At 36.9% G+C, this 72,089-nt stretch overlaps 1 protein-coding gene across 2 annotated transcripts; it reads right to left on the minus strand.

The window, feature by feature from the left end:
• Positions 1-998: 998 nt before the first annotated feature.
• Positions 999-53,948, minus strand: LOC149791714 (uncharacterized). 2 transcript variants are annotated; one of them, XM_089970223.1, is made up of 8 exons: positions 53,858-53,948; positions 43,337-43,399; positions 36,951-37,079; positions 34,641-34,802; positions 32,805-32,935; positions 29,675-29,740; positions 15,108-15,150; positions 999-10,574 (listed from the first exon to the last, which is right to left on the minus strand). In XM_089970223.1, the coding sequence occupies exons 1-8, from the start codon at positions 53,936-53,938 to the stop codon at positions 9,171-9,173; spliced, it is 2,079 nt and encodes a 692-aa protein (XP_089826349.1). In that variant the 5' UTR covers positions 53,939-53,948; the 3' UTR covers positions 999-9,170. The 2 variants fall into 2 exon arrangements, with proteins under 2 accessions (XP_089826349.1, XP_089826350.1); XM_089970224.1 differs by lacking the exon at positions 29,675-29,740.
• Between the last annotated feature and the right edge of the window lie 18,141 nt (positions 53,949-72,089).

Below are 72,089 nucleotides of genomic sequence, written 5' to 3' on the forward strand. Positions count from 1 at the left end.
TCAGTTATAATTTTCTTTGGTTTCTTCCTCTAAAATTAACAATGATGGTAAATTATCTTTCAGCAGTTTAGTGTATTTCTGGAAGAAAGCAATGTAGAATGTGAAGGTCTTCTTGGGGTTGTCTGAGACTAATAGCACCACTTTTGACTTTTTTTTTCTTTTTCTGACTGTATTCAAGACTTTCAGTCCTCTGATTTGAAATGTTTGGAACATTCTTTTTTTCTAAATCAAGCAAATAAAAAGATGAAACACTGGGACTGAACTGAACATGACACATGTTGAACATGTTACTTTTAATGTAATGACAGAAATTTACAACAATGTATATAGTAAGAGACTATACTCTTTTCTTTGCTAACCATTACTAATTCAATCATTATAAATGTTATTTCATGCTATACAGGCACGACTTAAAAAATTTTTATTATGACCAAGGATGTGACCTCTCACCATTGAAATCACCAGTTATGAAAATAAACCTCCATAACTATTAACAATTTCAAGATGGCTGCTATGGTGGCAATTTCAAGATGGCTGCTATGGTGGCAATTTCAAGGTGGCTGCTATGGTGGCAATTTCAAGATGGCTGCTATGGTGGCAATTTCAAGATGGCTGCTATGGTGGCAATTTCAAGATGGCTGCAATATTCAATGTCAGATAGGTACGATTTTAGTGAAATCCCCATGTTGATACGACCATCAGTTCAGAAGAAGTAGTGATGACAAGGTTTTCAAGAACGACACTGGCATATGGACATTGGCTGTCTAAGCACCACCATTTTCATTTATGACTCAATAAGCCTTGTGATGACTGTGTATGCAAAACGCCATGGCGATCCCCCATATAGTTCAGGAGAAGCAGTGATAACATATTTTGTGATGTAGGACAAAATGATGCTTAATTATGGACAACAACTGATCTTCCCATAAGCTCTTTTGGTCTGTGACAAGTAGAGCTAATAATGGGACTAAAATGAAGAAATAACACACACACATAAAAAGAATTATTTTAACCTTTTATTCAAACTTCTACTAGTTGTAAATCACCAGGCACCAGTATGTAAAAACAGACAAAACTAGCAACCTGATTGGCACATCAATCTAGTAAATCAAAAAATTGTGCACCCAGATCAAAATCTGTTTAATATTCTACATTGAACACAGTGCTATTCATACTATCAAAGTCAAACACATGGTAAAACTTGCTATTATGATACATGTGCATGTACCATGTTTTAGCAGTTTAAGAGAGTTTATAGCTGCACAATAGCAATCATATGAAGACTTATAAAATAAAGGAAATAAACAAGCTTTCCTATATGCCTGGTAACTTAGACTTTCAAGAACAAACTATGGTAAGGTTCAACGTCAAAAATGTGTCTACCAAATATCTATTTTCAGTATAATAACTTGGCCTGAAGGTTGTAAAACCAATCTTATACTATGACCGGACATACAATTGTGGGCTTGGTTGCTCTAGGTTTAACTGTTGACCAAACCAATGTCAGAATTTTTATTGGAATCTGATTTCTGGCAAGAAAAGTCTTCTGACCTTCAGGCCAGGTCAAATATACAGTATATAGAAGGTTGACTTGAGGCTTGATTTAATAAATGTATTAAACACATGAAATATTAATATACAACACAAGCTGCTTGCAATGAGGGGCAATTTGAAATTCATCACATAGTTGGTACTTTGTACACAAAGTTTATGGTTTATTATTTTTGATATGTCAAACAGGTTAACATATCACTTTCTATTAACATTACTGGCCCAAATAAGCCCATCAAATCTCTTGTGCATCATTCTCATATTGACTGGCTGTGACTGGCACCTTGTTATTTTCCTATTCTTATCAGCAATGTGGTGGCTATCTTTCAAATCAGCAGCTGAATGGGCATTAGGAAAACATGGGTCACTAACACAAAAAATGCATAGTAGTTATTACACAGAATTCTTCAAAAGCCAAACTAAAACTAGACAATGAGGAAATCTGCTGAATGTTTAGCCTACTTAAACTGAAGAAATGGAAAAACTGAAAACTGAGAAAATCCATCACAATGTCCAACATGAACACACAGAGTCTGTAGAAATATGCCCAGAAACCTACTGTAATGCAAACAGTCCCCTTTCCAATGCCACTACCATGCCATATAGATCTTGCACCCCACCACCAGGACAAACATAGCTTAAAATTCTACCTATAGAAATAAACAAACTCATTTCTCTTGCGAAGTGAATGTCGACAAATAAAGGGTCTCACAACTGACAAAATTTTATCTAATAACAGCATTTTTCCAAATCAATACAAATATCAGGTCACAAAAACATTAAAACTTGGACTAACTAGAGCTATATGAATGCAAATCAACCCTAGCATGTCTCCTGCATTCTTAGTAATACCTCCAGATTTAGTTCAATTTTGGCATCCAGTAATATCCATTCAAACAAATAACCAATAACTGGAATGCTAATTCTTCTGGTACAACAAATACTGCATCTGTGGTGAATGTCCATGGTGGACTTGACACATTTTTTTTTAATGGGAACTACTTCAGCCAACCTTACCAAGTGAGCTACATGGCAATCACACACAAACTTCCCTCGGAAATGGTGTTGAAAAATGATGCTGTCCATGTCAAATATTCAAATGATTAGAAGGATATTTGCAAACTCTGAATTTATATTAAAAAAATCTTCAAACAGTACTGTCTTTTGAATTGTGCAATATTGCTTCAACTTGCAGCTGAGACTATTTTTTCTGGAGCCAGAATCAAATGATGAAAATAATCAGAAACTCAAAATGGGCAATGATTTAATACTGAACTTTTGAAACTTCTGAATAATTTCCAGCCTTTGCTTGCCAGGGCTCATAAAAGCTAGAAATTATTTAACCAGTTTCATAAATTCAATATTAAATCATCTGAAATCCTCTACATGAAACTAATTTTATAAATTTCATGTCAAAAGGACACACATTTATGATTCCATTTACCACACAACATTTGGAACTATGACGACAAAACATTATGTTATATAAAAAAATTAAATAGGACCTTAAATTTTGCCATTATTTTCAGGTCAAATAGCACATTAAGAGGCAGCATGGTTAAACACTTTGACAGTTTTAACTATATGATGTGCACATACTCACAAAGTTACATCTTATCTTTCATCCAACTGTCCCGCAATAAATTTCCATATTAACCCAAACTTTGTCTCATTAGGCAGAGTATACTGAAGGATGTGTAATTGTGTAATTCATGATGATTTCTCAAATATCAAGCAAATAGGCAAATATTGCACATTATATTTGCAAGCCCTATCTTCATTATTCACATAACTTTAAACATATTAGAAAATTCCCAATTTTATCGAATAAAGGGGGGAGGATTTTCTCCAAAATTTTAAGTTCCAGAAGAAACCCTGATAATGTGGCAATATTTTCACAAAAAAAGTTTCACATTTAATAAAAAATGCTATGCCAATGAACACCAGCAGATATGGTAACCTTAGTTCTGGTAGTTCATCTAAAGAACCCTCTGAAAAATGGACAATGGACAGCATACTCTTTCCAGATCTATTTTTATAAAATCTGCATCTTTCATTTTAAAACATTCCCCCAGTGTCTGAAACATAACTCAAAACTACATTGTGAAAAATGGACAGAAAATGGTCAAGGTTACAAATAGACGAATCTATACATGATACTGCTATGTAGTAGTACATCAGACCAATTACTGAGTCTCAATGATCCTTGTGTGTGCCAGACTGTGAAGCTGAAGTACCAAGATAGATACCAAATGGTGGTCTTTCTCCAGCTTCATTTATATGTTATATTTTATTCACCCTACTCAGTCTTTATCCAGCTACCTGATTACGCAATGATTGACACTTAGCTGGCAACTGGTCATCAGTCCCTAAAGATCTGACAGTCAGCTGATAGATATCACCCTCAGCCAAGGTGTCAAATGGATGTTACAAGAAATGAAACCACAGGAAGTGTTTTGGTTTAGTATACAATATATACAACAGGAATTGCTTCCTCATCTGTGGATGACATCTGTTATTATATTACATTGTGAGATTGTATCTGGACTGGAGGTGTCTGGATGAGGCCCAAGGTGTCTATCTGGACTGGAGGTGTCTGGATGAGGCTCAAGGTGTCAACTATGTAGATTTCATTATAAAATATACACAGTTTTCACCATATAATTAATAATCCAGTGTCAATCAATTGGAATAAAAAAAATTAAGAATACTGATTTTAAATGAATTGTTATGACATTATTATAAGTAACTATATGGAATATCACATTTTTTCTTTGAGACTGATTCCGCACAACAACTTTATCACCCTATACATGGGTCAGACAGTAGTGGTGAACAATATGAACAACTATGTACTTCCATGAAAGTGTACTGGCCAAAAATGAAACAAAAATCACTTGCTAATCATAAGGTCCTTCACTTTATGTTTTTTATTAAAAGGTTATCTCACTATAAAGAGGTATACTCAAAGGCTCTCATCAACAGCATTATAATGGGGGAGTCTTGTATTACTATAGTTATATACTCAATGACTCATGGATGGCATTATAATGAGGGAGTCTTGTATCACTATAGTGATATACTTAATGGCTCTCATTGACAGTATTATAATGTGGGAGTATTGCATCGCTATAGTGATATGCTCATCGACTCATAACTGCATTATAATGAGGGAATCTGGTCTCACTATAGTGATATACTCAATGACTCATGGATGCCATTATAATGAGGGAGTCGCGTATCACCATAGTGATATACTCAAAGACTCATAGGCAGCCTTATAATGAGTATTATATCCTACAGTGATATATTCAATAACTAATGGACAGCATTATGAGGAAGTATTGTATTACTACAGTGATGCACTCAATGACTCATGGACAGCATTATAATGGGTACTGTATCACTATAGTGATATACTCAATGACTTATAGACAGCATTAAAATGAGGACGTATTGTATTACTACAGTGATATACTCAATGCCTCATGGATAGCACAATAATGAGGAAGTATTGTATTACTACAGTGATACACTCAATGACTCATGGACAGCACAATAATGTGAAGTATTGTATTACTATAGTGATATACTCAAATTACTCAAGGGCAGCATTATAATGAGGGAGTCTTGTATCACTATGCAGCAATATACTCAATGATTCTCATAAACAGCAATACAGTGTATAATGAGTATTGTATTACTATAGTGATATACTCAATGACAGCATTATAATGAGTAACAGTGATTTACTCAATGACTCAAGGGCAGCATAATAATGTGGAAGCATTATATCACTATACAGCAATATACTCAACGACTCTCAGAAACAGCATTATAACGAGCAATGTATTGGTGTTTAACTTTGTGCATTTCCATCCAACATGGAAAGACCATCTGAAAAAGGTTTTTCTGTCAAAGAAATGACACAGGCTAAGACTTACCAAAAGAAAAATTTGGGGCACACACATACTTACATTATTGATACTTATTTTGCAATGTCTTTAAAAGTTTAAACTGTTAAAACATAATACGCTTAAATTCTGCATGAGAAAAACAAAAGATGCTTGTGATAAACATTTCCTATACATTGGAATGCAAAATCTTAAGTTTGACATGTTTTTAAAGGTACAAAATATTCTAAATTTTCATTTCAAAACACTTAATACCTTGCATTTTCCCATTCTATAACTAAGAATATAACAAAAATGAGGTATATAATACAATGTATATTAGCATGTTTTCCAGTGCAGAACACAGAAAGGTTGTGAAAGCATGTAGCAGAATGAATTTTCTTAGTCTCATAATGGTTTGGTTTGGTTTTGTGGTGTTTAATGCTATTTTTCAACACATGACAGCCATGGCATGGCAGCCAATATATTTGGTGAAGGATGAATCCATGAAGACCCCAGAAAGAGCCACCAACCAATTGCAAGCTTTCTCAAATACCCATGCTGGCCAAGCTGAGACCTGAAACCCATACAAAGAAAGGTGAAAAGTGGGAGTGATCTGTGAAGATTACTTGGCCACCCAGGACCCCAGCATCATAATGATTCATTCCAAAATATGAAGAAAATCTGTTGTATGTTTGGGAAATATCAGCAAATGAAAACTTTTAACTGAAACCTTAAGATAAATGTTCTACAATTGTGAACTTGACCTTAGGGTAAAAAAGATGAGCAATTTATGGAATGAATTGTCGTAACTTTTTAATGATTCATCCAAAGTACTGTGTCAAGAAAATATATGAAAAATTTAGGGAAAAACCCAAAGGAAACACTTTTAACCAAAACCTTAACAAAACTGTTGCCACAGCAAGCAGCAAAGAAACATCTGACTGCAGTATCTCACTTCCCACAAATGTGGACTAAACAATAACAAAGCAGCCAAAAAATGTGAAAATAAAGCATAAAGATCGATGTTCATCAGATCTAAAGGAAACCCATTTGAATTAAAATATAAACATAAAACTTGTAACCCTTGTATTACAACTAATTATGTAATGTATAATGAGACATAAATTGATGAAAGAAACATGTACAGCACATGATAATGGAAAATTTCTCTTCTTTTTCATACATACCTCAATTAACCTAATACAATAAACAGAGCAAACTCAATTTTTTTTTTACATCGAGGTTACATGAATTCTGAGGCCACCTTTTTTTGCCAGTAAAATATGGTCTCTCAAGACACGTGGTTTCTCTTTAATGGTCATTTCCAATATAACAAACCAGTTTGTGTGCAAGTATCTGGTCCCTCACTGGATGTCATTTCTCAGTATAACATATTAACTTGTAAGTATCTGGACTCTCAGTGGATGTCATTTCCCTATCTAAAGGTCATTTTCCCTATATAACAGATTAGTTGTTGTTGTTGTAGGGTTTAACGCAATGTTTTAGCACACGATAGGCTATACATGGCGGCCAGTATTAATGGTGGAGGAAGAACCCAGGAAAACCCCGGAAAGAACCACCAACCCATGAGAAGCTACTGGCAAGCTTTCTCACATACCCACATTGGCTGAATCCGAGACTCAAACCCACACAGACAGAGGTGAGATGACAGTGATCCGTAACAGACAGCGCTTTAGACCACTCGGCCACTCTGGGCCCCCTATAACAGATTAGTCTGTGCATAGAGTATCTGGCTCAGTTTCACTAAACATATAAAAATGTCAACCTCAAGCTGAGAATGTATTTGAATATCTTGCTTACTGATTGGTTAGTACTGATGTTTGTTTTCTTTCCCCACATACATGCATCAAGAAATTAAATTAGTCCCAAATTTTGAAATGTTAAAAAAATGCCCTTCAATTTTTTCTGCATTATCTTGGATGAAATTCTGTGGATTTCATTGACACTGAGGAATTTCCCAAATCTCTTTTTTCAAGAATAGTTTCCATACGTCACATTTTAAAACTATACTGTGATTTTACATCCTTTCCATCATCTCTACCACTTGCACAAATATTTATATTGTCTTTGAAAAACATCATCAAGAAAATAATTAAAAATTTCAAATGAGGAGAAATTTTTAGAAAATTTTAGTAAACATGGGACAGGGTCTACCAAGACAGGTGGACAGTTATAGTAATCTTTCAATAATTTTTGGGGGACCCCGAGTGGCCGAGTGGTCTAAAGCACTCTCCGTCACGGATCACTGCCATCCAACCTCTGTCTGCGTGGGTTCAAGTCTTGGGCTCGGCCAATGTGGATATGTGAGAAAGCTTGCTGATAGATTCTCGTGGGTCGGTGGTTCTTTCCGGGGTTCTCCCGGGTTCTTCCTCCACCACTAATACTGGCCGCCATGTTAGCCTATCTTGTGCTGAAAAATGGCGTTAAACCCTATAACAGTAACAGCAGTAATTTTTGCACTATTAAGGCAAACAATAGTACAGTTATACTAACATGAAAACCAAATTACTTTTTTACTACCAAGAGTACAGATCACAAGCTTCTCACTGGCTGTCAGATCAAAACCATTTTCATTTAGATTCAACTAAACATCATAAATTTTTTTGTGAAAACCAAAAAGCAATATTACTTTCCATCTAGGAGTAGTGGCAGCCATACTAGATGGCAGATTGGCAGAATTTCCATCCGTGACCAACCAGAAACTAGTGAAAACCTTATGCTGATGTGATGCTGCTTTAGGTAGTAGCTGTACCAAGATTTCCAAGATGGCCATACTGGATGTCAGATCAGCACGACTTTCATTCAGGATCAACTAGGCATCATAAGAACAAATCAGTGAAAACCCCGTGCTGATATGACCACCCATCCATTCAGAAGAAGTGACAGTAACAGGATTTTCAAGATGACTATTCTGATGGCCATATTGGATGTGTGCACAGCACCCTAATCATTTAGGACCAACAAGGCCTTGAGATGAATGTGTATGTAATATTTTATCCCAATTATTCCAGTAGTTGGGGAGGAGTAATGATAATAAATATGTGCTATAATAGGAGAGATGGACAAGGGATGATGGACAACAGACTATCCAATTAATTCCTCTAGTCTTGGACAAGTGGAGCTAAAATAACTACCTATGCAAAATGTATGAAAGTTGTAATTTGAATAAAAAGGTCGACAGAATCTCACCTCATATAGGTGCCCATCCAATCTACCGATCTACTCATTACTAGATTATCTTGATTTAATTCAGGCTGCCTAATTCCTTGACCTCTTGCTATCTTATCCAATTCTCCAAAATGTTCTGATGAACTAATGTGCAAATGTTTCAAAGAGCCCACTACTTTAAATAAGGATATCAAAATAATAACCTTAAAATGGATTTTTGCTAAACGTTTCACCTTTTCCTGTAACAGGCATTACTGGCATGAAAAAGGTCAGACTGCCAAAAACTTGAAATCAATATTCCAAATTGGCAAATAAGTGACGAAATGAAACTTGTGTTCAACTTGAATAAACAATTTTGAGTCAAAATTTCTGAAAATGTAAAGCATTCAAGCAGGAACATAACTATTCTGTGCTGCCAGCTGTAATAGTTTAGCATATTTTAGTAGCAGAGGTCTAAGAAGCACATGCTTTGTTATAGAATTGTTCAAGGTGAAGAAAACATTATAATCTTTGGCAATAACATCTTTAACTGACTCAATTAACGTAACTTTTTTCCTCCAACTCAGCCGCTGAATCCAACTGATCTTCATCATTATCCAATGCCTGATTTTCTTTCTCTTTTTGATTATCTTCCTGCTCATCATTATCAACTGCCTGATTTTTATCTAAGGTTTTAATATATTGTTCCAGATAGCTAAGCTTGGGAGGCAGACTTCTTCTGTTCCAGCTGTTACGATTTACGGATGAGGATGCTTTATCTTCGTTGTTGTCATCTACACTCTGCTCATTGAACTGTAATGTAAGTAATACCAACTGGTCATCATCGAGCATTGAAGCACTTGTAATACTCTCATTGTCAGAAAATGGACCATCATCCAAGTCAGATCGTGATGGAACTTTTAATGATTTAGACTCCCACTGGTCTGTGGGTGAAAGATTACTGGCCTGATTCCTTGGTTTGAAGTTTTTTTTTACAGACACATGATGATTATTATTTTCCAAGCTCACTTCATCTGGCTGCTTTTTAAAATTTTGAACTAGTGGATATGGCACTGCTTGAAGTTCTGCTTCCACTTCTTGTTTGGATGGTACTGACTGAGTCGCTCGACCCATCTGGACCTGCAGTTGATCCAAGCCCGAGTCAACTTTTAGAATCAGCCCTTGCAATTTTGCAGCTTTTCGACTTCCACTAGGAGATCCTGTCAATTGATTTGCTTCCCCTGAATTTGTACCATCTACAACTGATGGCATGTCTACAGACTTAGCCATACCATGAGTATTTGACTGAGATGTTTGAGTACTTGGCTGAGATGTTTGAGTACTTGGCTGAGGTGTTTGAGTACTTGGCTGAGGTGGTTGAGTATCTGACAAATATGCAATATGTGGGCTCTCCTCTGATAATCTTGTACTAATTCTCTTGGTACTGAACCTTTTTGTAACACCTAGTGGATCACCAGGCAAAAACACATAATCATCATCTAAATCTATTCTGTTTTCCTCAGATATGTTATTCACATCTAAACTAAGTTCTGAACTTAGACGTGAATATGATTTTTCAATAGCATCACGGTAACTTTGACGACGAGCCTTTTCGGGCGAAGAATAAATAACAGATGGTGGATAGAATGACTGACTAGAGTTGCCATTTGATATTGTAGCTGTGACCATCATTTGACTGCCATTTGCACTACAGCTGCTAATGAATTTATCTGAAGATCCATCAATACTTGTAAGTTTGTCTTCTCTGGTGTGTGGGGGTGAGGGAGATTCAGAACCTACGCCGGCCCCTCTGACACCCAGTTCTAAGTTCCTCTTTGATTCCATTCTTTGTCTGTGAATTGCGTCACTGATGCATTCCAGATTTTGAAGGGCTTCAGAGTACATAGATTTAGTACTATTCACTTTCTGTTCAAACTGGCCAATTTTTTTCTTCTGCTCCTGAAATAATGATGATTCCAAGGTTAAAACTCTGTATTATTACACCACAACAATTGTCTAATTTATGTACACCCTACTTATACACTGGACTGGGATACCCACTATATGATGTGATAATCTGGGTCCTTAGACCAGGGTACTCACTATAACATAATATAGTTGGTGGGGTCCTTAGTGATACCACGATAATACGGTAGTAGGGTCCTGATTTAGGGATACTCACTATATTATGGTACAGCAGTTAGGGTCCTGATTTAAGGATACCCATTATTATATGGTAGGTGGGTTAGTAGACAGGTATACTAAATATAATATGGTAGTTGGCTTGTTAGACAGGGATACACACTATAATATATAAGTTAGGGTCCTTAATTAATAATGATATTATGTAATGAACTATTGTATAGTGAGAAGTAATTCAATGAATGCAGCATAGGTGTCAGAGAGGAAGAATAAAACAAATGCCAGTGTCAGTAATAGTTTTACTAGATGTCAATTTACAAAACAATCGGGATTCAAACAGACCTGCACTCAACAAAACTCATCACTGATGCAGAAGAACCTTAATTATGATATGGTGTGTGTGTGTGATTTGCATTTTTAACGTAGCTTTAACAATTTTTCAGTCATATTGCAATGATGTCTGCAGTGTGGCAGTTTATAATGATGTCTAGCACTGGGGCATCATGCCACAGTCATGTAGGATGATGTCCCACCCAGTCACATTATCCTGACACCAGGCCGACCAGTCCTAACACTAACCTCTTAATTCTGAGCGCTAAGCGAGGCAGCTGTTAGTACCATTTTTAGAAGTCTTTGGTATGACTTGGCCAGGGATTGAACCCCTGACCTCCTGCATCCGAGGCAGTTGCTCTAAGCACTAGGCCACCAAAGCGGTCAGTTATGATCTGGAAGCTATAGGTTTTGGAAACACAGCTGTATTACTTTTTCCTATAAGCAGTACTACTAGCATTAGTAGTTGTATTATTAGTAAGAGCTACTACCACTGTGTATAAACCATTTTCATTCTTGGAGTCCCCATGAACCAGACATTTGACTCTTAAAAATCAGTAAGTGCATTGTCTTGTCACAAATGCAACCCGTCTATAAAGTTTAAAAGAGGCACATGGTACATAAGTTAAGTAGAAATCATTTTTCCTTCTTTCAGTTCCGATCACCTTGACTACTGACATTAGGACCTCAAAACGGACAGGTATCTTTCCTGATTCAAACACAAGTTATAGACAATGTTTAGTCGAGGTATAAGGTACGTAAGTGAAGTTACTTTGTGGAAAATTTTCCTACTTTCTTCCTTGTCCCAAATGCAAGCTATTTACAAAGTAATGATTGACAGTGGAGATCTGGAGTTTTGTTGAAATGAAATAGGAACAAGTGGATGTACATACATGCATGCATGGATGCAAACATACACACAGATGCATACACAGATACATACATACATATACACACATCCATCCATACATCGAGTCTAAGATTCAGCCAATGTGGGTATGTGAGAAAGCTTGCCAGCAGCTTCTCGTGGGTCGGTGGTTCTTTCCGGGGTTTTCTCTGGGTCTTCCTCCACCATTAATACTGGCCGCCATGTATAGCCTATCATGTGCTGCAAAATGGCGTTAAACCCCACAACAACAACAACAACAACCATCCATACATATACATACATACAGACACAGATGCATACATACATACACATATACATACACATACACAGAAGCATACATACATACATACACACAGATGGATACACATAAACATACATACACACATACGTACACAGATGCATACACAGATAGATACATACATACATACATGCATTCACAGATATATGCATACACAGATACATACATACATACACAGATGCACACACACACATACATACATATATACACACACAGACATACATACATACATACATGCATACACAGATACATACATACATACACACGCACACACACATACATACATACACACCCACAGACATACATACATACATACATACAGATGGACATCATAACATGATATGTTCTACCCTATGGTGGCATACACTAAGTGCATACTGTTACTAAAGTCTGTAAAGTTGAACATGGTAACCAATTTTTGGTACACATGTAAAATATACCTCAAGAACCAACGGTATCCCAACTGACAACTTAAATCACTGGAACATGAAAAGAAGGTCAGGTAATAGTTTTTTGGAATCGCTGGGATGCATGCACATGATCTGGGTTTTTTTATGCTGCATTCAACAATGTCCCATAAATGTACTTACAATTTCACGTGTAAAAACCAAGTCATAATTATCCACTTTTGGTATGTAGTGTAGCACCCCTTAGGGAGTAAACACATATCAACTCTGATGACTGTAAGTAACAGTGTTCCAGAAACTGGCTTAAACATTAATGGAGTGTGAAAAGTAAGTCATTGTGATGAAGTACTTCTCAGGTGTGCATGCACATATAAATTCTGTTGAATATACAAGCAATAACCAGTAGTGTTCCTGAACCTGAGCTAAATATACAAAGTGTTTATTATCACTGGAGTGTGAAAAGTATGTCACAGAGACTTATTTTTGATACTATAGTGTGATACTCCTCAGGATGCATGCATATATTTATTTTCTAACATAACTGTAAAACCAAGTCATAGCAACCTATGTTTAGTATAGTGGTATATTTAGTTCCAAATGAAATCATCTTATATGCAAGTGCATACCACATAATGGGAGTTCAAAAGTGATGGTGTTCATTCATATTAATCTGGTAACAACTATGAAACTGGTAATTATATTGATCTGGAATTAACAATGTAACTGGTAATCATGTTAATCTAGTAATAACTATGAAATTGACAATCATATTAATCTGGTAATAACTATGTAACTGACAATCATTAATATGATAATAACTATGTAACTGATAATCATGTTAATCTGGTAATATCTATGAAACTGGTACTCATGTTAAATTGGTAATAACTATGTAACTGTTGTTGTGGGGTTTAACGCCATTTTTCAGCACACAATAGGCTATACATGGTGGCCAGTATTAATGGTGGAGGAAGAACCCGGGAAAACCCCAGAAAGAACCACCGACCCACGAGAAGCTACTGGCAAGCTTTCTCACATACTGACATTGGCTGAATCCAGGACTCGATCCCACACAGACAGGTGAGATGGCAGTGATCCGTAACGGAGAGTGCTTTAGACCACTCAGCCACTCGGGGCCCCACTATGTAACTGACAATCATGTTAATATGGTAATAACCATGTAGATGGTAATTATATCAATCTGGTAATAACTACATAACTGGTGATCATATTAATCTGGTAATAACTATGTAACTGGCATTCATATTAATCTGATAATAACCATGTAACTGGTAATTTTATTAATCTGGTAATAATCATGTAACTGGTAATCATATTAATCTGGTAATAACTATGTAACTGGTAATCATATAAATCTAATAATAACAATGTAACTGGTAATCATATTAATCTGGTAATAACTATGTAACTGGTAATCATATAACTCTGGTAATAAGTATGTAACTCTAATGTAATGAATGTTTTTAATGTATTGTGTTTGTACAACACACAGTGATCCCATTCAAGAGTGCTCTTAAAACTCACTTATTTTGACTGTAAGAACAAACTTAAAGACCTAATAATGTTCTCTACCTTAAATATTTTCAGCATGTTTTTTATGTTTCTTAATTTCATGGTGTTTGTTTTTGTAATAATATCATTATGTTTTTTGTTTTATTTTACAGGTGTTGTCTGATGTTGTAAAGCACTTAGAGCTTCTCAAGATTAGGCACTATACAAAGTTATCATTATCATTATTATCTAATCAGGTAAGCTACATACAAACAAAAACATGTCCCAAATTTCATTTGCTATCCTTGTTTGATTTTTGTGTAATTGTACTAACAATTCTCTTCTTAATAAGTTAAAAATCCCAAAAGTTCAGAAATGTGTAAAAACAAAATTAAAATACCAATTAGATCTTTTACACATCCATACAAATACTCTTACCAAATTTCATTTGTTAACTTCAACTGGTTCTTTCTTATTGATGCAAACAGGGTTTTCTTCAAAAGAATCAACATCCAAGAATTTCAGAAATGTGTAAGAAAAAAAAAAAACGTACAAGAATTGTCATAATTGCTTGAAACTCTAATTAGATGACTGACATACATATATAAATGAAAATATGCTAACCAAGTTTCATTTTTTCCGCCTCAAGGAAATTTTTCTTAACTGTGCTAAAAAGCTCAAGTCCAAAATATTAACAAATATCAGAAAATTACAAAACTATTGTAATGACCTGAAAATCAAATCATATTTTCTACATTTACATTCAAATAAACCTACAAAATTTCATCTGTCTTTGTTGAATGCTTTTGTAAAACTTACTAACAAGCTACTCAGGACAGATGGACTGTCTGAAATCAATATAAGAGAGAGAGAGAGAGACAGAGACAGAGACAGAGAGAAAGAGAGAGAGCTACCTCCATCATATGATTAAATTTTGCCTTCATCTCAAAATAAGGTCTGAAAGATAAAGATAATTGAAACAAATAATTATTAACCCATTTAAAACATAAATTTACAATATTACAAAATTTGTGTTTTTTAATAGTTATTCTTTAGTGATAATCATATTTACATTCGGTCTGTTAAGACACATGTGCTAGATGGGACAAAGACATGACAGTTTCATTGTTCTGGATCTGAGGAACATCAGTGGTGGTTTCACTGTTCAATTTATATCACGAATTTTGCTAATGGGATGATGTACATTTTGATTATAGTTGGAATTTCAAATATAAAACAACCTTCTACACATACATATTAATTGTCACACTCGTGTATGAGAAACATGCTTTCAGATTCACTGAACATTAAATTTGTGGCAGTTGTGTTGAGTTGCACTGTGTGGTTTAATGCCAAATTTTCAGCACACGATAGGCTATACATGGCGGCCAGTATTAATGGTGGAGGAAGAACCAAGGAAAACCCTGGAAAGAAAAACCGAACCACGAGAAGCTACTGGCAAGCTTTCTCACATGGCCACAATGGCCGAATCTGAGACTCGAACCCATGCAGACAGAGGTGAGATGGCAGTGATCTGTAATGGAAAGCACTTTAGACCACTCCACCACTCAAGGCCCCAATCTGTGGCAGCAAAATGTATCATATCAGGAGCTGAAATTTTATTTTCCAAACTTGAATTGTTAAGTGAAAATTTTTAGTAGTCAACAGTCAAGTGTATTTTTCAGTCACTAATATAATCATATACTGAGAATTTATATTGGTATTTGAGTGTTCAGTGTGATACCAAGATAACAAATCTATAAACATGTTTTTCATTATTTTCTCTATCTCATTTTCATGTTTGTGAATTAAGTATCTAATAAATCATTCAAGTCATGATCCATATTGATGTCTGAATTGTAGACAAGCTTCTGAAATGTATGTCCTACTGAATGTTCACATTTAACATGCACAAGCACGGTAGAAATCTATATACATAAAACTGGCTGTCTGATGTTTAATCTAAGTACTATAATAGGGGTAATTTCATTCATTAATTGAAGGATGTTTGCATGATAACAAAATAATGAGCTCTATTTATACTTGCAATTTCATTGCAAATTTCACATGCCATGTAGCTTTCAATTACGGCTATTATAATCAAACTGACCTGCATTAAGGAGTCATGGACATTGTAAATGTTTATGTACTGTGTGTCTACAAACACACCTGCACCTATGTGGAGTGAAGTAAGATCCCCTTTGTTGAACCCACTTTGTATTTAGCAAAGTACAAATTTTAACATTGTGTATTCTGTGGTTTCCAGCAGTCACATATATTTATATATGCTAGACATATATTGATTTATGCTAGACATGTAAGATGATAACAATATTCTGACTGAATTTCAAATGATCCTGTTAGACATTCATCTGAAGTGTCCAATGGTCATGATTCTCGCTTTATACTTCCACCAACAAAGCCCATTAAGGTATACACCGTCACCTCCAGTGATCCAAGCTAAACTGCTACGTGTACTAACAAGCATCAAATAGTCTCCATTAAAAATTGTTGGCATTGCAACAAAAATAAAAAGCCATTGCAGCTTTGTTTCATTAGGAACAAAATGGGCATTTTGGATCGAGCTTACTGATATAGGCCAACTCCTTCCATAACCCATGACTTTACTAACTAAATTAACTCGATTTTCACTGCCTGTAACCAGCATTTTGTTTTGGGTCACTAGTAACACTGTTCCATATCTGCATAAGGAGCTGCCAGTGGTTTCCATGGTAATGGTTTTACCTTTGGTGGCATCAAGAACAGTTTACTAATTGTACTGAGACTACACTGCACTGCAGCAAAACGTTATGAATAGAGGTGTATTTGTGAATGTAACCATAGTTAGATTAATTTACAAGCACTGCCAGTTACACTGGTTACTAATGATGCAGCTCCAACAAGAATTATGACTGCCTATAACAGCTGACACTGCCATGATTGATGCCACAACAAGACCAACAGTTGTTGGCATGTAGAGTCAACAAATCATATATATATAACCAGACACAGGCATTAATATTCTGTGAGAAAAATGGTTCTATTATTGTAGTTGATCTTGAATTTATTAACCTGCCTGCAATCACAGATTTTTCAACTGATCTGCAGTAATGATTTTAACGCAAATGGCACTGAAACTTGTTTAATGATCAGTGCAGCATGAGGTTAGAGCCTCAATGAGTTTTGGTGCACCTGTGAACCATACCTGGACAACATCACCAAGACCATTTCCATAATATGTCATACATGCAAGGTTTACAAAATTTACAACACATAAGGGGATCACACATCCATGTATGACCATCGTGCATTTATATGTCTTGTCGATCTCTAATGTATAGTTGCATTGTCATGGTCTCCCTCCAGATATCTAACATGAGCCCATCCTGGTCCATAAGGGCAAAAGAAATAGGTGCCAATCAGCCAATGTGGCACAGAAGATACATAGGCATTGTGGGAGTAATTGACAGCAGATCACCCATTTCCACAGGTGTGGAAAACCCAAACACTATGTAACTTGGGGATGCTATACCTTCTGAAGTCTGCTTTCGTGACTGCTATGGATGGCATCAGATGCTGAATTGATTAGAATCATTGAGGTAATTTTGACAATATTGGTATGATATAGTATCCAGACCCTCCAAGTCCTGCAAGCAGAATTTATTGGTTTGTGGGAATCCCATTAATATTTTCAGGCCAACTGAAAACTGTCCTCAGCAATGGCTGTGTGATGTAAACCGCATATGCGCTGATTTAACCAAAATGACAAAGCCGAATAAGCAGAGTGTGGGCATAAGAAAACTGTAAAGTCTTAGCCTGTCATTAACAAAATCATCCAATGGATCTCATCACTGATTGATTTATCACTGATTGATTCCATGTTTTCCTCTAAAAACACAAACAAGTTATTCACTGGAAGGCCCACAAATGGTGAAATTTAGATATTAAGCCAACTGTAATACATGCCTAATGACACTAGTGCAATCTAAAGTTTGCAAGATTCCCCCACAGTAGTTGATGTTAAAAAGATGACATGAAAGTTGGGTTTTGTTGATGAGATTGTGATCATCATGATAATGCTTGGGATTGTGTTGTAACAGCATGCTGCATCACAGCATTAATTTCACAAAGAATAAAAATCAGTTCAGAATTCATAATCAGTATTATATAAATCATCGATGTCTTCAATGAGTTCATGTATCGATGAGTGAAATGTCCCTGGGTCCGTGATATTGCCGATGAGCAAATAATGACAAGTTGATATACACCCAGATCTGCTATTTGAGTGTGTACTTGTATTCAGCAACAAGCCTCCCATGCTTATCATCCACACTGTCCTGAACAAGCACAAGGCAGATTCACTTTTGCAAGTTCTCCATCGTTTTTCCAAACACAGTGTTTTCACTAGTTTGAAAATGTTAATTTTTAACTCATTCATCTCATGTATACATATTCAGTGTTCATTTGGATGTATGGAGCCATAGAGTCACTCCATATTTAGTGCACCTTGTTGACATACATTCCCACATGTAAATACAGCAAGACAACATTGTTTTTTTTTTTAATTAGCTCATTTGGTACTAGTTTGGTACATTTCATACACTTCTGACTGGAATCATCGATGATTCCACCCTGATATGGTGACAACCATTTGTGGGGCACTGACACTGCTTCCTCTGTCAGCAGATAGTCATCATGGCTACTGTAAAAAAAACCACATCACTTTTATAATCAAACCACACATCTGTTTCTGTACATTCAACGTTGTGGGATCAATCCATGTAAAATCTCCAGCAGGGATAGGCTGGATCATTGCCTAGAGATTGGCTGCATCAAGATAAACAACTCTCTGGTGTATGCTGGTCATATCTGTCAACAAGCAAAATTCTAATATTTAATCGTGCTGCTCTTAAAACTGCCTCATGGTCTGATACGGTTCAAACATGAGACCTAAATGCCAATATATCAGCTTGTCTTGAGCCTCTTGCTATGTTTAGTTCTCATTCACAGTTGATCATACTGTTACAATATGGGAAAGTTTGTTTTACAACCTGCTGTGGCTCATCTTTAAGTCCTAATATGGTAAGTATATCTACATTTCTCATTCCACCTGGAATATTGGTTCCACTCTCATGCAAACTGATTGAGATTGCTCATCTCAGGCATGCTGATAGACAAGGTAAAATCATTGTTTACTGCTAACTTTTGTCAATTAATTTGTTTTTAATATTTTTTAAACAGTATCCGAAGCTGCAATTGCTTCGATCCTGTCTATTATTTCATTGACTTGTGTATCTTTTGCTTCAACATCATCATCATGTTTTTCAACAAGAAAAAGTTCTTTATTTACATTGGTACATGTAACACTCATGAGCAGATCCATATGGTTTGCAAAGGTGATTGTGCACACTTAACTTCAGTATCATATCTAAGGCACAGCTGAACACCAACGCCTACATATAATGCGATCAAATTTTATTACAAAATTCATAATGGCATGTTCAATGGCAGAGTTCACATTTTCCAAGGCATACACCATTGCAGTGATTGGGTCACAATGCCACTGAATATATATATATATATATATATATATATATATATATATATATATATATGTGTGTGTGTGTGTGTGTGTGTGTGTATGTATATATGTATGTATGTATATTATATATATATATATATATATATATATATATATATATATAAAAGCAGATTGTAATCTCTAACAGAAATAGTCCTCTACGTACTTGATTGATAGAGTGTGTAACTTCAGGTGTAACTTGTCCATTGTTTAACATCTTCACTAATCATTTCAGTATCTTCACTGGATGGCTTAATGAACATCAACAACTTGGAAGTTTTGCTACACAATATCATGTAATGACTTTTCATACTTTTCTCATAAGCTTTCACCAAATTGCTACTTATCAAGATGCTCCAAATACGTATTTGAAAAATCATATATTTTGTGAGCCTCTTTCACAAATCTGCATGACACATTTAAGCAAAATAGTGATTTCCTATTATCTGTGACATTACAAACACTCCATTGTTCAGGCAATACGATTCCTGCATTAGATACACTCAAAAATTCTTTGAAAATACTAAAAACATCAATCACTGAAGTTTACACCATTAGATATACCATGCAATTCTCTAATATATTCTCAGATAAAAGGAAACAGTCTCTGCAAAATATATAGAAATATAGCTACAATTATTATAAAATATTCAACACAAATAAAACAGTATGAGTAGAATATTGTACATACAGTATTGTCATGATCAATAATTATATTCCTGTAGTAGTGTTTTGGTCTATTGTATTCTCACACAGAAGGAATCTCCACAAAATATACTTTATGAAGTATAGTCACAATCAATAATATCTGCTGCTAGTTGTAATAGTATATTAGCCTGACTAGGGTGCCTCAAGGTAACTTCACTTGGTGGTGCCCAAAAAGAGATTTACACTAGCAGATTTTCCTATGCAAAATTGTTCATGTTTGTGAAGAGTTTCCACAAAGAAGTACATGTTGGCAGCATATACAAAGATGGAACTGTCTGTACCTGTATTGGCAGCACTTTTGTCACTGTTGATTGTGTTTTAGTTTGCATTCCATTGATTAATAATTTTATTTCCAAAGAATCAGTAATTGACTACAACATTTATATTAGCTGATTTATGCTAAATCATTCATGCTAGCATTCAAATTATATTTAAAAACACTAAGTTTTAGCTGCACATGGTGAGGGGTAAAATTAGGAAAGTCATGGAATATAGAAGGCAATGACCTACACTGGTAAGCCCAGTCCACAGCATCCACTGTGATACTACTGTTTCAAACAGAAGTAATGATGCAGAGAAGAATAGGTAAATAAAGAACAATCAAGCAAACAAGTAACCTACCCCAGTTTTGTTAGCTGGTTTTTCGAAAGTAAAAACTGCCAATTAAATAAGTTGGAAAGTATAAATCACCAATAATAATAATACATGTAATAATAATACTTTATTTATAGAGAGTGACTGATTAGTCAATGACTATTCTCCCTTGAGGCCCTCTTTAGGAGAATATAAGAATGCAATTATATAAAAGATAGCAATAATTATTCCAATAATTAGGTATTTAACAATTAAAAATACTGCAGGAAATTTACAGCTGGAGTTTTCATAGAATTAACCATCAGGAACAAACAGTAAGAAATGTGATCAAGATGAACATTTTCATCTCAAGAGCTCAAGAAGTTTCAACAACAAATTATCTAACATGGCTGAGATACGACAAAAGACCACATGTTATTTTATGTGAGTTATGTCAAAAACACCAGAAGAAGTGAACTATTCCGTCAATCCAGGTGTTTAATATGTTACAAAAGGCAGCCCTTGCATGCTGACCATGCGGAATGTAATGAACATACACTCCTCAAAAGCTGAAACTGAAGCAACACTTTTGTTACTATGTTCGAAAGTGTCAGACTAGACTTATCAAGCTATGACAATGATAATTCTAAATGCCCATAAAAAATGTACATTTCCCATGCCAAGTCCTAGTTCTTAACACCTACAGCATCTGGCACTGGAAGCTCAATAATACTAAGAAAAATTCATGTCACACAGATGCACCACAGGAGTTTAATGCTTCATGCAAAAAAAAGTACAAAAAGATGAGAAAAGAAACAAAAAAAAGTATAGAACATGTATCTATACTAAAAATACATACAAATAACTGTAAATAAAAATTTCATTTTTGTTTCCTGGCTGCTGATTCTAAGTTTAAAAGGTTGTAACCGAGAAGAAAATGTTAACATGCTCAATTATTAATGACCTGGAAACTGTCATTTTTTCTTGTTGGGATTTTGATGTTGATTCTGTTTCAATATTATTCTTCAATGCTTTACTCGTTCTCTCTAAAACTATTTACATTTATAAGATTATTTTTTTTAAACTGCTAAAAAATTTAACCCAAGAACTGAATTTTATGCCACAACTATTTCTAAAAATGACTAATTTAATAACAATCTGACTTACTACCTTAAAAATGCATACAATTTAACTGACGTGTTTTTTAGTCCAGGAGATCTGCTTTCATGCCTCTTTTGTCTTGTACTTTGAGGCCATAAAGCAGGGGTGCACAACCTTTTTTGGCCAAGGGCCAGATTGCATTTTATAAGACCACTAGAGGGCTGCAAACACTAATTTCTTTAATGTAATTACTGTAATTACTGTTCAATGGCCAGATTTCTGTGTTGTTTTAATTTGCCCTAAGGGCTGGACAGAACATGTTCGCAGCCTGGGGGTTGTGCACCCCTGCCATAAAGTGTTTAAACAAATGTCAGCATACAATGACCACGTAACAGCATGGAATAATTCTGGGAATCTTATCTACAATGTCTGATATGTCATATTAGCAAACGGTCATTTTTATAAAGTCATCTGTTACGTCCAGTAAATACAGTCATCTTGTCATCTGATATATATGACTGTAAAGTGTGCACTTCATGTTAGCACACAACTAGAAATGTTTTCATGGAACCCATTCTTCACCGCATTGCCTGGAAACTCACCTGGATTGACATACAGACGGACTAATCAACGTAAATACAAAGATAACACTATATGGCTTAGTACTGTTGTGACGAGGCATAAATTATGACAGCATACTTTTCAAACTAATGGTCCACTGGGAAAATGGATCATAGCATTCTTCCAAATAATCTACTGTTTGAAATCATTCCAACCATTCATTTCAACTTATAAGCTTTTCCATTTAAATTTATGTAGGAGAGGTGAAACACATCAGTCATCACAACCTATAGAGTAAATGTATACAGCGCTGTCTGTAGAATTTCAACAGGAACATACTGAAACAAAAGGGGGCCCTGAGTGGCCGAGTGGTCTAACGCGCTCTCCGTTACGGATCACTGCCATCTCACGTCTGTCTGCATGGGTTCGAGTCTCGGATTCAGCTAATGTGGGTATGTGAGAAAGCTTGCCAGTAGCTTCTCGTGGGTCGGTGGTTCTTTCTGGGGTTTTCCCGGGTTCTTCCTCCACCATTTATACTGGCTGCCATGTATAGCCTATCGTGTGCTGAAAAATGGCGTTAAACCCTACTACAACTGATACAAAAGACATTCCAGAAAAACTGCTGACTTCTATTGGAAGTAAGCAGTCTGCAATAGTGGTTTGGAGGGTTTAACACCATTTTTAAGGACATAATCAGATAGGCTATACATGGTAGCCAGTATGTTTGCTGTTAGTACCGTTTTTGTTAATCTTTGGTATGACTTGACCAGGGATCCAACCCACGACCTCCCGCATCCGAGGCGGACGCTCGGACCACTATGCCACCGGAGTGGTCCCCATGTTATAATGTTATAATGAGCATGTACTGTATATGCATCATGTACGTCATTATAAGGTGGTCTCATTATAAGGCAATAGACTCTATGGCTCCTAAGGGCAGCACTATAATAAGGGAGTACTGAATTACCTTAAAGCTTCAATTCAATTCAGCAAATGATGTTTTAAGGTTTGTGATGTTCAAAAGATTTAACACAAAGACTGAACATTATTGACACTGACATCATCACCACATATATTGCTAGGGATCAAGCATTACTTGAGTCTTGCCATTCAAAGAACATGGTAGCATCAACAATTCCATGGAATGGTATGTCTTGCATGCTACACTACAGCATGATCCACAAACCTAAAAGAATTACTAAAGAAAGAAAGTAGGTTACTTTGACTTAAAAAGAATTCACTATTTTTCATGTGGTTCTAATTTTTTTTTATTGGGTATCAATTTTCATGGATTTCAAAGTTATTACAAACCACAATTTTCATAACCCAATGAACAATGATCCTTCATTGGAAAGAAAAGAAATTCTTCTCTACATCCCATGTTTAAGTACCCAAAATAAACCATATTTTTTGTAAAACCAAGAAATAACTACAAAAAGAAAATAATGGATTCACAGTAATTTTTCAAGTGGATATATCAGTCATCCACTTTAATGTACTGAAAACATTGGACATGGTATTAAACACAAAAACCTATTTAAAACAGCAGAACATGAGAAGATGGTAACTGTGACCTGATTTTGCTAGAGATGAGCTGTACAGCTTAAAACAATTGTACCTATAAAGTTCCCTGGCTGTACATGCAACAGTTTCAGAGAAATAAAGCACCATGTAAGTTTGCAACAAGTACATTCCAGAAAATCAATGTCCCATGCTTTTCACTTTAATGGGAGCTGGGAGGGAGGGCATCTAGTTTTGTAAAGAAAGGGGCTAGGTGATAATGGTTATGAGTTGAAGATTCAAGAGTGAGAAACTTTGGTACAACAAAAACGACATTTTTAACTGATTGTTCACTTGCTTATAAAAAGATGTGAACTCTTATGTTTTTATATTTAAAAAGTTGGAATTTTAAGAGAAAGAAACAGTCAAAAATTCTTTAAAAACTGTTTACCTGAGTGATAAAAGTTTTCAGGTCTGTCCCTTCAACTGAACCACATGGTTACTAAACTTTGTGCAGACCCATCTAATGTGTGCCATTTGAGACAAAAGAGCGAAACAGGAAAACAGATAAAGAATTTGGCAAGTCTTATATTTAAACGATCATGTGGATTGCTGGAATTCACTAACACAGAAGATTTGGGATGAATCACTGTCATGTGATTCAACTTGTACGTTTTACCATGTGCATTTATTGCTTTACACAGTATTTTGAATACATAGTATGATAACAGCAATGAAGACTGATAATAATAACATGTCTATTATTAACTGGCTCAAAATGCACATTTGCTCAATAAGCAAGACTTCTATTGATGATTTTGATCAAATGCTCTTCAAGCATCAGGTAAATCATGCATATATAGTATTTATATATCAAACTGGCTTTGTCCAACCATAGAGGTGGTGGTGTGCACTCCATGCAATACCTATTTCTTAAATGGACCAGGCCACCAATGAGAATACCCCCTTTGGCATATATTTTCCTAACAGGGTATTTCATTTTTTGGAGTGTGGTGGGCTGACAGTATTTTCACAAGAACAGTATCTGTGAATAAACCCCTAATATTACAGTTCAGTAAATCAGTGTGTGATAAATAACTTGGAAGGAATTAAAGAGAAAATGTACAGTTTATAACTGGCACAGCTGCAGTCATTTTGTGTCATAACAGGCACTACAATTAATGCATTATAATTTCATGTGATGTAATGAGACACATTATCACCAAACTATAGATGTTTATTAATTGTACAACCTAATCAAGTACAGTTGGTAAAATGTTTTTAATAATCAGATTATAAATTAAAGCAGATCACTGCTCAATTTACAAAAGACAGTAAGTACTTTATCATGGGGGTTATCGTGAAGTTAAGCACTGTTAATATAAATTAACGTTACAGGTTTTGTTATGCTCCTGGCAAAGTGGCTGCACCATATTTGTTGTATGGTTTAACGCCATTTTTCAGCACAAGATAGGCTATACATGGCGGCCAGTATAATTGGTAGAAGAAGAACCCTGGAAAACCCCGGGAAGAACCACCGATTCACGAGAAGCTACTGGCAGGCAATCTCACGTACCCACGTTTGCCGAGCCTGAGACTCAAACTCACGCTGACAGATAGGAGACACCATATCTGTAGGTTTGCTTTAATGGTGGATTCATTAAACATTGGTGGAATTCAAGCAATCACAAATCCTAAAGAGAACGTTGTGCCACATATGAATAATGCAACAGAAGGCCAAAACTACAGACCGTTCTGGTCAACTTCTACCTTTCTGATTTTCTCCACTAAAATGTAAATTAGAAATGAATAAAAATTAATACTAATATAAAGGACAAACAAGAGTCCCTTAAAGGGACTGTCACTCTCCTGTCCAAAAGAACGTCAAGGAACTGAAGATTTGAAAAAGAGACCATTTCTTCTTTGTAACTTCTGAGTGCTGAAACCATCTCTGATATTCTTGAATGACAAGATTTTAAAATTTGCCAATGCGGCAGAAATATTGGACGCAAGATCGGCACCATTTTTCATGTAGGAAAAAGTAGATACCATTCAGATGAACTGGTGACAAGATATTTAATATGTTCATTATAATGGCTATCAGGCCGGGGACCAATTACAACTATAATCATAATCGACTGTAACTGATCACAGTGTGAGATGTAATCATAATTGTAATCAATGATTTCTGAAGCTCTATAATTGTACTTGTAATCATCCTTCATTGGCAGTGTAAATGAACAGTGTAATCATGATTACAAATGATCACAAGCAATCAAAATCGCAAATTCTATTTTTAATAATTCTAAGAATAATAAAAGTTTCCACAAACAAAAGGTTCTGAATGTCAACTATTAATATCAGGAATGGGTAATTTTAGGTGGCCAAAATACAAGCTAATTTTTCTAGAAATACACTGTGTTTTATAACATTAGGTGACCATTTGTTAATTCAAAATTTCATGTTCAATTTGCAACTCTTTCATCAGGTATAAATTAGTGGTGAAGTAGACTTCAAATAAATGTACTTCACATGATTCCTGAGCAGAAAGCCAAGTTTATACAGCTTAGTTGAGACGTTTTGAAGGCCCACATGAAAAGACGTGTTGTGTGGTGGCTTTGTCTTTCTTCCTTGCGGTCAATTATTTAATAGGCCTTCTTATGTATTCAACCACTTCAGGCTGTTCAAGTCCACAGACAAGTCAAGACTTTTTAAAGTTGCGTGCAATCATTGCTCTAAGACAGAAGTTGCCATGAAAGGCATTGCTCTAAGACAGAAGTTGCCATGAAAGGCATTGCTCTGAGACAGAAGTTGCCATGAAAGGCATTGCTCTAAGACAGAAGTTGCCATGAAAGGCAGAACAATAATGAACCTCATTACACACCTGATGGTAAGTCGTGACATTTCCATCATTTTAAAGATTGTCAATAATCAATTATGTAGGAGGCACCTGAAGAAGATTGGGCACTGGGCTGCCTAATATTTATTCATTGTAACAACAGTAACAACTAAATTTGATGATGTGAATGTGATGTAAACAGTGCTAATTAGTGCTCATTTGGGACGTTAATTTGTGTGTTAACATTTTTTGTTTTTCAGTTATACAATGTATGATATCTGCCCAGAACAAAATAAGATAACAAGCAAATACAAAACAATCCTAATTGTAATCTTCCCCCGTCATCGTAATCATAATCATGGTTTTCAAATAAAGTGTAATGGTAATCATAATCATCAGTACTGAACAATCTGTAATTGTAATCGAGCACCTGTAACTGACCCCATGCAGGGAACCATTTTAGTGAAAACTTTATGTTGATACGACCATCAATTCTGGAGGAGTAGCAATAGTAGGATTTTCAGTAAGTCTGCCACATTGTGTATCAGATCATCATCATCATTTTCATTAGTTCAAACTAGATAACATAAGAAATCTTCTGGTGAAAACCTCACATTGATAAAACATTCCATTTAGAGTAGTGACACAAAGTATTTCAAGATGACCACCATGATATTTGAGACCAGATCAGCTCTAATTTTACTCAGGACCTAATAGATATCATAATTAGCCTCCTGGTCAAAACCCCATGTCTATATGACTTTCCATTTAAAAGAAGTAGCAATAACACAATTTTCAAGATGGCTGCCATAGTGGCCACAATTTACATCAGACCTGAAGCATTTTCGTTTAGGGCCAAATGGATATCATAGTAAGCTTTTTCTGGTGAATGCACCTTGTCAACATGAATTTCCATTCAGGAGGAGTAGCAGTAAGCTTTTCAAGATGACTGCTATGGTTTCCATATTGGATGGCAGGTCTTCCTGAAGGACCAGCTAAGCACCAAATGAAGTCTTTTAATGAAAACTCCAAGTTAATATTACTATCCATTCTGGAGTAGTTACACTAAGATTACCAATACTGCCACTGCGGCAGTCAAACAGGATGTCCAATTTGTACCATTTTCAATTAGGACCAGCTAAAGCATGTGGTTAATATGTGTGTAAAGTCTCATGGCAATCCTCTAATTAGTTTAGGAGAAGTCATGATAACAAAACTTGTACTAACAGACAGATGAACAAAAGACCATCCCATAAGCTCTTCTGATCTATAAGAGCTAATAAAATGGCATACAAAATTTGCTTGAAATAAATATAAAAAACAACATATGATGGTGTACTGAAACAAAACAAAGTATGTGGGCCCAACATTCCTGCAATAAATGACACAGAAACCAGATATCGAATTCCTCCAAGGTTATAACAATATAGAGCTACATATCCATTTTTTAAAAATCATTTGAGTTATTATGTAGAAACAAGTATGCATGTATGTATCTAGTGCAATTCATATCACCCCAGACCAACAGTGGCTATACAGTGCCAGTCAAAGATAAAGTTTAAAAATGTAAAACTGAAGAACATATCAAAAAGTTTAGGCAAGGGAAATAACTCTCCTAAATGATGCGGCACAACACTGAAACCAAAACTTAGCCCAAGGATCATCAACAATAAGATGCATACCAAATCTAATTCAAATTCCATATTTAGGAGATTTTATGTGTGGTGTGGAAAGTAGCCAATTCTGACAATCAGGGTCCATAACAGTTAACGATGGCTTAGCAAGTTCAACCTTGGTAATACATTTAATGCAAACATTTATTTGTCCCTTCAGAAATTTCTATGTTAGGTGAAATCAAATAATAACTAAAGGAATTTACAGTGTGAAAATGAAAGTGGGTGGGTCTGACAAACAGGAATGGCAACTCTGCTAAACCTATGACATGGAATGATGATAGTCAAACTCGACCAAGATGTCATCAACGTCAAGCTGTATGCCAAATTTTGTTAAAATGAAAATGAAAAAATAATTAAGAAAGTTGTTATGCTGAAAGAAAAGTGGAACAATTTAATATCCTGATTTACTAGAAAAGCAAGGGACAAAATGTAAGACGCATGCTAATTAACAATCACACTGTTAGAAAAGTAGCATCTATGTCTCCCCTACAGGTAAGACAAAATGCACATGTCTGAAACAAAATTAAAACCTTGTTATCCATGAAAATACATTATACCATGCTGAAAAATGCAGTTTAACCATATAGGGACTTTGACAGGCAATGATGCAAAATTTTCTATTAGGTTCCAAAATGTAAACAACTCCCAAATGCTCATTCCAAACAATTGCTTAACAGCTGTGAATTTTATTTCTTCAAACATTGTGATTGAGTAATGTTATTCACTACAGATATGTTCTCTAATTCTGCGGCATAATCAACAGATGCCTGTTACTTTATATCATGGTGTCCTTATGCATGTTAAACCAATTATTGGATGTAAAGAAAAATTCTTTGTTTAATGGGTAAATTTATTAAACATGTTTTGGACAATAACCTAGCAGAAAATTTTGACATCAAGTTAATGTAGATGGGATAATGGGTATTCATTCTATTTACTTACAAACTTTCAAGTTCAAACTGGTAAACCAGATTTCCAAGCTGTAAAAAGCTACGTCTGATGGATAAACTGGCATAAAAACAAGGCCATAAGATTAATAAATTTGATAACACATCACATACATTCAAAACTAATTGGGATTTCAGTACCAGGTACAAGTAGGTCAGTTTCAGTAGGTCAATGTGACCAAAAAGTCTGATCTAGAAGGGAAAGAAAAAAGAGTAAGTGTATACGACTTAATGTATTCTTTGAAACAATCAATGTATTGGAAGTACTTATGGCTTAAAGTGTCAAATTGATACTGATTTACATATGAACTGATGGAGAACATACCTCCAGAGATACATGTATTGCTATTTATAGTCATTTTTATTATCACAAACATACTTCTTTAAACAATCTTTGTATTATTCTCAATTTTTTTAAACTTCTATGTCACTAGAGAATTTATATCAACATTCAAAGCATTATTTTGAGAAATTAGTGTGGCGGCTTCCTTTTAAAGAATCTGCTACTTTTGATAGTATTACCATCAGAAGAATATCCAAGGGAGATAACTATAATGAAAGCATTTACCTAAAGTTTAGCTGCCTCCCATAATGTATTACATTGACCTTGAGAGATTGTGGATTTAGTAAAAACATACTACTTCTTACAAATGTTAGTATTACAAACAATATATCTGGTAAAAGAGGGGAAACTATGCCCAAGAGATTCAGTGATTATCCCTCCAAATCCATAAACAAAACCTTGTGTGTGTGTGATTAGGATTTTAAATGTAGCTTTAACAATTTTTCAGTCATATCACCAAGATGTCTGCAGTATGGCAGTTATAGTGATGTCTAGCACTGGGGCATCATGCCACAGACATGTATCATCATGTACCACCCAGTCACATTATCCTGACACCAGGCTGACCAGTCCTAACACTAACCTCTTAATGTTGAGCACCTAGCGAGGCAGCTGTTAGTACCATTTTTGTAAGTCTTTGGTATGACTTGGCCAGGATTCGAACCCATGACCTCCCGCTTCTGAGGCAGATGCAAATAACCTAGTAGAATTTGGTGAAAGCTCTGCAGACATGCCCCTTTGTAATCTGGCCTCCTCTAGAGAAAGTCACCATATTTCGATTCCAATAAGGAATTATCTTATCAATTAACCCTCTTTATGCTGAACACCTCTATAAAAAAAAAATGCCAAAATTTTGGGCCAAGCAGCATCTACTTTAATGAATTTTTTTATATTTAAAACATTAAGAGCCCCCCCTTTTGTCAAGCCTGCCTTTAATTTATCTAGAAAGCAAAAATATACTTTTTCATTGAGTTTAATCTTAAGAAACTTGAACACCTTAATCTACAGACAAACCATATAACCATTATCTCAAGCTCCCATCAAGGTAGGCTCAACAAAAACAGTAATTTAAGAATCATTTTCAAGATTTAAATAGATATGATGGAGCTGTAGACAGCACCTAGCAGTCCAATAAACAAATCTCTATATATGGCTAGATTTTTCAGCAGAGAAATAAATGTAAAATGGACTCCAACTGCTATAATTTTGTATGTCATTTTTATTTTAACAAAATTTCATGTTTTATCAAAAAGAATTTATGTATTAGTGATCTCCAAAAATGGCAAAAGCAATAAATGGTTTCAGATAGCAACTCAATTTAATTAAACATACTTTTTCTGCTGAAAATTCAGGAGGTTGTGCCGTCTTCTGCCAATCTGTGCCCTGAAGCCACTGACATCCCTAACACAACATATTCCTGAGTCTTGAGAAGCAACATAAAAGCTAAATTTCAACAAAGGAATTTTCAGAAATGCATATTTCAACAATAAATAAAAATGTTTTTAGTCTAACAATTATAAGAACCAGAACTGTTAAAGCAAATATTAGCAAATAGATGAAATGGGTAATGACTAAAGTTTAATAGTGGTCAGAGCTGATATGGAAAATTCCATGCGATAGTCATTTTGTCAGTTGTTTTATTTTTCAAGGCAAAACTTGGTGACTACTTGGGAAATTCTAGCACTAACACAAATATATTTTGATCAAAAAAGTTCAATATTCTAGCCAAAACTTGGGGTCATAACTTTTAACTTTGGAATATCTTTAAAATCTCTTGAAAGAAAGAAAGACTGAAAGAAAGAAGGAGAGAGAGAGAGAGAGAGAGAGAGAGAGAAAGAAAAAGCCTACCATTATCTACACTGACAATTACTTGAAGATTAGTTAGTTAAAATGTTTAGTATTAACAAAATTCCAGCTAGATACATCAATATTTAAATCTATTCAATGTTCACACATAACAAATGGTCATCCCATTTCACATGATTTTATTATCATGGTTCTTTTCTTACAGCAAATATAAGAAATGAAAAGAAGATAAAAAATTTAAAAAAATAAATGATAATTTAAAAGCTGAAACATTAAAGCATGATGTTTATCTAATGCCACTGGAGATTTCAGTAAACTTATCAAACCAAGAGCTGTTTGTTCAGTTTCCTTTTTGTTGAAAATATGTCCTGCTTGGGGTATTTTCAATATTGTGCTGGATTACATAAACCGTCCCATAATAACTACACAACTTCAAAATCATGAGAAGGTTACATAATATATGAGAGAGTCATGTTTGATAAATCAAATACTTCTATTTATTTTCAGACTTGAGTGTTAATTAACATGAAAAAAGTTAATTATGTGAAGTACATGACACTTTGTATATGATCATGCATCAACATCAGGAATAAACAAAATCCATATTCACCTGAATCAACACAATGAACTAATCCATTTAAACTTTCACCTCACCATCATTTTGCGGTCCGAGGTTGTGCCAATTTAATACATAAATTAAGGCGTATAATGTAACAAAAAAAGTCCTATAGCAGTATATGAATAGTATATATTTTTATATTTCATGATAAGGGCTGTTCCAGTAAAACATAACTGGGACCCTGAGAAAGCAGTTTTAATGTGAAGTAGACACCCATAGATGCAATTTAGAATTTTGTATCTTTTTCATATGAACTCTTTGAGTAATCAGAGTACCCTGGCATTTAGTTTTAAAACACTGCTTTCCAGTATGTTAAAATGGGACAGCCCTAATATAATTAAGCATAGAAATGCTTACTTTGATTTGTTTATTGCACGTTTTAGTTCCTTCTGCAGCCTTTGTACTTTGTCATCACATTCTTTGAAATACTTCATAGTCTTCAGGTGCTCCTTTTCATTTTCCATCCTTTCCCTCTCAGCCTCATTAACCTGTGAAAACAAAATAATATGAATGATCAGACCCAGTAACAATCACACACAAATGGCTCTGAAAAAAATTGGTCTCAACGACTATATCATACTGCACTTTTTGCAAAGTCAACATTTATGATTCTTTTTATACAACTGGTGGGTTCAGTGATTTTTAAAATGCCTGATGAACTCTCCTGCATGTTGTAATAAGTCATTAGTGGAGGTGGGAGCCACAGTGGACCCATGGTTCGCATGTCAAACTTGCCAATGAAAGGTGTACATACAAATGCTACCACTGAATCAACCCTGGCTTGGCAACAGTGACATTTTCTTGGACAAGGCCCTTTTCTACAATTTCAACACTAAATAACCTACTTGTTTTGCTGTGCTGTTAAACACCAAACCAAACCAAACCAATTTTTTTCATGTACAGTCTAATCTGGCAGACCCATCACAAATTGATGCCACTAAAATCACTGAATAAACACACCAGATTAATGATACTATACTGTAGTTACTATATTGTAAGTCTTCATAACTATAAAATATCTATTTAATATCAACCCATGAAAGTTACAATTAATTTATTCTAACGTTACTATATCGAAGCACAAATCCAATCCTACCACATTAGGGTACAAAATTACAGGAAAATCATAGCATGTCAGGGCAAAAACAAAAAATCCTAGCATATCTGGGCATAATCTTCATAACACTTCATAATATTTTACAAAAGCTTCTTTTCAATCAAGTTACTGTTGTATAGCTTTCAAAAATCTTAACATAGAACCCCAACATTGTCCATGATGACAATATTGCTGCAATTGTCATTGCCAGACTAGTGACACCTATGCCTCACCAATAATAAGTGAATCAAAACGTGGAAAGTACAGTATCAACTATTCATTTCACACATTTTGCAAATATGAATCCAGGTTTTATCAGGTACCAATAGTCACAGTTGAAACATTTTTGCTTTCACGTGCTTCTGGGTGTGTGTGTGTGATTTAAATTTTTAACGTAGCTTTAACAATTTTTCAGTCATATCGCTATGGCGTCTGCAGTTTATAGTGATGTCTAGCACTGGGGCATCATGCCGCAGACATGTAGCTTATGTCCCACCCAGTCACATTATCCTGACACCAGGCTGACCAGTCCTAACACTAATCTCTTAATGCTGAGCACCAAGCGAAACAGCTGTAAGCACCATTTTTGTAAGTCTTTGGTATGACCCATGACCTCCTGCATCCGAGGCAGATGCTATATACTAGGCCACCAGAGCGGTGCTTCTGGGTGTGAGCCTGCTTTTAGTATGAATTGTCATCAATTCAAGTTCAGTGTTTCCATTGGATTCTCCTGTTTTACTCATGCCATAAACTGATTCATTGTTAGGAATATGTTATCAAAACTTTTGGAACTTGTACAATTCAGGACTGGAGAAATCCTAAAATGATATACCTGGAGAAATCCTATAATAATATACCAGCATGTAATCAAGATTTTCATCAAACTGCATAATAAATGTTTCTTGGACAAAATTATAAGCAAGTGACAAACAAATTTCTTGCCGAGCATAATTTTTAACTTGTCATTGACTGCCAGACTGAACCTAGTCTTGGGTGTGGATGGACAGATATCACATACAAACATGCATGTGGATGCCCAAACAATTGACATACCAAGCTTTTACAAAGAATCAAAAAATAAAAAAACTTAAAACAACCTTCATTGTGGCATGGTTCATCATTTCTTGCCAGGCTGGATCGGAGGGTTCTTCTCTCTGCAAGTAACCCTGTTCTGCAAGCTGTACCATCTCCTTAGCTGCCTCATGCATGCTGCATGCCCTCTCATACTTGTATGCTGCCTTTGAGGTCTCTTGTTGAGCCTGCATAAGTTAGTCAAACTTGTTTATAAAGGTTACATATGGTTATCTTTGTGTTACTGTTCATGTCCAGGAAAACAACATTTCTAAAATCACTTATGTATAATAGTGTAGATTATTACATAATGGTTTGCATTCAGCATTATGATGAAGCAATGAAATACCTAGCCACTGGACAGTTACCTCTGAGAATGTATACCAAAGCTACCTCATGTAATTGTATGAGACTGGTTTCTCCTTCCTTTGCAGTATTAGACATTTGTTAACCTGTTTTCTTCTAGACAAATACAAGAAATTTTGTTCCAAATCATGCAAATAGTTGTGCTGAATGGCTGCTAATATTTTATTTCAAAATGTATGCTTGAACTATCATGCTCCAACAATTTTAGAAACAAGTTTTACTTGGACTTCATTTAGATCTACTGATGACCTTATGATGTAAATTCAATTATGTAAATCAGATGTAATAAACAATATACAGTGGAGCCTCGTTAATCTGGACACATTTGTTCCCAGCGAATATGTCCGGATTAACGAGTTTTCCAGATAATTGAATCATGCACATTTTTTATTTTATGATATCATCACACCGTATATATGTACATGTATATGCTAGCTTTAAATGTAATGTACTGTATATTCAATAATGGTTGAAATAAATTAATGAATACATCTATTAATTTGTGTTTATTTCACATTATTATAACATGTGTTTGTACATACATATACAGTAAATAGAAGTTTAGACAATTAACACATCGAACACATCACACTATGTTCATGTACATGTATGTACTGTACATACATTTATTATGTCAATTTCCTGAAGAAGTCAGTAACCTTTGTTTGCCTGGATTCTTTGGCGGATCTATCTGATCCCAGTGTGTTTATTTAATTATTAACATCCCCGTCGGCGACTAGCTAAAACAGACATTGTTTATACAATCGCTGGTTACAATATGGTCACGCTACTTAGTTATTGATAGTGGCCACAGATTCTCAAGGGCTTCACTACTGTGTTTTATGTATTATTCTTCTGATTGTATTTTCACATACGATTTTTCAAATTTTCTTATTTTTGGACAGATTATTTCCAGATTATCAAGACAAGTTTTAATGTAATTTTACACTTTGGTCCCCGATTTTGATTTCCGGATCCGGAACGCGGATTTCTTGATTAACGGAGCAAATTAACATTTAGGAATTCCGTTCCCGTTGAATTATGTCTGGATAGAGAGGTTTCCAGATAAACGGAGTCCGGATTAACGAGGCTCCACTGTATATGACAGGCAAAACATGGTCAGCTTTTAAAGTTCTTCAGTGGTTACAAAATTTCAAATCTGTATCTGAAATGCTTAAGAATAACAAAGCTAAAGGAAATAAGTCAGTACTAAATAAAGTTTTTACTCTGATCTGTCACCTATATTTGGATGTTATATCCAACATACTTCTTATCATTCAAAAACAATTAAAAAATTGCATAAAGTTTTATCCATAAACGAAAAAGAGTAATATAGTTCAATGGCAGAAGGGATGAAATATTTTGCTGCCCTTGAATCTAGGACAGTGAAGTGGTACACAACATCCTCTCTAGTAATTACACATAATGTACACAACATCCTCTCTAGTAATTACATGTAATGTACACAACATCCTCTCTAGTAATTACACATAATGTACACAACATCCTCTCTAGTAATTACATGTAATGTACACAACATCCTCTCTAGTAATTACATGTAATGTACTCAACATCCTCTCTAGTAATTACATGCAATGTACAAAGTTTCATCCATGTATCTCAAATGACATGGAATTTATGGAACTGAAATGAATGACAGACAGGCAGATCAATGAAGAAACATGTGGACAAACAAATGAATGGGAACATGAAACCAAATAGAAGCTGGTTAATAATATGCATTAACTATTATAATCCTTTCGGTCTAGTCCTCTTTGTAACAGTTGCAATATTTATTTTAATTTATTGCTAATAAATTTCTCGAGTATAGGCACATGTTTAATAAATGATTACATGGTAAATTACAAAAAAACTTAACTATCATCAATAAGGTACTGCTAGATATTGTATTCTAATTGGACTATGTAAAAATGATTAAACAACAACAAAGGAGACAAAACAACTGTGACCTCTTTGGATTTAACTCTGGCATCATAATATGGCCTGGCCTTGTCCACACAAGTTCCCAATTTCCTTGCAAGTGCATCTAGTTTGTGTGTTGTGTCTGATAAAGTCTGTCGGAAAGCTGCTCTGGCATCCTGATCAATCAGATAAAAAAGAAACAAGAAATGCATTCATATAACATCATGGATGATGGCCATAAATGGTGTCCAATTGTACGGGCAAGTGAAACCTGAACTTTATAAGCTAAATTTGTGTTACAATACCTACTTTAGCAGTGAAAAAAACCAAATAAGAAAAATAAGCAATGTGGCTCAACTCTGGCAGTGATTCAAGTCGCATAAAAATGAAAATTATACTTACATTTTCTTCCAACAAGTTTCAAATACTCGTACTTTTCAGACACATAAATTTCATCAGTCCATTTGCCTGAATGGACAACAATTTTCAAATGCTATCATGGCTTCCAAAATATGGAAAAGTCACTTCTCCCTATCGGCAGAACTGGGAGAAGTTAGAGACCATCGGAAGATTTGATAAATTTTTATCATGATCAAAGCAATGTATTGCAATTTTTAATAATAATAATAATAGTAATGTAGCACTAGTAGTTGTAGATTAACTTGCCTATACTGAGATGCACTAGCTGTTTTTTATTTAGTCTTGTTTACTACTGGTCCATCAGCATAAATAAAAACAGAAAAAAGGAATAAGCTAATAGTAGTGTATGCAGCTGCCTCTATTGCTGTCGTCTAAAATTAATTTTCTATATTTCTTTATTTATGTGAATTAAGACCCATTTCTATTTTCATTCCTGTTAAGTTTATGATTAAAAACACAAACTGATACTGAATATTATTTGATGCTACTCTTCTTCCATAAAGACATGTGGAAGTTATCATAATATATAGACTTGCTTAAAAGTTGGGTCAAACTGTAAACAATATAGGCCCTGATCATTACATCATGCACTGGAAGATCTGGGTATATGTTGTTTGTTCTTCTGTTTATTCCTTTAAAAAAACTACATAGATGCTGATAGGGCACATTATGCAATACTAGATCTAGTTTGCAGCTGGACCCAAGTTACATAACAGTAAAAGTGGTACATTAAATTTTAACACTGTATTTTGTGAATTGATAACAGCTCATGTTGGGATTAACATCTCGCAATGATGGCAGTGACTGTACTGTGAAGTTCAATAAAAGCTTGCAATGGGATTAACATCTTGCAATGATGGCAGTGACTGTACTGTGTGGTTCAATAAAAGCTTGCAATGGGATTAACATCTTGCAATGATGGCAGTGACTATACTGTGTTGTTCAATAAAAGCTTGCATTAGGATTAACATCTTGCAATGATGGCAGTGACTGTACTGTGTGGTTCAATAAAAGCTTGCATTGGGATTAACATCTTGCAATGATGGCAGTGACTGTACTGTGTGGTTCAATAAAAGCTTGCATTGGGATTAACATCTTGCAATGATGGCAGTGACTGTACTGTGTGGTTCAATAAAAGCTTGCATTAGGATTAACATCTTGCAATGATGTCAGTGACTGTACTGTGTGGTTCAATAAAAGCTTGCATTGGGATTAACATCTTGCAATGATGTCAGTGACTGTACTGTGTGGTTCAATAAAAGCTTGCATTGGGATTAACATCTTGCAATGATGGCAGTGACTGTACTGTGTGGTTCAATAAAAGCTTGCAATGGGATTAACATCTTGCAATGATGGCAGTGACTATACTGTGTGGTTCAATAAAAGATTACATTAGCACTAATGTATTTCAATGATGGCAGTGACTATACTGTGTGGTTCAATAAAAGGTTACATTAGGACTAACGCATTGCAATGATGGCAGTGACTATACTGTGTGGTTCAATAAAAGGTTACATTAGGACTAACGTATTGCAATGATGGCAGTGACTATACTGTGTGGTTCAATAAAAGGTTACATTAGGACTAACGTATTGCAATGAGGGCAGTGACTATACTGTGTGGTTCAATAAAAGCTTGCATTAGGATTAACATCTTGCAATGACGGCAGTGACTGTACCGTATGGTTCAATAAAAGCTTGCAATGGGATTAACATCTTGCAATGATGGCAGTGGTTTAATAAAGACTTGCATTAGGATAAACATCATGCAATGGCAATGTTTGCTTTGTGGTTTGATAATGTTTCATCTTGGTATTACCTTCTTGCATTAATCGCAAGAACTGCACTGCGTGAATTGATAATACCTAATATTAGGATTAACAGCTTGCACTGACATCAATGATTATATTGCACGGCTGATAAGACCATGTATTGCAATAAAATACCAATTCTTCATTTCATCTGTGCTGAAATAGTGTTGTATGCTGCCACATAAAATAATTTATTAAGTAGATTACAACAATTTATACAGTGGGCTGCCCGAGCTTATCAATATATATATATATATATATATATATATATATATATATATATATATATATATATATATATATATATATCCCTCTCCCTCGATAACTCATGCAAATCAGGGTCCTAAAACATCAACCGCAATATAAGTGAGGTGCGAGTTATCGAGGGACCTATAAAAAAAGCCAAAACTAATAAAGAGAGTGACGTAAAGGCAAAGGGGGGGAGGAGGGGCAGGTTGTAGTGTTGAATATTCAATTGATAATCATGCTGAGATTAACTGTAGTGTGTTTACATGATCTAAATGATGGTGACAAAAATTACTAAAGAATTTACTGAGAGACAATACGCCGGTGAATTTCTTGAGAATTTATGTTCTAGCGGTAAGTTGACACGTTGGGTAGCAGACGATTTTGTATGTGTGGGACAACTTCTTGCAAAATTGGATTAAAATGCAGTACTGTTTTAAGGTATACATTTCCCTCTTGTATATAATGTATTTATTTGTATGATTCTATCAGGTCACCAGTTCAAGAAGGTCATGGAGTGGGTCTTCATGCTGACATTTAGAAATCACATTTTCATATGCATTTCGAGTCAAAATGCAGGATATTTTTGTACTCTTTATGAATATCACTTTCCTTAATTAAAGTATGATCGTTCTTTCTTGATGCAAAATGGATTTCTGAACAAAAATAACATGTGATTCAATGTTTACAGAAATGACGTATCGTTACGCAGAATTGCCCGACGTGCAGAATTAGCCGACATGGTGGTAACTTGACATTTTGAACAAAATCAGTTAATTTTTTTTTGTGTTACTCCTTCCACCGAGCAAAATTCCGCAGATTTCTCAACTGTATGATCTTTACATAGTCAACATTTTGTGTCTCCAGCCACCGTATAAAAATGTGAAACCATTTTTGATTGGTCAAATAAAATGGATTTTGATAACGGAAGTGACAACAATAACTTATGCTCAGATTTTCATGCCTCTGAATTTTTTCTTTGTACTGCCCTTACTTGATTTGATACAAAAGACATATTTAAAGTGATAAAACAACACAGGTCTCTTTTAATTCATTTTTTAAAGCAAAAGACACTTTCCCGGCATGTAATTAGATTCTCACAGAAGTACTCACAGGTTTCGATGTGATGGTCAGTTGACTCTTTTCATGTTTTCATAGAACAGAATATGTTGCGATTATAATGTTTACATTGAAACGGAATTAAATTATTAGAACGTGACTTTCACATAGCAAGACATTTAATTTGTGTTTATTTCATTCTCTGTTGTCACCTGTTAGCATTTACCAGAAGTTTTCATTGAACGCTGTTTCACCAGACTTTATTTACTGTGTATTGACAACTATTTATCATAAAAAAACTTACATAATATATGATATCTTATTTAGACCTTGCAAATTTCACAATATGGATTCTATCTTTACAGGCATTAATCAACATTTTTGATGATAAAACGAGCGATGTATCAAGGTTTAATTTACCAATTCTTATCGTAATTTTTTCATGTTCAGCATATTTTAAAGATAAAATATATTTTCTTTGGAAAAATATCGGGAGCCACGGCGGACACTGCATTATAAGCGGGATCGCGAGTTATCCAGGGAGTGGTGTATATATATATATACACACACATGTGCTCTGCATGATATATATTAGGTAATGTTTTGAAACACAACTTTTAAAAATTACTACATGTACTGCCCGAATTTAAACTGGAAATTTACAACACATGTAAGCCACATTAAGAGGCAAATATCCAAGTGTCCTCACCTAATCACTACTCTTCAGAACACATGAAGTGGATTTTTTAAGCCCTGTTCTAAAATATAAAAAAGAGAGAAAATGTGACTTTAGTGTCACTATATACAAAGCATATGAAACAAGAGCACTGTCAGCATTCACATGCCTGCCCAGGGTTAAATAATATTTTATCTATGTACAAGAAGGGCATGGTTGACTCTTAAGAGCACTGACCAATGGGTCTCAATGCCAATGATCTTTGGTCAAAGTATGCGGTCTTGAACATAACATACTGTGCAGAAATCACTACTTAATTATCAGATTTGCCATGAACATGACCCTTGACCTTCAGACCCTATAACTTAGGGGTGTTTTTGTTACTGTGTATACAAGTCATCTAAAAGCTTGGTCCATGAACAAATTCTAAATAATATTTTGCAAAACCCATTTCTATTTGAGCCTCGCTGACCAAGAGATCAAAATCAATAGGCCTCTTCCACGCATTAAGTACAAGCCCTCCATAAATTTTGGTTAAGGTACATGGTCTATTTGCATACTTTTCTGTTTGTTTATAACCCCATACCAATTTTAAAAACAAAAAGCATCAAGTAATTTCATTATCTGATTTATAATTTCAAACCTGATTGTTGCCATGCGGTCCCTAACAGTCAACTTGTTGGCATTTCAAAGCAAACAGAAGCTATCAATTTAAACAAGCAACTAGACTGCACACTATTTCTAGTTTCTAGAATAGTCTATTTCAGCAAAAAACTGTGCTGTCTGTGTATAATAATTACAATGTCTAGTTACAATATTTCTAACAAAAATAGAACAAATAAACAGGAAGAACTCTTGTAGAGATATGTTCAAAGACACATAAATCCAAAATTTAAAGAATTATTGAGATTTTCAAAAATGGTGAATTACATCACATCTGCACTTGAAAACAGACTGACTCAAGCATATATGGTTACTGTGTTGCTAAAGAATCTCCAATCTGATTTGAAATGCCAACAAGTTGACTGTGTTTGGGACCCCCTGGTGAAAATCAGGTTAGAAATTATAAACCAATAAATGAAATGACGAAGCTTTGTGAATTTTTCAAACTCCTTTAAACCTTCTGTTTTTAAAATCAGAAGGGAGTACAAACAAATGGGATGGTGTGAGAATACTATTGAACTAAAGTTATTATGAAAAAAATTATTCATCTTTGAGTGCCAGTGACCATGATTTTTGTTAAAACCCACAAATCAGTACACTTCTTTTTAGCTAACATGTAAGTCTTACAAAGTCATCGGTGATGGTACATGTTCAGGAACTGAAAGTTTGGGAAAGGAAACACTTTTCTTCATTCAGTCACAATGACCTTGACCTTTCAACCCCCAACTCATTAATATTCTTACTTACCCCAAATGTAAATGATCTACAAAATTTTGTTCTGATCTGTGCCATAGAACAAATGTTCCTGTATGGAAACCATTATTCTTTTTTGGGTCACAGTGACTTTTACCTCGGAATTCTTAGCCCCCATATCAACTGGTTTCCTTCTTATCACAGCACCAAGACATTCACAAAGTTACTGTAGATGGAGCTGCCCTCAAGTTATTATGCAGAAAACAAAAAGGGGAATGTATGGACAGATGGACATCATAACATCAAACCCCTTGCCTTTGGCAAGCATTTAAAATGAATAAATACAAACAATGTACTAACACATATACAGTTTAACCTGTGTATAACAACCACTCAGGAAACCACATAAAACCACAGAAAAGCAGTCTTTGCAGTCTGGTGGTCTTTATATACATGTAAGTTATTAAATGTACTTGAAAGAATGGATGAAGATAGAATGAAAACTAAACAGACACATAGACTGATTCGCTGCACAATTAGTAGGTCGTCAACATAATTAGCAACTGCTCAAATCCATTAACCAACTGAAAGAGAATGTCCTTTAAAAAGTAGGTGATTCATATGTGGGACACTGTAGATATTCAGCCAATACAGTGTACCAGTAAGCAAAGGCCACCATGCTACACAGCAGTAACTGATGGCCAATAGGACTGAAAGAAAAGCAGTCAGTTGTCATGTTGAGCTGGGGAATGCTACTATAATCAGCCAAATTATACATAAATTTTGAGGGGACAAAAATTGGGCATCTCTATGCAGGTAATTGACTGACTAGGTTTGACTGCATTTACATCTCACTGATTACTTACATCAAGTTCCAATTCAAGCCTGTTGATGTCCTCTGATGCCCTGTTCAGTCTTTCCAGCTCCACCTGCAGTAAAAGTCAAACTTATCAAAATTTTGATCAAGACTCAAAACATGAATTTAAAAAAATGTACTGTCCCATTTCTAGATATAAATTTTACTGCATTGGTATGGTCCCTAAGACAATGAAATGAATTGTGGTGATGCATTAGATACATAAATAATATACTGGATATAACTTATAAACTGGATCCCACTGCAGACTGCACAGACACAGATCTGCTGTCACATAATGCACTGGCAGATCTGGGTTTATGAGGCTTTTAGGACTAATTAGTAGAACAAAATGAAGACCCTAATCTCTGCCAGTGCATTACATGAGGTCATATTAGGATCCATGTTGTTTGCAATTGGACCCAACTTATAAGTGTGTGTGTGTGTGTGTGTGTGTGTGTGTGTATATATATATATATATATATATATATATATATATATATATATATATATATATATACACATATATATATACATAATATATGTATCTAGGTTCTTTGGGATGTCAAAGTCAACTAAAAAATACAGATATATTTTAAGTTCTATGTGGTCTTTGCTTACTGACACTAACAAAGTTTTCCATAAAACAAGGCCGTGTTAAAAGAATTAAAAAATGACTGTGTATATAAAAATGGAACAACTGCTGTAATGGTCTGACAATCTAATGAGGTCATCTACATATGAATACAAATATGCATACAAAATGTAATGTGTCTGTGTTGAGTAGTTTTTGCACAATCTGGTTATTAACAAGCTTTCTGGGACAGGTGCACTGGATTTACATGTAACAAGTGGGCTTCAAGCAGTTGAGGCAATGAAAAGTCATGATTATGGCTGAATGTATTTACATGTATTACAGTACCAGAGTATCACCAACTGCATAAATAGGTTTTTTGCCAGTATTTGCTATGTAATCTCCACCTTGTGAATTTAATAAGTAGATTTTTTTGCCTCACTGACTGACAATACAGTGACATCCCTCATAAGTGCCTTTTTGTCCCTTAAGAATCCTATATTTAGATTTGAAATGAAAAATATAAAAATCCCACACTATTTTGTTGACTTCCTTTGCCAAATCTTTCAATATTTACAGAGCAATTAAGTACAAAGTAAGAAATGATAGGGAAAAACCCAATCAAGATCATGTAAACATGCTTTCAATAATGTAAGTGTTTGACTAACAATCCCACTCTATGGGCACCCAGCAAATTTATCTAGGCTAGGTTGGTGTTAGAATACCAATTACTGTCATTGACCTAAATATCCAGTCATCAAAAAAAAATAATCACTTTTCTCTCTGTTGCAATTATTCATACAGTAATGAAAATTATCTATATTCTCAAATATAATGGGAGCCCCGTTTGGCCGAGTGGTCTAAAGCGCTCTCCATTACGGATCACTGCCATCTCACCTCTATATGTGTAGGTTTGAGTCTTGGATTCAGCCAATGTGGGTATGTGAGAAAGCTTGCCAGTAGCTTCTTGTGGGTCGGTGGTTCTTTCCGGGGTTTTCCCGGGTTCTTCATCCACCATTAATACTGGCCACTATGTATAGCCTATCGTATGCTGAAAAATGGCGTTAAACCCTACAACAATAACAACAAAATCAAATATAATGTCCAGAAAATGTATTTATTGTCTGTGTATTGATGTGCCAGCAACCAATAATTTCATGACAATGTTTCAGTGGGGCATTTTTTATATATGAAGAATTTGGGTTCCATGCGTGGTTTTTTTTTGCTTTAAAGCTATGTCAGTCTGTTCATACTGAACATGTACTGCTATTGATGATAATCTAAATTGGACTGTAATTTCTGTAAACTCTGGAAAAGTTCACAAACTGTGGAAGATATCATAATTGCTTAATCTGCTTGAATGAAGTAATAACAAAATTAATTCATTAAAGTAAAAACAACTCTGAACCATCACTAAAATCTTATTTATGAGCGTGACCTAGTCTATGATGTATCCAAGTTGCTGACTGGTCCACAAGTTCTAGTATCAACATGTTTTGTTCATATCATGAAGATTGCCAACAGGAGATGTCACCTAAACAACCTACATTTATTCATAATGAAAATCTGAAAAATAATCCTCATTTTCTTTGAAAAATACCTGAAATGATCTCAACAAATCCAAATATGGCCATGAAACCCCAAAATATGGAAATGAATAAAATTACTTTGATTTGTTCAGGAATTTAATTATATAACATCATTATTTGTAACAATACTCAAAATAGAAAGACTGAACCCACTAAGTAAAAAAAATTGGTTTTTCAACAGGAAATCTGCAATTAAATTAAACTAAGTTGACGAGAAATTGTGAAACTTATGTGTGGAAATGCTTAACACTTTGTCACAAATAAATTTCGATAAAGTTCAGTTTACAGGAAAAGTAAGCAAACAAAGTAAACAAAACAAAGATAATTAGCTGCAAACAACTATATAACACACAAGCTAATTCTCTTTACTATAGAACACACAAGCTAATCCTCTTTACTAAAAATGTGCATTGTCTACATCAAGTCTTTGGTACATCTCAATGAGTAATCAGGTGAGCTGACTTTTTTATTTTGGATCAGTGACAACACTTTCAATTCATCTTCAATATATAACATGGCTAATTATCTCACAGTCTCATGGTCATCTACTAAAATACATGTTTTTGCAAACAGGTAAAACATTTCTCAGTTCAATTTCTAATCTTAATAGGATTTTTTGTCAGCTTTAGAAAACAAAACTGGTGACTTTCATGTTTAATTTATTGAAAATTATTACAAATTTGAAAATTATAATGTCCAGAAAATTAAAAGAAATTAATGTTTAGCTTAATTACAGTAATTACAAAATTTTGCAATGAATACCACTAATAAAAGTATGTTTGATTATCTATTGAACCAAAAGTGGGTTCCACTATGTAATTTTCCTGTTCTGACTTGTTTATATTTGATTACCTACTGAACCAAAAGCAGGCTTCAATGTGTAATTTTTCCTTTTCAGACTGGATCCTATCTTATTATCTAATAAATCAATACTGGGTTTCACTACGTAATTTTCATTTCCAGACTGGTTTATATTTGATTACCTACTGAACCAAAGGTGGGCTGCATTATGTAATTTTTCTTTCCAGACTGGCTACTATTTGTTTACCCAAAGAACCAAAAATGGGCTGTAATATGTAACTTTTGTTTCAGACTGGCTTCTATTTGATTATCTACCATATATACTCGTGTATAAGCCCGTTCGCATATAAGCTGACCCCCCCAAACTGAATTGGTAAAACTGTTATAAAGTGCATGACCCACGTATAAGCTGACCCATAATTTCTAGACTACCGGTACATCACAAGATGCACAAAGTGAGTTCTGAATATGTTTATTTAGGCAAATCACATTATTAAATAAAATGAAAGTAAGAAAGCTAATTTATATGTTGAAATGAAAACAATTCTAAAGTGTTAAGTCTTAATGGAAATTTAATTAATCCTCATTCTAAAATCATGAATTATAAAAGTTCTATTACTTTTGGAATCCTTCAAAATCTGGCTCTGTATCAGACTCGCCAAACAGTTCACGAAACTCGGCTTCTGTTACGAGCGTGCTTTCATCATATACGTCGTCATTGTCATCATGGTCATCCGACAGTGTGATTCAATTGATCAAAATATGATTGGTTTCAGCGTGGACATTATTCAAGTATTGTGACAGTTTATAACTTTGAGCAGAAACCATGTCCACTACCATATCTCATTAAACAATACATTTGAGAGTCGGCATGTATTAGTAAAGTCATTGGCATTGTGCCACCAAACAAGCCTATTATTCCCGAGGCATTTACCACAGATTAAGCATATGGTAGCTATTGTACAACACTCTACTGCTAACAAACCACTTTGCTTTACAAACAACTAAACAACAGTAGTATATAAACTGTGGCTGCCGATTACTTCTAAAACACCTGTCAACGAAATCCCACAAATTATATTGTTTTACAATTGTTCATGCTGACTCGTATATTGCCCTTTTATTTACCCTTCCTAAGCATGCACGCAACAAACCCCTCTGGAGCCTCTCGCTATTGTTCCTTTAAGACTATCGTACATGTATTTCTACTCTCGATCAAAATGTTTGTCGTATATACCTTCAGTATCGTAATTCTTTTATTTTTTTTACGTAGATTCTTTTCATATTTACACTGAAATAAGCTAGCGTGCATTTGTACGATACTGTAGGTTTAATGATTACCGATTAGCTGAGGGTTAAATACTTGACTGGAGATTACTAATATGGCAGTTCTTTTGGAAAATACACGTACCACTGTGGCTCAAATAACACGTATGGCTGCATTTTCTGGTGGATGGACATCTGTCAAATACATGTCAAGTACGTTAAAACATGTTTTTCATTCATTATCCTACCACTTAAGTTAGAAAAAATATTTGTTTCACTTCACGACAGCAGAAATCTTATGAGCCATGTGGCATCATTAGGCATGTGATCTCATCTTTGGTGATCAACAGAAACAATAAATACTGGAAATCGAGGGAAAAAAGCGTTAAAAATTTCAGACTTGGACTTTGGCCCGCAGATAAGCCGACCCCCCCTTCTTCCAGGCCTTATTTTTTTCCTAAATTTTTGGCTTATACGCGAGTATATACGGTACTGTACCAACAGTGGGCTGCATTATGTAATTTTCCTTTCCAGACTGGCTCCTACTTGATTATTTACTGAACCAAAAGTGGGCTGCATTATGTAATGTTCCTTTCCAGACTGGGTCCTATTTGTTTACCTAGTGAACCCAAAGTGGGCCTCAATAAATTATTTTCCTTTTCATACTGGCTTTCATTTAATTATCTACTAAACCAACAGCTGGGTGAACTATGTAATTTTTCTTTTCAGACTGGTTTATACTGAATATGCTTTCTTATAAATCAACCTTTTCTTCAAAAAAAATTATTAATGCAGAATAGGGGTCATCTTATAAGCGAGATATATAAAAAATATCTTACCTTACTCACCAAGCTTGTCAAGGAAAACTTGCATTGTTTTCTCAATTCACAATATTTTGATAGAGGTGCTAATCAGATAAATACAACCTTAATCTTTTAGCATGTAAAATCAGTACTGCTTTGTTCTCCCCAGTGGACATTCCTTTGAGTATCATGAATTTGATATTTGTTCAATGCCATGTTCAGTCCCTCTGATCATACCATGCAACTGACACCTGTTCAGTTGTGGCAATCCTTTGATGAGATTTCAAAGACTGTATGATCAAAGTGTCTCTTACAGACCCCAAGCTCAACCTCTACATAAATAATGGTCAGAGTTTATGAATAGTCAGTGTTCTGTCAATTACAATGTACTATGTCACTTAGGTATCATACATTATGATTTGGTAAACTTAGGTACTTTCACCAATGTGGGCAAAAGAAAACATAATGCATAGATGGATCATTTAAGTGAAAGGTTAAAGACTCTGCAGACAAAAACAACAATAGTACTGAAGAATGTGAATTTGGTTGTGTTGGCAAAACAGGTGCATGACTGGCGCAAGAAAAAGTCAGTTTTCAATGATAATGCCAGACATCTGAAGAATTTGAATGGAAAGCCGTTATGCAAATTGGGAGTTTGGTTTGAACGAGTGGGTTCTAGAGCAGCATGTTTCAGGTGCATCTGTGAAAAAAAGTTGTGGCGATATCGAGCATACCAAGCTGTGATCCCTGGTGGCACCACGTCAGTACTGCAACTACTGGATGTTTGCTAATCAAGCCATTGAAGGCAAATATGCATAAACTGTGGCAAAAGTAGATTGCAGAAGGGTCCAAAGCTTTTACAAAAGCAGGAAATGTGAAGCATCCAGGAACTGAGTTAGTATCTCGGTGGATAATGGATGGAGTAAATTCCAAATGCAATGGATGGGACAGAAGATGATGAACTCTTCAGTAATTTCATTCAAGAGATTCAAATGAGGAATCTGAGTCAGACGATGTTTATCATGACCAGAGTACAGTGAAGGAATTCAGAATTTTATCTGTAACTCTGATTATGAAGATGAATTCTCAAGCTTTGAACCAGATATTAGACAGTGTGACTCATAAAAGTGTGGACTTTACTTTATTATAATACTAATGGAATTAATATATTATAAGATACTGTGAATTGCATCATTCCAGATTACCATATTTATACCCTTATATGACATAGTTCAATGGATGGATTTATTGTATAAACAGAGTAAAAATGTTAAGCGTTATGGATTTCAAGATAGACAAAATGTAAGTTGTTAATTTATTTGTACATATTCAACTCAGTAAAACAAATGTCTTTATTCTTAGCTGGTTTCATCTTTATTTTTCCAATTTCTATGTCTATCCATCTATCCAATTTAAAGGAGAGTCAGAGAGAAATTAACTTTTTGCAGCCCTAAAATGGGGGGGGGGGGCAAATTATAGTTGATTCAACTTATAAGTCAGTACATACAGTAGCTGAATACCTACTAAATATGAAGTGGGCTGACTATGCAATTTTCCTTTGAAGACTGGCTACTATTTGTTTACCTAATGAACCAAAAGTGGGATTCAATATATACTTAAATTTTCCTTGTCAGACTGACTCATATTTGATTAGTAAACCAAAAGTGATTACATACTGAACCAAAAGTGAGCTGCAATATGTAATGTTCATTTCCAGACTGGCTCCTATCTGATTATGCATTGTAACAAAAGTGGGATGCACTATATAATACTTTTAACTACTAAATCAAATGTGTAAAATGTTCCCTTCCAGACCAGTTCCATTACGTCATTGACATATTTACATTAAGAGTTATTTTTTTATTGCTATTAAGGAAAGACATGTTGTCCGAGGCAACCAGCTTGTAAAAATGACGGCCCCTGTGTGCTCAGAAAGAGATGCACATCAGATGTAAGGCCCAATAGTTGTATTCTCAGATGTATTAGAGACAACAGGAATATCCATTCTCAATTTGCAATTCATTTAGATCATGTGACATCAAGGAAACATTCATCTTGTTGCAAAATTCAAACAATATTTCCAATTGTTCTTTTTTAAGACTCTATATTTTAGCTTTCGTTATGCACATAAGAGTTTGTGAATGCAAGCTCTTTTCATGTTCTGGCCTTGTTGGCTTGTCAGGTAGTTTCATTGCAGGAAACAGGAGTATCAGTGATAGTGAATGCCCAATTTCATAGCAACCTCTTATGATAACATGTACGTCATATATATACGTTTCGAAGAGAATAAATAATCATCGTTTTCAATTATAAAATTGTATGCATCCTAAGTTCTCATCTGTTTCAATATATTTTAATACAAATAATCACTCTTTACGTGATTTTTTGTTCACATCAATCGATATTGTACATGGCGAGATGAACAGACTAATTAAAGAAAGTTACTGGATTCATAGGTTAGAATCTTTTTATCCCAATGGCTTTAATACCAAGGCAATGTATAAAATTGTATAACATTTTAATAAAAGTGATATGTTGTATATCCTTGTATATATCGATACATAATTGTACGTATGACTGTTTGTCTCTACTTTATTATTTCCTTGATTCAGTCTTCATTAGAGGCTCATGTATCTTTTTGATCCTGTTATACCCCTGGGAGCTATCAATAAGTAAAACAGTTCTTGAAAAACAAAAATGTATGGATATATACCATGCAACCTTGCATAATTTCCAACAGCTTCCTTTGCTAAGGCTAAGAACACTCACCAATACATGTCAATACTGTCACCTGCAATGTCAGTGACATCATAAGAAATCTTTGTCTTCAAACTATCAGTATGCAGTCAATATTCTATCATAACTCTGTACAGTTGGAATATGCAGTGTCTAATCTATCTTATGCTGTGTGTACTTGGAGCATCCACTCACTAAAATATCTTATACTGTGTGTACTTGGAGTGCAGTTATTGAAAGCAGACGTGCAACCTCCTTTTTTACCTCCCAAGACCAGGGGTGTCTCTTGTCCCATTCATCGCTCATTGAAATCTCCTGCATACTCAAAATTATTATCAGGAAAATTCAGAAACAGAATTTTATTTGTTTCAAAGCTTGTTTCTAATGTAGTATATTTATGATAAATACTTTGTGTGATCATGTGACTATGACCTGGTTTATGCAAGCAAGCATGACACAATAAGTGCTAATTCAACAGGCAATAACCTAAAAGTAATCAGTGGATTATTCTTTGTCTTATCAATAGTAATTTGGAAAGGATCACAGATGTCAATGTATTATAGTTGGACTACCAACGAGCAGAAGCAGCATAAAACAATCAACATTACTTGGATTCCTTTGGCAGGGTCAGTATGGCTTCGGTGTTTCAAGTTTTCTAGATGGATTATACTATGTGCGATCAGAAGTAATTCAGGAAAAGATACACAATGCTAATGGATAGTAGTTGGATCAGACATTATCAAAAGCTCAACTGGTATAAAACGGGTTGGTCTGAATTCTATATTTTAATTGTAATTAGATATATAAACTTGTGTTACCACACAATGCTAAAATGATATGTCTAAAAAACCAAAATATTACATGGAATTCAAAATTGGATGCAAACAGGAATTTTGGTGGTTGGAGTCAAGATTTTTTAAGTGATTTTAAGAACTTCCTAAATCTAACCCAGACCCCAACAGTACCAAGCTTTAGTAGTTTGGGCAGGCAGTCAGCGACCTGAATCTACTCAAAGACAGTAAACAATACAAAACTCTTGGCGGAATCAGCAGAGTTGCACTAACATTGCCACATTTTAATTTTAGACACTAAAATGACCTTTTTTATTCTAAGGAAAACCCATGCTCACTACAAAGGAAACCTTGATCCAGCAATGAGACATCATGTCCATTGTGCGGAGATCAATAATGATGATGATGACTGCCACAAATATAATCAGGCAATGATCTACTAAGATAGGCTAAAAATACTAAAAATACTGTGAAAAGACTCATGATCTTCATAATTTAGAAAAAGAGTAAGATTTGTTTTTAAATAGTTGTTATTTTTGTCCATTTCCATGTTAAAAACCTAGTCAGTATAAATGCTTCTGATTTGAAGTCAGACTCCTGACCTAATCCTGGGAAATCTCCTGATCTGTCCAATGTTGATCTCTCTATTCTATCACATTATCTTCAGAATTTAGAATAGTGAAAGGAAATTTTTGGGATCAACAGTTGTAGTATTTGTCCATTTCCATGCTATAAATCCTCATTCAAAGTCAGACTCCTGACCAAATCCTGGAAAATCTTTGTTCCTTTCTTGTCCTAAGCTGATCTCTCTATTGTCACATGTGAAAGTGATTTTTAAAATATCATCTATAATGCATTTAAAACTATGCACAATCATAATTGCCACTTAATACAATTTTTGTTACAAGGAAAGGCATGTTAACCTGCATCTTGTAGGCATCCACAAATGATTTTTCTAGAAGACCGTTCCATTGGGAATTGTAATAGGAAAGAAGGAATATTGTTGCTTGTTTGCCATGTTTGAAATTCATTCATGCTTACACCTGGACCTGGACTATTTGTGTTTACAAATTTCACTTGGAATTCTGCTGGTATCCAATTTTATAAATTACAACGAACCATGAACAAAGCAATCATTGTTAAGGAGTATGCCAGTTTAATGTATTTGTCATGCCTGTTACAGACTTTGTGTTGTGATAAGTTATCTGTTTAATATGTTGTGTGTTGCTCTTTTCAATTTGATTTATTTGCTGAGACTGATATGCATCCCATATGTTAAAAATGTATTCTACTTTACTCTTAAAAGAGCCTGATATCATTTTGCTTTGGTTTTTCATGAATGCACATTTATGTTTCTTTTTTTTAAAAAAATCCCAGTGATTAATTGCATTTGTTGTGATACTGTTTGGGTTTGTCCTACTGTGCACATCTTAGGCTAAGGCCATTTCAAAATTAACGGTTCCTACGTAGATTTATAATCAATAGTTAGAAACATGGATACTTATACAAATGACGCAAACACACCCAGATTTCCCTATGAACGGGAAGCTGATTCTACCATAGCTACGATGACGTAGCCTCAACTTGATTTGTTGTGGTTGTCCACGAGGTACGAGTAAGGGTACTAATATTAGTACTAATTCTACCACAAATGAGCGGACTGCCTAATTCGCATCTCTATTTCTTTCTCAATTCTTGAGATTCTTTTTTTTTAAATAAAAAAAAACGTTTGAATGAATTAAAGTCATAGCACGGTTTATTACACATTAAAAGTGAATTGTAGAATCCACTGTTTCATTTGCATAACAAATTCATACACTACACTACTGTACTGGCTTGATTACTTAAATGCAAATGAGCTCTCAGCATGAGGAACGTAACATTTTACTTGAGTATTTGAGGGACAAATTATGCAAAAATGATCTGACTCATAGTTAAACAGCTATACAATAAATTTCTTTATCTTAAAACCTGAATTCTTGGATCAAGAACTTCATCCTCGTGAAATTCCTCCTGGTGAGTACCTGACAGCCGACCCCGCGAGTCGGCCATCTTTGGCCTGCTATTTGTTTTACTCTCTAACAAGATACCAAAAGCTGTTGTTTTGTTGTGCTTTTGTTGTTTTAGATGAAAAGGTGTATATATCCAAAAGATATTCAGATTAAAACATCTTTTATGTCATCTTGTAAAATAGTTTCTAAAATAAGACAATTTCTTACTTAAATTTTGTCATTCAGATTAAAAGATCCACCATCGCAATGTTGATACGTTTTTGTAACTATGACATTTGATCCAGGATGATTCATTTACCAAAGCAGAAGGTAGACAAGGATCTAATGGTTACTTGACCTATTCACTAACGAATTCGTATTTACTTTAATAGTGAACAGTATAAACATCACAATTTTATTGAAAACCTAATAAGTAGACTAGTCAACGATTTTAGAAGCTAAAAAACGAAAACAATGAGTTTAAATTTCCGCAGTGCCACATGGAAAGTAATTCCTTTCTCGAATAATGTTAACAAACACATGCAAATAAAAGATAACATAAATCATGTCAATCGGACGTGATAAAAATTTATGGAATTACATGTTCCAGACCCTCGGATAATTAAATTTGTGTAAATTTGGGTTAAAAAAAATAAACAAAACTTATATAAAATCTTCTGACAAGATGAAGACCCTAGCGCATCGAGCCTGATGTTTTAGTCGTACACATTTTATAGAGATTGGTATATATAATGGTGTTACTACTTTATATAGTTTATGTAATTGTTCTTATCTCAGTAATTGTCCGTTCATAGAAGATGAATGGCATGCATTTTTCGCGTGTATTAAGATCAATAAGAAAAGTGTTTATACAAATCTTGATATAATAACCCATCGCACCATTTGCTGCGTCGGCAAGAAAATAATCAAATATTTAACATAAACACAATATGTATATTTGCACTTTGTGTCATTTTTTTCTTTGTGCATATTATTGCGATATGCTTTTGGCGCTTGCTAAATTCAGCCTTGTGGTATGCATCATCATCCGAAATTTGTTTGCTATGTCGTTGAAGTTGTACAACGTTTTTCTTATTTCTTATTTCCTTGGCTTGTTTTCCGTACATCAGGAGATTTTACAAGTGTGCCCCCTAAGAGCAAATGTACATGCTGCTACTGTCTAGTTTGTTATTCAAGTACAAATCTACTTTACTCTACAACGAATACACGAACTTACTGACGACAGCCACTCTGGCATCGTCCCCTGGATTAGAGTTGTTCCTTTTGAGAACTTTGACTTAACTGTTATTCAGATCGATGTTCTCTTCGGTTTAATTGTTTGATTTCAAATTCGATAGATACTGAAGCAGACAAAGTCGAAACATAATGAAATTCTATATAATAAGATTTTCGCTTCACCGCCATCGTCAGTGGCAACTATGATCTAGAACTTTCGCAAGAACCTCGTTTTTTTTTTTCTGCCATGTCAGTAGTAAATGGGGTGAGATTAGCGACAATGGGAATTAGCATTACAGAGACCCCTGGGTCAGATTAGCGACAATGGAAATTTAACATGGCGAAAAATCGTGGGTCAGATTAGCGACAAGGGAAATTAACATGGGAATAAATCGTGGGTCACTCTAGCGACAAGGGGAATTTAACATGGAACTATAGTGTGGGTCTGTCTAGCGACAAGGGGAAATTAACATGGGGAATAGAGTTTGGGCTTTTGGGATTTTTTTTTTTTTTAATTTTTTTAAATTTAAATTTAAATTTAAATTTAAAGAATGGGTAGGCAATGGAAAGGCTATCTCTTTTCGAGAAATATGGCTGGCCCTGAAAAGGGCCTTTGGGTTTATGTTAATGTATTCATTAACATAAATGGTACCGCATTGGTCTTCTTCTTGTCCTTAGGCTACGTCTCACTGTTGGTCCGTAAATCAGCACTCTTTTCAGGCATCCTTGTCTTTCAACGTAGATCCTACGTATCCACAGGCTGGTGTTTGTCCTGTGGACAATGGTCTACTTGGATCGGACATACATGAGCATGTCCGTCCTAAACATCATGGAAGACACAAGCGTAGAAGATTGCACATCGGTCCACATCTTGAAGCGACGAGAACAAGTGAATCAATGCAGTGAACTGCGCTTATTTATAGGTACAGGAAGGATTGAAACGGATTGAATTCATTCACCAATCCGAACACGCGTTACAAAATTCAGTCAGCTCGCATCCAATCCGAAGAGAGCAGTCTGTGACGTCACGTGGTCTATATAGATTCGTTAGCGCTTGTGTGCAGTCAATCTATGCGACAGTGATTCAACATGACGGAAACTCAGAAAACGATCCATTGGGGTGCACCAGCAGGGGAGACTGCCCAAGGGAACCCGGACTTACTTTCAGAAGAGGTACATTGGGATTTTGTGGATTTTCTTACCTCGCAAGAATTTGTTCCGGAACCTTCGTTACCTTCTTCATTACCGCAAGTGGAGAATTTTAGACAGAGACAGAAAGAAGAACTGGAGAAATTTATGCAACGACAAAAGGAAGCGGAACAAGCTTTTCTCCTACAGCAACAGCAACAGCAACAAGAAGAGGTAAGAAAAAAACAACAGCAACAACAGCAAGAAGAAGTAGCAGCAAAGAAACAAGAGGGTCAAAATCAAACGGCTACGGTACTGTTGGACATTTTAGCGGAGTTAAGAAGTCTGAAACAAATGTATCAGACTTCTTTATCACGACCGAAGAGAATACGACCTTCCCGAGCTAAACACGCCAACCCTGTGACTAAGCCTGTCGTACCACCCTTAGTGATTTCAACCCAATCATCAGAAGTAGGCCTTGGCCGTGGCAAAGGCTTAAGGCAGTTAAAGTTGATTGGTTAAACTCACTCCTACACCATAAAGAAAAAAGGCCCTTTTCAGGGCCACCCACATTTCTCGAAAAGAAATACAATTTCAATTTGCCAATAACTCAAAAATAAACCCCACCCATTTTACCCTTATAGTACGTGTCTGTGTATGAGTGCTTGAGTGTAGCTTCTTATTTTAAAATCAAAACTCAAAGACACTTACCTTATATCATTCATGTATTCTTTTATCCATTTTTTACAATCCAATTCACAATTCACCACAGAACACTTTAAAAAGTTCTTACACTTCTTCTTTCTCCTTATTTAGTCTCTCTGTTTTTTCAATTTCTTCACCGTTTTTTCCTCATTTTCTTCCCTTCTTCTTTTCTTCTCCTGTTTCTTTGCCTCTTTTAAATATAATTGTCTTCTTTCTTCCTCTTCTTCCTCTGAAGAATCCCTCTCTTCTTTCGAAGAATCCCTCTCTTCTTCTGAAGAATCCTTCTTTTCTTCTGACTCCTCTTGTTTCTTTTTTGGGCAATCTGGAGACCAATGTCCTTTTTCTTTACAATAATAACAGGTATCTTGACTTTTGTCTTTTTTAGCCCCTGTTTTTTTTTTGACGGTCTGGACACTCTGAAGACCAATGCCCTTTCTTCTGACAGATATAGCAAGTATCTTGACTTTTATCTCGAAAGGAAGGAGAGTAGTCCGTCGGCTGGTCTGAAGAGAATTTTCTAATGACCCCTCGCAAAGCTCTGACGAAACGTTCCATCTGGGTAGTCTCTTCCATCGTTGTGCTCGGCTTGAGAGTGAAATGAATAGTGAAAGGACAAGACACACACCCTTTTTATATACGCTGGTTTGCCAAGACTATAAATTAGTCTATGGTGTTTAAACTTGAGTCATTTGACGTTTTGCACTCAAGATGAAACGATCCCATTCATTCGAGAAGAAAGAAGAAGAAGAAGAAAGTAAGAGGCAGAAACGTGATCTATCGCCTCGTACCAGGGCTGAAATCTTGGCACAAATTCATGCCAGTGATTTTGAAGAGGACATGAGTGACCCAGAATCCGAACCCTCTAAACCAAGTTCACCACCCTTAGTCAACCCTGAAAAGTACTATTCCATTCGAGAGACGGAAAAGCGCTCCTCTAGAAAATTTAGAACCACGGCTTACACCTACACGGTGAAGTTTAAAGATTTCAAGGCCGACGTACCCTTGGAGAAAGCAGAAGGGTTTATCACCGAGATGTGGGATTCTTTGCTCACCGCACTCAAGCGACAATGTCAACCCAAAGAAGACGATCGCTTGACACTATCCATAGATCACGACGGTTTGAAATCCCCTGTTTGGATCGAGTTTAGCAGACCCGCAGAACTGACCCCTTCCAAAGTCATGGACAAGATACAACAGGTGCAACAATCTAATGACCAGTTTGACATCACCGATGGTAAAGCCACACTGAAAATGGCCCACGTCTCTCCTCCTCAAGGAACTGGATGCAAAAAGATGTTATTGGTGGACGACCTTCGCAACACCAAAAAGAGTCTCGTCCGAATTAACAACCCTCAAGACCAGATGTGTTTAGCCCGTGCCATCGTGGTGGGACGAACCTATGCCAACAAGAACGACACGGTAGAATGGAAAAGAACCTGGAAAACTATTCAACGATGCGATCGAGCCAAACAACGAAACGAAGCAGAACTCCTGTTACAACAAGCCGGACTGTCCAAAGACACACCCTGTGGCATTCCTGAGATGCAAAAATTGCAAGATGCCCTAGCTCCACGCTACACCTTGAAAGTGCACCCTCAAGAAATACGTGGAACTCTGTTGTTTCGAGGCCAAGATTTTAAGGACGGAAAATACATTCATGTCTATCATCACGATGACCATTTCGATACCATTACCAGTATCACTGGATTCCTGGGATACAGTTATTATTGTGAGAAATGTGACTATGGTTATAACAATCGAGAGCAACACAAGCATTGTGGAATGAAATGCCCAGGATGTTTGGCATCTCCACCCTGTCTGAGCGAAGGACCAGTGCCTTGTTCGACTTGTTTGCGCACGTTTGTCAGTCCTACCTGTTACCAACAACATCTGAAGACGCAAGGTTCACAGCAGAAATGTGCTTGTCAACTCTTGAGATTGTGCCCTACGTGTAGACAAGGCATACGTACCAATAGTACCAAGGCACACGTATGTTCAGGAAAAAAAAATGTCACATTTGTCACCGCATCGTGGACTTGGAACACCAATGCTACGTGCAAAAATACCAACCCCCACCAGAGAAAGAGGACGGTCACAAGAAGAAAGGCAATTTCATCATTTTCGATTTCGAATGTATGCAAGAGACCGGCATTCACATTCCTAATTTCTGCGTGGCTCATCGAGCGTGCGAGAAGTGCATTCAAGAACCTATCTTCAGTCATTGCCCTCACTGCAGCAAGATTCCCGGAGGGCGTGAAAAAATCTTTCGGGGACCAAACACGTTAGCCGATTTTGCCCAATGGGTCTTAGACCCCATCGACAAGACGTGGAGCCAAGAGGACATCGAACGTTACGGAGATTGTCATCGTCATGCCACGGTGATGGCTCACAATTTCTCCGGATACGATGGACAGTTTCTTTTGAGGTACTATGCGGAACAAGGCACCGAGCGTCCTAAAGTGACTTTGAACGGAGCCAAAATCATTTTCATGCAAGTGGGACAAGTACAGTTTAAAGATTCGATGAGTTACTTGGCCATGCACTTGAGTCGAATGCCTAAAACGTTTGGAATGACAGAAATGGCTAAAGGGTACTTTCCACACTTTTTCAATACGGAAGCCAATCAACATGCCGTTCTACCCCATTTGCCTGAGGCTCACTATTACGACCCCGACAACATGCATACCGAACAACGAGAAGCTTTCTACGCTTGGTACCAGGCTCATGCCTCCGACCCTTTCGACTTTCAGGAAGAAATGCTAAAGTATTGTCGTTCCGACGTGGACATTTTACGACGTTGCTGTGGAAAATTTCGAGAACTGTTCATGGAACACGGAGGGGTCGATCCTTTGAAAGAAGCTTGCACCATTGCCAAAGCGTGTTCCTTAGTGTACCGCCAACGATTCATGCCTGAAAACACCGTGGCTGTCATCAGTCCTCAAACGACCCACTATGTCAAGCGTCAATACTCGGTCAAAGCCCTACGTTGGTTACATTACTTGTGCGACAAGGAAGACAAATGGATTCAGCATGCCCGCAACGGAGGAGGCGAAAAGACCATCGGAACTTATTCGGTAGATGGCTGGGACTTAGAAAACCCCAAGATTGTGTACGAGTTTAACGGTTGCTTATTTCACGGATGTCCCGTCTGTTACCCTGACCGTGACACTAAAAATCAGTTTTTGCAACGAACCATGGAAGACTTGTACCAGGACACTTGTCAGCGACGCCTAAAGTTAGAACAGCAAGGATACCAAGTGGTGGAAATGTGGGAACACGAGTACGATCACCGTTTGAAAACCGATCCCGAGTTTAAACGCCTCGTGGAAAGTTACCAGTTCATGGACCCGCTGAACCCGAGGGATAGTTTGTACGGAGGAAGGACCAATGCCACCTGTTTGCTGTACCAAGCCGACGAAGAGAAAGGAGAAGAAACCAAATACTTGGACGTGTGTTCGCTGTATCCCTACGTGTGCAAATATTGTCGCTTTCCTGTAGGGCACCCGCAATTGTTGACGGAACACATTGACCTGAAAAACATTCGACAATACGAAGGCTTGATCAAGTGTAAAGTTTTGCCTCCCACGAACCTATACCATCCCGTCTTACCTCACCATTGTCAAGGCAAACTGATGTTTCCCTTGTGCCGTACTTGTGCCGAAACGTGCAACCAGGACCAACCTTGCCATCACAGCCAGGAAGAACGTGCCTTGACGGGAACCTGGGTCAGCGTGGAATTGTTCAAAGCTCTGGACATGGGATACCAACTGTTAGAAGTGTACGAAATTTGCCACTTTCCTAAGACACAACAGTACCACAAGGGTGACCCTACTCAGAAAGGCATTTTCGCCGACTACGTGGATGCCTTTTTGAAACTGAAACAAGAAGCCAGCGGCTATCCTTCCTGGTGTCACACTCCCGAAGACCAAATACAATTCAAAGAGAAATACTACGCACAAGAAGGCATCTCTTTAGACCACATCGAAAAAAACGAAGGCAGGCGATCGTTTGCCAAAGTGATGTTAAATTGCTTGTGGGGTAAAATGGCACAACGACCGTGTTTACCCAAGACGGAATATTTGACAGAACCTTCCCGCTACTTCCAGATGATTCACGACAAAACCAAATACATGAAACACGTGGACGTCGTTCGAGAGGATTTGATCTTGATCAATTACGAAGAAGACCTGGACTTTGTACAAAACGACCCTTTTGGAAATGTCATCATTGCGGCTTAAGTGACAGCTCATGCTCGCTTAAAATTGTACGAAGCTTTAGAACTGTTAGAAGAACGCGTCCTGTACTTTGACACGGACAGTTGCATTTACATCCATCACCCGATTCAACAGCACCCTGACATCGAAGGAGACCGTTTAGGAGCCTCGACAGACGAGCATCCCGACGACAAGATTCTAAGTTTCGTCAGTGGTGGTCCCAAAAATTACGGCTACGAATACCGGGACAAACAAGGAGAAGTGCACACGACGTGCAAAGTGAAAGGACTGACTCTGAATCATCGTACCAGTCGAGTGGTCAACTTTGGGGTATTGAAAGAAGCCTTGCAATCGGGAGAGGATGGAAACTTTAAAGTGACCACCTATCAACCGAACAAGATTGTACGTTTACCCACTCACCACATCGTCAGTCGACCCTTGGAAAAAGTCTATCAAATTGTATACCAGAAGCGAGTGCGACTTCCCAATCACTTCACCTTACCGTAGGGTCACGTTGGTATTGGTCTGTATATGAAAAGGAACCCTAGGCAAGATCGATAGTTCATTGTTCATTGAAGTAACTTACCATGTCGTTGACGAAGAAGAAACCAGATTGGTTAGGAGTCAAATGTTGGACATCACCGAGACCAGGGTTTTGAGGCTTGGACACAAGAGGTGGCCCAGTATGCACGAGAGTTATTCAAGGAAAAAAGTTACTTTTCAACCTGTGTTAGTGACGGTGCCAGAAGAACCCGTCACCCAGGACAGGACTGTCGTGGACAGGCCTGAAAGACCCTTTCGGGAGGACACTTGTGTGACCTTACCCCTACTATAGAACTGGTTAGAACTTTACCCAAAACATGTTGTACAGACACTTGTGTTTATTCCACGTTCATGGTTATCATGTGCCTTTTATTCTTGTACTTAAGCCTTTGGCTTTTATGCATTTTTGTCTTTCGTATTTATGTTTGAAACATTCAATAAACGTGTTCTGAAAAAGTATATAAACTCTTGTCTTGTTTGTTTTTCGTGTCACAAGTGACATTTCTCACACCATGGCTACCTCTGCTGTCTCTGCTCCCTCTTCCTCTACTGTCAAAGTCATCGACGAACACTTAGATCGTGCCAGTTGGGAGGCTTTGTATCTTCGCCATCCCTTTAACATGCTCATTGCTGGACCTAGCGGTTCAGGCAAAACCGAATTCGTCAAACGTTTGATCGAACATAAACATCATTTGATCGATCGACCCCCTCAACGAATCGTGTGGTGTTACAAAGAGTGGCAATCGGCGTACAGCCTCTTGCGAGAAAGTCAAGGCGATTCCATCGTGTTTGTGGAAGGCATTCCTAAAGAAGACGACGGCATCGTCTCTGACTCCCGTCTAACCCATTTGGTCATTTTCGACGACATGTTAGGAGAAGACGAAGAAGAAATTAAACTGTGGTTCACGCGCAAAGGGCATCACCGTAATGCCAGTGTCGTTTACATCACCCAAAATTTGTTTCAACAAAGTAAAGCCCATCGCACCATCAGTCTCAATGCGCATTACGTGGTCTTGTTTAAAAGCCCTCGAGATAAATCGCAAGTGCAAGTCTTAGCCAAACAGTTAGGAACGCCTTGGCTGACTCAGGCGTACGACGATGCCACTCAAACGCCACACGCCTATTTACTCGTCGATTTGAAACCTACGACTCCCGAGGATTTGCGATTTCGTACCCACTTGTTTCACCACTGGTGCCAAGACGGAGGGCCTGTCCTGTACACGTCTCCGTCCTCGACTTCATTTCACTCCCCATAAAAAAATCTATAAAAACCTCAGACCCTTTTTCGTCTGTCTCACACAGTGCGAACATGACGTCCCTTCAGTTGCATCTTCCCGTCAAATTGATTCGTGCCTTGTATGGCATCAGTCGAGAAAAAAATCCACAAACACGAGCTCGTGTCTTAGAAGCTAGTCTCAAAGAAGTCTTACGATGGTTCACGGTGACGGCACGTCAATTACTCCAAGGAATCATTCAGATTCCTCATCAAACCAAACGCTTTTTCGATCGAAACAAAGTCGCTTTGGTCCAACTGGCCGATCCCCGCATCGACACTCAAACCAAAAAACAAATAATTTTGAAACCTGGAGGGAGCGGTACTCTAGGAGGGGTCATCATTCGCTCACTCTTAAGATGGGATCCTAATGTCCCCAAAGTTATACCCAAGACAAAAGTCCAACGAAGCCCCAAGAAGAAAAAGACCAGGTCCCCAAGGAGAACTTCTCCAGTGGCAGGACCCTCCTCTGACCAGACACCACCACCACCCCGGAAAAAGAAAAGAAGCCCCCAGAAAAAGAAAAGTCCACAGAAAACTAGTCGCAAGAGAGGCACTTCGGCCAGGACGCAACCTTACACTCGCAAACCACGACCTGCCACAGCAGTGACTGCGTCTCCGGCAGCTTCACGTTTGTCCACTTCTCCGTTAATGACACCCAGAACTGAAGAGTACTTGGAGACGTTGATCACACCAAGAACTTCTCCGTTGATGACCCCCAAAAGAACTTCCCCAGTGGCAGGACCTTCCAATTTAGTGGCAGTGGCTGCTGCTCACAAAGTACCTTTTCCCAAAATCAAAGTTCAAGAAAGATCGGGCATGTTACAAAGTTTACTGGATTTGTCCAAGCAAGAACTGGCTCGATTTAGTCCGTTACGTACACCTGCACGACGTGTCATGCCTGTCCTCAAACTAATACGACGTAAAGACAATCAGTGGCGACGCGTTCCAGTATAAAAAAAGGCCTGTGACCAAGTCGGGTATCAGTGTTTTTTGGTGCTCCTGAAGACTCAAAGATGTCACCCTCCAGAAAACCCCAAGGAAAGAAAAGGAAAGGACTGCCACCACGTTTAGCCAAACATGGGGACATGTTATCTGTCCTGTCCAAAGCTTCTCCACCCCTACGAAAAAAACTCATTCAAACAGCCTCCAAAGAGGTCATCGATACCGTGTGCGAATGTTGTTTGAACGTCTTGAAAGGCACGATCCCTTTGTCCAAACACCAGAAACGATGCTTAGGCAAACATCGTCACGTTCTTCGCCAAATGGTTGAAAAGAAAATTCCCATTCGTCAAAAAAAGAAGATGTTAGTGCAACGTGGAGGTATTTTACCTCTCTTGTTAGGCCCCATACTGAAAGGAGTCTTGGGAACCATGTTGGGAGGACTGGTGGGAGCAAGATAAAAAGGCCTCGGAAGTTCCAAGATCTCAGAATCGACCCCTGACAACCCCATGGAAGGACGAAAACTAGCTTTAGTGCCCTGCAAACGATGGATGGAATACCATCGGTGGCAAGAACAACACACCCCGCAATTACCTCCCAATCCCCATTTGAGCGAGATGTCCCAGTTACAACACGAATTGCAGTCCTTGATGAATCGCCAAGATTTGTCCGAAACAGAAAAATCGCAAAAGTACGGTCAACTCTTGCAACGACTGCAACTCTTTCACCAGCAAGCTTTAGACGAAACAGCTCTACCCACTCTGAAAGATTTTAAGACCTTGATGAAAAGTCCAGCACCATCACCAGTACCAGTACCAGTACCACCAGTACCCGTGACCAAGACAGAAAAAGGAGAAGAAGAGGAAGGGTTTCAAACTCCACCAGAAAAAGTACGCAAGTTAACAACACCACCTACCTCCAGAATTGGATGGATTAAAAAGATGATGGCCACCCCTTCTTCCTCACAAGAGAAAAAGAAAGTGAAGACAGAAGTGAAGACAGAAGTGAAACAAGAACCGATATCCCCCGCTCAGACATCCTTCTCCTCTTCGACACCTATTGCTGGCCGCACACGCAAAGCATTGCAATCCAAGAAAATACCCCAAGAGAAAAAGAGTAGCATCCTCCAAGAGTGGGTGTCTTATTAACACACCAACCAACACAAAAAAATGGAAAAAGTCTTAGCCAGCATTTACTACGATCCCTCCCATCCTGCAGGTTACGCAGGAGTTCAAAAATTGTATCGTGCTGCCAAAACGCGACTGAAAAGTCTCCGTTTACCTCAAGTGCAACGATGGTTACAAGAACAAGCTACCTACACTTTACACAAACCCATTCGACGCAAGTTTGCCAGAAGTCGCACCCGAGTGGAAGGCATCGATCATCAATGGCAAGCCGATTTAGCCGATGTCTCTCATTTGGCCAGCTACAATCGTGGCTACAAATATTTGTTTTGTGTCATCGACGTCTTTTCCAAATTTGCCTGGGTCGTGCCCTTGACTTCCAAATCGAGCAGCGAGTTAGTGCGAGCCCTGCAACGGGTGTTGAAACAAAGCGGTCGTCACCCTCTTCGATGGCAAACGGACAAAGGCACCGAATTTCTGAACCAAGCTTTCCAAAAAGAATTAAAGAAACGTGACATTCATTTTTTTACCACCGAGAATCCCGAAACCAAAGCCAGCATCGTGGAACGTTTTCAACGCACTTTGAAAGAACGCATGTGGAAATATTTTACGCATCACCACACTCTGAAGTACATCGACATCTTACTGCACCTGGTGCAAGCGTACAACCAATCTTACCATCGAAGCATCGGACGTGCCCCGCAAGACGTGACTCCCGACAACGAAGTGTTGGTGTTTGAGCACCTGTTTGGTACGTCCCCGACGAGGGCTGTCCCCAAGAAAAGTGGAGAGTTGGTCGTAGGAGATTGGGTGCGCATTGGCAAAACCAAACGCACTTTCGACAAAGGTTACTTACCTAACTGGACGACCGAATTGTTTCGCGTCACTGGACGAGTGCATGGCCGTCATCCTGCCGTCTATAAATTGGAAGACATGAACGGAGAAGTGCTCAAAGGAACGTTTTATTTGCCCGAGTTACAACGTGTGACCAAAAAAGAAGACGACGTGTACGACATCGAAAGCATTCTCGAACGCAGAACCCGTAAAGTAGGCAAACGACGTGTCAAAGAAGTCAAAGTACGTTGGAAAGGATATCCACCCAGTTTTGATTCTTGGATCGACGCTTCGTAAGTCATCGACTATAAAAAGAAGTGACCATCATGCCCTTTCACACAGCAGACGCAGCTACGTCGACCACTCCTCCTTCACCTAGTTCTTCTGTGCAAGATTTACAAAAACAACCCTTGTGGGTGTGGTGTGGAGAACGTGTGCCTAAAACGCAAATCGTCTTTTTCTGCCAAATCTTCGTGGTGTATTGTGTCATCGGGGCAGCCATTGCGAATTTGAGTTTGCAACAAGGAGACAAACAATTGTGGACCATTTTATTGAGCAGTTGCATCGGTTACCTGCTTCCTAATCCCTCCCTGAAATTCACCTCGAACGGGAACCCCGGGAACCTTGTGTCCAGTGCCAGTGCCAGTCACCACTTCAATCACAACCAGAACCCCATTTTAGACGGAGACACGCCTCTGACGTCCAGTAACCCCTCGGACAGCCACAGAACTCCGGAATTATGAGTCACCAAAACCAATTTTACTTAACCTTACCCAGTGACAGTTCCATGGAGGTGTTTCCCAAGAACACGTTGTGCTGTTACACGGCCAAATTACCTCAAGCCATCCAGTTAGATCACGAAGCCCATTGGGAAGTGGCTTTAGTAGAAATGATTCACCCGACCCAAGTCCTCAATGTCCTTCCCAATCAAAATTTTTTTGATGTGGAAGTTCATGACGAGCAAATGCAACAGTGGATGGATAGCAATGTCAAATATGACAAGAAAACCCGTACACAAAAGTACACCACCTATCACTTGTTCATTCCCCCAGGCTATTATTTTAGTGGTCAACATTTGGTCAGCACCATAACCTCCAGGTTTAATGTCGTGTTTCTGAAAGCTTTGGAGCATGTCAACAAAAATGTCACCATGGAGTACCACAAAGCAGCTCGTCGCTTCTTGATGAAATTTGAACGGAGTAAAATCCTGTCCATTTTATTTTGTCCTGAATTGTTTGACATGTTGGGCGGAGACATGGACATGAGAAAGACCATGATCAAGAAAAACGAATTACCCATCGTTTACGACAACGAGTCTTTTAGCAAGTTATTTCGTGCCCCGGTAGAACTGAACCAAGGACTGAATTTGATGTTCGTGTATTCCGATGTGGTGGAGTACAACGTGGTGGGACACACCTCCGTACCGTTACTGCGTGTCATTCCTTTCAAAGTGGATTCTGCCACGAACACTGACGAGGAAGGTGGAAACACTTACCAAGTCCACCGCGAATTTGTCCATCCTCACTATTTGCCTGTCAGTAAGTCGTATTTGGACACGGTCAACATTGCTATAAAAGGAGATTTGGGACAAAATATTCCATTCACCAAAGGAAAAGTCACGGTGAAACTCCATTTTCGAAAACGGTTCTCTCACGACTCTTAAGTCATGTATCCAGTGTACCGAGGGGTTGCTCGACAGCGAGGACACGGCTTAGGAGATATGTTAAAATCGGCCTTTCGTTCGGTGGCCCCGGTGTTGAAACCGATGGTGACACGCGGATTGCACGCCTTGAAAGATGCGGCACTGACACAAGGCAAAGAATTTCTCCAAAATGTCATCATCGACAAACAAAACCCTAAAGAAGCCTTCATGAGGGCAGGCAAAAATGTCTTGCTGCAAACGGGCAAAGACATTTTAGGCCAACGAGAAACACCTATAAATGCCCTGCACGCTACCGAGTCAGGCATTCAGCAAGGACAAGGCAGAAAGAGACGACGAAGAAAACACCCTTTCACCAGACTTCAAGCGAGAAAGGCCAAGAAAAGAAGAACCGTTCGAGACTTAGACGTTTTCGATTATTGAGAAAAGAGACAAAAAAATGATGCACCGAGAATCTTGCGCTTGTTCCAAGACGGAACTGGATCTGTTTGCCATGCCCCCCACGATGATGACGATGCAAGAATCCAAGTGGGTGGAATTTCACCCCGTCTCCTCACTGACCGATTCCGCTCCCATCGAGTTTGAAATCAAAGGACAGCCCGAAGATTACATCGATCTGAATAGCAGTTACTTGTACCTGAAAGTCAAAATTCTAGATAAGACTGGAGGTACTATAGACGATGAAGCAGTAGCTCCCGTCAACAATTTCATGCATTCCTTGTTCAGTGGAGTGGACTTGTATTTGAATAACAAACTGGTCAGTAGCAGCATGGATACTTACCCTTATCGTGCCTACCTGGAAAATCTCTTGACGTACGGAATAGATGCCAAGAACACTCATCTCAATGCCTGTGTGGTATGGGAAGCTGACGAACCTACCAAGTTTGAAATATTGGAAACTGATGAAAAGAAAGACAACAATGATGGATTTGTAGAACGAAGAAAGAGAATCACGGGAGCCGACACAAGTTTAGAACTGATGGATCGTTTGCATTTGGACATGTGGTTGCAAGAAAAGTATTTGCTGAACGGGGTGGATGTCCGCCTGAGACTGAATCGTAGCAGTGCCGCTTTCCATTTGATGGCTGATAGTGACGGTTACAAAACCAAAATCCTAGAAGCCAGACTCTACGTACGCCGTGTGGAAGTGTTACCTAAAGTGGGAAACGACATCAGTCAGACGTTGAGCAGAACGACCGCCAAGTATCCCATACGACGCGTGGAAGTGAAAACCTTCACCATTCCCAAGGGACAGCGATCCATGATCGAAGATCATCTGTTCCAAGGACAGTTACCCAAACGTTTGATCGTTGGTATCGTCGAGAATACAGCCTTCAACGGAGCTGCCGAAAAAAATCCTTTCTACTTTCAACACTTTGGCGTGTCCAAAATCGAAGTCAGTCGCGATGGCAAGACCTTGTGTACCCGACCTTTCGAACCTGACTTTAAAAAGAAGAATTACTTGAGATCGTACTTGTCCTTGTACGAAGCCACCGGACAGTTAGGAACCAATACCAGTCACGGTATTACGTACGAGGATTATGCAGGAGGCTACGCTTTGTGGGCTTTCGATTTCACTCCAGACCAAGGCAGCGACGAGGGACATTTCCACCCTATAAAATCCGGCCAGATTCGTGTGGAAATTCAGTTTAAAGACCGAGACCCTGATGAAACGGTGAACGTCATCCTGTATGCAGAATTCGATAATACCATAGAAATCAACAGTTTGAGAGAAGTCATCCTAGATTACTAGAAACCATGGAAGACTGTTATCCCTCTTTACCTAGTGGAGAAACTCTTAGTGTTGCATTGTTGTTAAAAAATGTTAGAGTTGTTGTTGTTTAGTGTTAAGTGATTTTTGAATAAAAAATGTTGTGTTTTGAAAAAATTGTTTGATGTTATATTGTTGGATTATTGTTAAAAATGTTAGAGTTGTTGTTTAGTGTTAAGTGATTTTTGAATAAAAAATGTTGTGTTTTGAAAAAAATGCCTTTGTCTTTTGTTTAGTTATAAGAATGTTGGATTGATGCTCTTTCATTTCTTACTATCCCTCTCATGACACTCACTGAACGTTGCGACTCAAAAACCGTGTGGGGGATGTTTTCCTTCACGTCCGCGCTTTGACTTTAAGAACCGGGGCAGTTTCCAGTCTAACCATCCATTGTCGACTCATCCTCCTACGAAGATGTGCTCCAAACTAGCTAAACTCAACGAAGCCTACATGAATTTGCATAGGGTCAGACACAGTCTGATACCGAAGCCAGAAGAAATAGAGAATGTGAGAATGTTAAAAATCACTGAAGACCTGATAGAAGAGCTCTTCAGAGAAGAAATGAACAGGGAAAAAGAAGAATGGACAGAGAAGTACAGACTTCAGAGACAGCAGCAACAACAACAACAAGAGCAGCAGCAGCAACCTGAAGCTGACAGAGGCTTTGTCGATTGTCGTATCGACACCAAAGAGTTCTTCTTCTCTTTCCGAAGAAGCAGACCTATCGCCAGAAAGTCTATCCTCAGAGGACATCGCATTCTTAGAAACTAAAAAGAATGCCATAGCAAACAAAAAAAACAGCCCTTTTCAGGGCTACCCAATACTCTAGAAAAGAAATAACAATCGATTTGCCAATGTGTGTAGGTAGAGTAGTGTGAAAATAAACACTAACTCTTTTTTAAAAAAATGTGAGGGTATGTGTTTGTGTGTTTGTGTTTGTAAGTGGTTAAGTAAGTTGGTATGGATAGTAGATTAAAATGATGTCTTTTTTTTTTTTGGTGTTTGAGGTGTAAATTTGGGGGTTAGATTGGATTGCTTTGCGTATGTCGATAGTCTATTGAAGTGATTTATAAAAAATTTTAAAATAGTGATGGGTAGCATAAAAAGTGAGTGAGTGTTTCTTTTAGGTCCGCGCGTTGTTTTATGGTCATGATGTAGGTAAGATCAATTTTATGTTTTTAGGGGATGTTTTCGTTCACGTCCGCGCTTTCACTATAAATTGAAACTCGTTCGGCAGTCCAGCTACCCTTGTTGATTGATCAACACCAAAAATGAACACGAGACTGGAGAAACTGTTGGAACTTCATGTGCATCTGGAATATGCCAGGCGCATATTAAATGAACTGGCCGCGGAAGCCATTGTGGAGGAGGGAAGGATAAGAGAGGAGGAGGAAAGAAGAAACAAAGAAGAGGAGGAGAGAAGATATAAAGAAGAGGAAAGAAGATACAAAGAGGAGGAGAGAAGATGCAAAGAAGAGGAGGAGGAGAAAAAGGAGAGAAGAAGAAGAAATTTCAGAATCCCAGAGAGCGAAAATTGGGATTCTGAAGCGACATATCCTGCCTCTGCTCTCTCCCCCCAAAAGGTAAAAAGTAATTGGGGGATAAGATGTGTATGCGGCGCCAGGCCTGGAAGGTGCCACCATTAACCAGGTGTCCATGAAGTTCCAAACAAAAGAAAAACAGCCCTTTTCAGGGCTACCCAATACTCTAGAAAAGAAATAACGATCGATTTGCCAATGTGTGTAGGTAGAGTAGTGTGATTATAAACACTAACTCTTTTTTAAGATAGTGTGAGGGTATGTGTTTGTGTGTTGGTGCTTGTAAGAGCTCAGGTATGTTTGTGGGAATAGTAGATTATGGGTTTCTTTATTGTTTCTTAGCGTAGGTGAAGAGTATAGTTAGGGTTCTGTAAGCGCTCACGTACGATTGTGTGGATAGTAGATTATGGATTAGTTTATTGTTCTTAGCGTATGTGTTTGTGTGTTTGTGTTTGTGTTTTTGTGTTTGTGTTTGTACCCGCTCACGTACGATTGTGTGAATAGTAGATCATGGATTTGTTTATTGTTCTTAGCGTATGTGAAGAGTATAGTTTGGGTTTTGTAAGCGCTCACGTAAGATTGTGTGGATAGTAGATTATGGATTTTGTTTATTGTTTCTTAGCGTATGTGGAGAGTATAGTTTGGGTTTTTATTATATGAAATGAAAAAGTATAGTTTGGGTTTTATTATATGAAATGAAAAAGTAGGGGGATGTTTTCCTTCACGTTCGCGCGTTGTTTGGTCATGATCTAGGTAAGATCAATTTTACGTTTTAGGGGGATGTTTTCCTTCACGTACGCGCTTTAAGTATAAGAACCCACAGTATTCGTCGTTCAAACCATTCTGCAAAGAATAAAAAAAGAAGATGGCTTCTAACCAAATCGACAAAATACAAACATTACAAGACGTTTTAGACAACTTAGGAATGATGGAGCAGATGTTAATAAGACTGGTTGAAGACCATTATTCCTATAGTCCCCATCGTGTAAAGATGGAAATTAATAACTTAAAAAAGGTAAAGGACAAGATTAGTGGTGTCATGAAAGAGATAAAGGAGGAGAAGGAGGATGAAGAGGAAAGAATAAGAATAAGCAAATGGAACGAAAAGATTGAAAAAGAAGAAGAAAATGAGAAGAGGAAGAAAGAAGAGGAGGAAGAGAAGAAGAAGAAAGAAGAGCAGGAGAAAAAGAAAGAGAAGAAGAGAAAGAGTGTTGGAGATAAAATAAGAACTTGGTGGAGGAAAA

The sequence above is a fragment of the Sinohyriopsis cumingii genome, chromosome 9, assembly GCF_028554795.1.
Source record: "Sinohyriopsis cumingii isolate HCF-2022 chromosome 9, ASM2855479v2, whole genome shotgun sequence".
NCBI classification, from domain to species: Eukaryota; Metazoa; Mollusca; class Bivalvia; order Unionida; family Unionidae; genus Sinohyriopsis; species Sinohyriopsis cumingii.

Bases quoted from the DNA above. Each gene is read 5' to 3' on its own strand.
- LOC149791714 (XM_089970223.1), bottom strand. From the start codon at position 53,938: ATGGCCGACTCGCGGGGTCGGCTGTCAGGTACTCACCAGGAGGAATTT. The intron at 43,400-53,857 runs GTTTTAAGATAA...CTTTTACTGCAG, and splicing joins TTCTTGATCCAAGAATTCAG to GTGGAGCTGGAAAGACTGAA. The intron at 29,741-32,804 runs GTAAGCATTTCT...TTTTTATGCCAG, and splicing joins CGTGCAATAAACAAATCAAA to TTTATCCATCAGACGTAGCT.